Source organism: Oncorhynchus nerka, linkage group LG25 (assembly GCF_034236695.1).
Source record: "Oncorhynchus nerka isolate Pitt River linkage group LG25, Oner_Uvic_2.0, whole genome shotgun sequence".
NCBI lineage: Eukaryota > Metazoa > Chordata > Actinopteri > Salmoniformes > Salmonidae > Oncorhynchus > Oncorhynchus nerka.
The window spans coordinates 27,385,460-27,456,878 of NC_088420.1; the positions used below are offsets into that span (position 1 = coordinate 27,385,460).

At 46.3% G+C, this 71,419-nt stretch overlaps 2 protein-coding genes and 1 pseudogene across 10 annotated transcripts; 2 read left to right on the plus strand and 1 right to left on the minus strand.

The window, feature by feature from the left end:
- The first annotated feature begins 3,385 nt into the window (after positions 1–3,385).
- On the plus strand, positions 3,386–34,219 carry LOC115109302 (protein NDRG4-like). 9 transcript variants are annotated; one of them, XM_029634061.2, is made up of 19 exons: positions 3,386–3,514; positions 4,954–5,027; positions 12,263–12,353; positions 16,793–16,831; positions 22,303–22,408; positions 25,093–25,213; positions 25,403–25,465; positions 25,829–25,889; positions 26,002–26,088; positions 26,407–26,463; positions 26,629–26,732; positions 26,852–26,908; positions 27,075–27,126; positions 28,905–28,952; positions 29,130–29,165; positions 29,515–29,566; positions 29,911–29,949; positions 31,296–31,464; positions 32,981–34,219. In XM_029634061.2, exons 2-18 carry the CDS (start codon positions 4,954–4,956, stop codon positions 31,442–31,444), a joined length of 1,236 nt encoding a protein of 411 aa, XP_029489921.1. In that variant the 5' UTR covers positions 3,386–3,514; the 3' UTR covers positions 31,445–31,464; positions 32,981–34,219. The 9 variants fall into 9 exon arrangements, with proteins under 9 accessions (XP_029489921.1, XP_029489922.1, XP_029489923.1 ...); XM_029634062.2 differs by having other exon boundaries at positions 31,296–31,414; XM_029634063.2 differs by lacking the exon at positions 29,911–29,949 and having other exon boundaries at positions 3,387–3,514; positions 31,296–34,219.
- LOC115109301 (olfactomedin-4-like) lies at positions 34,212–37,050 on the minus strand. Its single transcript, XM_029634060.2, has 5 exons — positions 36,910–37,050; positions 36,380–36,499; positions 35,708–35,926; positions 35,321–35,474; positions 34,212–35,197 (listed from the first exon to the last, which is right to left on the minus strand). The coding sequence occupies exons 1-5, from the start codon at positions 36,967–36,969 to the stop codon at positions 34,365–34,367; spliced, it is 1,386 nt and encodes a 461-aa protein (XP_029489920.1). The 5' UTR covers positions 36,970–37,050; the 3' UTR covers positions 34,212–34,364.
- Positions 37,051–44,330: 7,280 nt separating this feature from the next.
- LOC135564570 (uncharacterized) lies at positions 44,331–47,165 on the plus strand (annotated as a pseudogene).
- Positions 47,166–71,419: the final 24,254 nt, after the last annotated feature.

Genomic DNA, 71,419 nt, shown 5'->3' on the forward strand with positions numbered 1-71,419 from the left:
TGTCTATTCAGTCTGATAACACTCTGAGTCTAGTCAGTCCTGATAACACTCTTTGTCTAGTCAGTCTGATAACACTCTGTGTCTAGTCAGTCTGATAACACTGTGTCTAGTCAGTCTGATAACACTCTGTGTCTAGTCAGTCTGATAACACTCTGTCTAGTCAGTCTGATAACTGATAACACTCTTTGTCTATTCTCTGTGTCTAGTCAGTCTGATAACTCTTTGTCTATTCAGTCTGATAACACTCTGAGTCTAGTCAGTCTGATAACACTTTGTCTATTCAGTCTGATAACACTCTGAGTCTAGTCAGTCTGATAACACTGTGTCTAGTCAGTCTGATAACACTGTCTACTCTGTCTAGTCAGTCTGATAACACTCTGTGTCTAGTCAGTCTGATAACACTCTTTGTCTATTCAGTCTGATAACACTCTGAGTCTAGTCAGTCCTGATAACACTCTTTGTCTATTCAGTCTGTCTACTGATAGTCAGTCTGATAAGTCAGTCTGATAACACTGTGTCTAGTCAGTCTGATAACACTCTTTGTCTTCAGTCACTCTGTCTAGTCAGTCTGATAACACTCTGAGTCTAGTCAGTCCTGATAACACTCTTTGTCTATTCAGTCTGATAACACTCTGAGTCTAGTCAGTCCTGTCACTCTTTGTCTATTCAGTCTGATAACACTCACTAGTCAGTCTGATAACACTGTGTCTAGTCAGTCTGATAACACTCTGACTCTGTCTAGTCAGTCTGATAACACTCTGTGTCTAGTCAGTCTGATAACACTCTGTCTAGTCAGTCTGATAACACTCTGTGTCTAGTCAGTCTGATAACACTCTTTGTCTATTCAGTCTGATAACACTCTGTCTAGTCAGTCTGATAACACTCTTTGTCTATTCAGTCTGATGTCTATTCAGTCTGATAACACTCTGTGTCTAGTCAGTCTGATAACACTCTTTGTCTAGTCAGTCTGATAACACTCTGTGTCTAGTCAGTCTGATAACACTGTCTAGTCAGTCTGATAACACTCTGTCTAGTCAGTCTGATAACACTCTGTGTCTAGTCAGTCCTGATAACACTCTTTGTCTATTCAGTCTGATAACACTCTGAGTCTAGTCAGTCCTGATAACACTCTTTGTCTATTCAGTCTGATAACACTCTGAGTCTAGTCAGTCTGATAACACTCTTTGTCTATTCAGTCTGATAACACTCTGAGTCTAGTCAGTCCTGATAACACTTTGTCTATTCAGTCTGATAACACTCTGAGTCTAGTCAGTCTGATAACACTCGGTGTCTAGTCAGTCTGATAACACTGTCTAGTCAGTCTGATAACACTCTGTCTAGTCAGTCTGATAACACTCTGTGTCTAGTCAGTCCTGATAACACTCTTTGTCTATTCAGTCTGATAACACTCTGAGTCTAGTCAGTCCTGATAACACTCTTTGTCTATTCAGTCTGATAACACTCTGAGTCTAGTCAGTCTGATAACACTCGGTGTCTAGTCAGTCTGATAACACTCTTTGTCTATTCAGTCTGATAACACTCTGAGTCTAGTCAGTCTGATAACACTGTGTCTAGTCAGTGATAACTGATAACACTCTGTGTCTAGTCAGTCCTGATAACACTCTTTGTCTATTCAGTCTGATAACACTCTGAGTCTAGTCAGTCTGATAACACTCTTTGTCTATTCAGTCTGATAACACTCTGAGTCTAGTCAGTCTGATAACACTCTTTGTCTAGTCAGTCTGATAACACTGTGTCTAGTCTGTCTAGTCAGTCTGATAACACTCTGTCTAGTCAGTCTGATAACACTCTGTGTCTAGTCAGTCCTGATAACACTCTTTGTCTATTCAGTCTGATAACACTCTGAGTCTAGTCAGTCCTGATAACACTCTTTGTCTATTCAGTCTGATAACACTCTGAGTCTAGTCAGTCTGATAACACTCGGTGTCTAGTCAGTCTGATAACACACTGTGTCTAGTCAGTCTGATACCACTGTGTCTAGTCAGTCTGATAACACTGTGTCTAGTCAGTCTGATAACACTGTGTCTAGTCAGTCTGATAACACTCTGTCTAGTCAGTCTGATAACACTCTGTGTCTAGTCAGTCTGATAACACTCTGTGTCTAGTCAGTCTGATAACACTCTGTGTCTAGTCAGTCTGATAACACTCTGTCTAGTCAGTCTGATAACACTCGGTGTCTAGTCAGTCTGATAACACTCGGTGTCTAGTCAGTCTGATAACACTCTGTGTCTAGTCAGTCTGATAACACTCTGAGTCTAGTCAGTCTGATAACACTCTGTGTCTAGTCAGTCTGATAACACGCTGTGTCTAGTCAGTCTGATAACACTCTGTGTCTAGTCTGTCTGATTACACTCTGTGTCTAGTCAGTCTGATAACACTCTGTGTCTAGTCAGTCTGATAACACTCTGTGTCTAGTCAGTCTGATAACACTCTGAGTCTAGTCAGTCTGATAACACTCGGTGTCTAGTCAGTCTGATAACACTCTGTGTCTAGTCAGTCTGATAACACTCTGTGTCTAGTCTGTCTGATTACACTCTGTGTCTAGTCAGTCTGATAACACGCTGTGTCTAGTCTGTCTGATTACACTCTGTGTCTAGTCAGTCACACAGTGATGTTCTAAAGTAGGTCACTTTGTCACTGTGAAATGAAGAAAACAGACATGAATCTAGACGTAAGGGACAACAGAGTGCGTAGAGAGAGGGGAGAGATGTGATGGGGCTCACTGGATTCAGCAACAAACACAGATCCAGTGTTGTCTGCATGATGTCCACTGTGTTTTGATATCATAGGATAAAAAAAATCATGTTCAAAAGTAAACTATCTGATCCCCGGTAGCCATTGTATTGGTTTATGCCTGTGTGGGTGTGAGGGAGCCTGAGAGAGGCTGACTAGAGTTGAAATGTGTCAAAGGGAATGATAAATCCATTATGTACTATATTCTTTGTGTCATTTTGTGGGTGCAGTTAAAAATAGTATTCTGAAGCTCATGATTGTGAACTTACTGGTGCAGTGGAAGCTTCACTCTTCTGTTTTCAAGAGCAATAATTGTTACCCCAAAATGATCTATCCTTTATCTTCTATCACTCTAAATCTCATTTTTATGACCATATCCTTCTCTCAAGCAGGCTCTCAGCATCTCTCCTTATCTCTATCCTCTATTTAATTTACCTCCCATTCACTTTCACTCTTCCCTGTTTAATTTCATCACCCTCTCCCCTCCTCTCTCCTCCCTCGCCTCTGATCTGTCAGTGTGGTGGCGCTCTCATGCTGCATCATCGGGGATAACACGTGCTCTCTGTTTATTATCAGGGAGGGAGGGAGTTGGAGGGAGGATGAGAGGGTAGCAGAGAACCCATAGAGTAGACAGCCTTTCTCTGTAGCACACACAGACACACAGACCAGAACAGACTGGGGGGAAGAGAGAGGGAAACAGACGCACTGCAAAATCCAGACGCATCAACAGCCACCCTAGCAGCTCAAACCACCACAGCAGGTAAGTTCTTATCTGTTTTGTATGTTCACTGTGCTCAGTTTGGATCAGATAACAAAAGACCTACATGAGATAGAATGACAGAACTAATTTCTGCAAAGCTTGACTTAACTCTTTTGTTTGTGCATAAAGGATGTTATATTACATAGATGACTGGAGAGGGAATTGACTGCACATACAGTACAGAGACATTAGCCCCCCAGATCCTCTACTGTCTCCTCCTAGCTGTATAAGTGAGACTCTGACTGTGTCCCAGTGCTGTAGGACAGTGTGCTAGCCTCTGCATTGGCGCGAGTATGAGGTCGTCAGGTTGAATTGATTAACCCTAGAAACAGGAGTGCGTCATATAGATCAGTCCTGCCTTTAGTCGTCCCTGGCAGCCTGCGTATTAACAAGTCATGTAGAGAATATACAGACAACTTTCTTACCGGGTGCAGGCCTTCTGCTTTCCAGTTAAAGGGACTAGCGAACTGCTTTGAGTTGTTGTGTTCAGTTGTGTGTCAGCCGTAGAACACGGTTTACGTTCTACCCTACCCTTCAATAAACAGCAGCCACACAAATCACAAAATAACCACACTTCATATCCGAGGCCATTGTATGTGGCAGAGTTAGAGATAGAGGCAAGACAGTTGATATTCTGGTCCAAATAGACTGTTACAAGTTTTACAGTCTCAATAAAGAGTTCATCTAGAGGACATTTAAATTGGATATCTGTTGCCTCTCCTTTGATGCCTGTGTGTGTCTGTAGATGTTCATTTACATGCTGTGTGTGCACGGCCGCCTGCCTTGTTGAATGGTAGTTTCACACTGGGACCTGTAGGAAAAACGTGGCGATTAGAGGCTGAATGTCAGGCCTGACATGTTGTGAGTGATCACCATCTGTCAGAAAAAGGATGGCATGCTGAAGGTAAATGCTGATATGTATGATTTTCACCCTGTGAGAAATATGTCCTGTTCATTTGTACAGTTTCTGTCGACAAGATAATATGAAATCATATTGGTGCAGCCCCAATTCATTGTATTATATAAGACTGGTGCAGAACCCTAATAGTGTACATTTGATTATAGGATCAAACGCTTTAACAATTGGACATTAGACACAATGTTCCTGTTATTTAAATCACGCTGTTTATTGGGTTGTATTCTCACCCTGCACAGTGTAAAAATAACAGTTATGAGGTTCACTTTTTGTCCTTTAGCATATGCAAGCTCAACAAAGCCCACTGTACGGAACCAGGTCTGTTTCTCTGCTGCTGCTGGGTATGAATAAAACCACAAAGAGCAATATACCCGGTGTGTTTGTTCCTCCATGTAAAGCTGCTCTGCTCCTGTCACTGTAAAAATCGACCTATGAGTCATGATGATATGGCTTAAACTTTGCTGTTCACTTTTTCCCCTCTTTCTTTCAATTGCCACTGGATGATTTTATTTTGTGGTGATAGATGGGGCCCGGATTGTTTTGGAACTTCTCTTCAAAGGCTAACTGCTCGGTGCCGCAGAGCCTGCTGCAGACCATGTACGTAGTGCCTTCTGGAATGGACTTCATGTACTGTATATAGCTTCCTTAACTTGTGTTTTTGGCATCTAGTACATCACTCCTTCCATTCACTGTCCGTCCTTCTTAAAGTCATGGGCTGATGACTGCAGTGTTCCACACCAAGGCCTAGCTTGTGGACCGTAACTCATTGTGCTGGAGTACAAGCCAATGGCCAATCACTGCAGAGCATTGGACCACAACTCATGAATCTGATTGCTGCTCGGTGTCGGAACATGTCTTTTGAGTCATTCAGCACTTTTTGGCAAAGTTGAAAGAGACTCATGAGCCATGGACCAATCACAGCAGAGCACTGGACCAAGACATCATTTGATGAATCGTATCTCACTATCACCCCATTAAGGCCTTATTAATGATAGTCAGAAGAGCTGTAGCCAATCATCACAGCACACATTCTCTATGTGTGTTATATTACCATCCATCAACTTTGAACCCCAGCCATGGCTGTTTCTGTACTGTGTTGTATCAGTCTGGACGGAACTGCATGTTCCACACATCTTGCATGCTAATCATGTCCTTGCTTTAGGGTTTGTGGTATAGTCTAAAAACTCAGTATTATCATCTCCTTGATAGTCTTTTGGCATAAGGTATCAAGTGGTTGAAACCTGTTGCATATTTTCTCTGTTTAGGCTTTTGGATTTGTTTCCTGAGACTAACCACCATACTTACTACTTTTAGATTTCAATATCTCAAGTACAAATTGTGTGGCTCAATCAAACAACCCGAGTTTGGGGGGCAATAAAGAGACATTGCGTGCTATAGGTCAAACGGTTGTGGATGTTTAGCTTAGAATAGACAGAGAATGGGTGATTTCATTGAAGGGGATGATGTAGCTAGTTGACATATTGGTCATTGAGTGTGCCTTCACTGGGCGAGGCTGTTGTCACTAACGGCTGACATCTGACATCTAATGTAGGGCCTGGCAGCATACTGTACCATGACATAAAACAGGATTTTCTGGCAGGTGTAGGTATCCACCGCTATGTAACCTTTAATAAAACAGTCAGGTGGAAGAACAGGGCTGGATTTCTAAGAGATTCCAAGAAGCTTCCAAGATCAGGGCAGTCAATGTAGGGCAGATACTTCTACATCTACCTACAATACTTATGGTACTTTCTATTGGCTCGTTTACAGTAGGCCTATATCGCATTTCATATTAAAATCATTAAGAGATCCATCTTTTGCTATACACGTGCGAATGCAGCGATAAAAAATGAAGTCTTCTGAAACAGTAGTGGTCAGTCGGGAAGGTTTTAAGAGCTCCCCTGCCTCTTCCTTCTCTGTTTTGCACGGGTCCCATTGAGAGTCATATGCCGTGCCCTTCTGCCCAGCTTGCTCTGCCCCATAGCATGGGGTACCTAGTGACAGGAGGCAGGGCCAAGCCAGGTCATGCAGGCTGTAGCGACAGCCCTGTGGATTCCTCAGGAGCCACTGTTCTATCAGGCTGTCTCTGATGCCAGCTCTGAGAGCAGCACATACATGGAGATAGAGATAGATAGAGATAGAGATAGAGATAGAGATAGATAGAGATAGAGATAGAGATAGAGAGAGATAGATATAGATATAGATAGATCGAGATAGAGATAGAGATAGGGTTGCCTCCCAAATGGAACCCTATTCCCTTTATAGTGCACCACTTTCGGCCAGTCCTGTAGGAATATGTCCCATAGGTGAGCGCAAAGCCTCAGGTATGACCAGTGTTCTTGTTTGTGCTCCCTTCCTCTCTTTCTCCAATATTAATTTGTTAGTGTGTTTAATTGATTTCGTTTCTTGGGTTGTTAGATTCCACAAGCGTGAAGGTGTTGTCTGTGCTCTCTGCTGCTGAGCGCAAAAGGGCAATTTTCTCCTTTGGATGAGTTGGCCTTTAATCCTCTCTAATGTTATCGTCCATTTGGCTAATTAATCAGCCGGACCAGAGTTAATTATGTTACTGACAGCAAGAAGGCTTAAAAAACATGAATCAAGTCGCAGTACCTTTCTGGATGTTTTAGGGATCACCGCTGGGTCAGTTTTACTCAATTTATGGGAAAAACAAACTGTTCAAACACACATACACACACTGCACACACACACTGCACACACACTGTACACACACACACTGTATACAAACATAACACAGAGCTGAACCTGGCCCAGTTTCCAGGTATTGATTCTGAATTTGTGCATTTTGTCTGATGCTTCCCCCCACATACACATCCCATTGATTTCCTGTCCAGCAGAATGCTTTTCCCACAGCCTTGTCGTCCCCATCTCCCCATAGCCTCTTTCAGACCCTGGCTGTGTCTATCTCCCTCCCTCACACTCAGCCTCACTCACTCTCTATCACAGATATGAGTCACACAAAAATGGATGGGAGATTCTCAGTAACCCTCCAGCTCTGCACCCTATGAACTCCATGAGAGTGGGAGAGTGCTGTTACACTAGATATACATAATGGGGTGGGAATGGAGCATTGCCAGCCAGACTGAGATAGCTGAGGGGGGGGGGACCAGCTGGTGGAAATGAGATGACGTTAAAAGGAAAAGAGAAGCTGAACCAGCTCCTGTTAGAACCCAGCCGGGCTGGGCCGACAGCGCTGCTGGAAGTTGTCATGGCAACAAAGTCTGGGGTCAGGGTAGAACCGAGGCCCGATTAAAGAACAGAGGAGAGGGAGAGAGGGGGATGAGAAAGGAGGACAGATTTATTTTACCCTCCTTGACCAAATACTGTAAAAGGAAGATCTTCAAACTCACGGAGAAAAATAAACTTCACCTCATCTTCTTTTTACTAGAAGAGAGCAGATTCAGAGAGCAGATTCAGAGATCAGATTCAGAGATCAGATTCATGGAGCAGATTCAGAGAGCAGATTCAGAGAGCAGATTCAGAGAGCAGATTCAGAGAGCAGATTCAGAGAGCAGATTCAGAGAGCAGATTCAGAGAGCAGATTCAGAGAGCAGATTCAGAGAGCAGATTCAGAGAGCAGATTCAGAGATCAGATTCAGAGAGCAGATTCAGAGAGCAGATTCAGAGAGCAGATTCAGAGAGCAGATTCAGAGAGCAGATTCAGAGAGCAGATTCAGAGAGCAGATTCAGAGATCAGATTCAGAGATCAGATTCATGGAGCAGATTCAGAGAGCAGATTCAGAGAGCAGATTCAGAGAGCAGATTCAGATTCAGACCCCGGCCCACACTGGATGAAAGGAGACCTAGAAGTAGCACTTGGCCCTTTTGACTCCATAGACCATGGATGCACACACACATACCACCTGCACCACTGAAAAGTGAAGTTGATGTTTCCGATCAGACTCATTTTAGGTAAATGAAGTTCCACTCATTTCGTTTCATTAGTACGATGAATAGTTCCTCAGAGAAAATCTAAAATCATATTTGTGGATTTAGGGAATATGAAATAAAGCAGCAGCAAATAAAAGTAATGAGTCATCTAAACCCAAATCAGTGGGTTTGAAACAGCGTCAACAGGGACAAATATAGACTGTGTAATGATAATTGATTTCACAGTGAGCCATCTTATATAAGGCGGGAGGGAGGGAGGGAGGGAGGCGAGAGAGAGAGAGAGAGTGAGAGAGCGAGAGAGAGAGCGAGAGAGAGAGTTAAGCAGACAGATTGATGAGGTTGGTGGCTGGTTAGTTCCTAATTAAAACTGATCATGGGCTCATTGTCATGCTTATAAGCAAAGGTCACTTTCAAACAGAGAACAGCAACAGTGTTGTCGCAAAGATAAGAGTGGTTTTGTTTTCAAGTATCTGAAAATTACTTTTATTTTGGATTGTCTGCATCTGGGTTTTGTCGTTTTAAGGGTGTTCATGCTACACAAAGACAGGTTTGGAAACTGCTGCTGGCAGAGAGAGAGAGAGAGAGAGAGAGAGAGAGAGAGAGAGAGAGAGAGAGAGAGAGAGAGAGCTGTCCAGCTGTTGTTTTTATTGCATCCCAGTCATTAAACAACCTGTCATAGTGTGAAGAAGGAAGGGAGACTCAAACAGAAAATCTTTTGGTGATACCTGAGTCTACATTTCTGCCAGTAAGGTATTTAATCCAGGAAGGACTAGTTGTTAGTCTCATAGGTTTCCATATTACCCATACTGTAGATGCTTATTGTGCTGGCAGCCTCTCATTACTGCTTCTTTACCTTTACGTCTTGCTCATCTGTAAATGTTTTATTCAATAAGCTTTCTTTTATCTTGTTGCATTTGTTTTGTTGATGTGTCTGTGTGTGCATGCACAATGTGTATATGCAATGTCTACCTGTAACTGTGAGTGTGTGTGTGTGCACTCGCATATTTGTGCTTGAGTGTGTGAGTCCGTGTGTGCATTGGCTGTATTTCAGGCTGTTTCACACCTGGCCGTGATTGGGAGTCCCCATACGGCAGCGCACAATTGGTACTGCGTCGTCCGGGTTTGGCCAGTGTCGGCCATCATTGTAAATAAGAATTTGTTCTTACAGTTTTTAACAATCACTTTGGCACTAATTTCAGAACCTTGTGGTCATTTTTCAAAACTCTAGACACAAAACTCAAAACGGTCATCACTTGTAACACAGGCTGTCCAATGTTCAAAACATTGCATTGTGCATTAATATCTTTAAAGAAACCTGGCACTTGCAGAATCATTGGTTCAAATAACTTATTTATCATGAAATACCATATGAACATTCATTTAGATCACCCACACACAAGATACCGATAGTTTCACTGTGTAGTTGTTCGTACAATCATTAAATATTGTAGTACAAAATATGTGATACATGTTTCATTATGCTACTACATGTAAATACATCACTGTAAAAGGACTAGTAGAGAGAATACTACAGACACATTGAACAAAATATGAAATTTATTGATGAAATACAATAAAATCACAACAGGTTTCTTTGAATCAAAGCAAAAATAATTAGCAACAAAAAAAGAAAAAACAGTTCAAGGTCAACTGCAGTGTTCCTCACCTGGCTTACTGTAAAACATCACTGCAGTGTTCCTCACCTGGCTTACTGTAAAACATCACTGCAGTGTTCCTCACCTGGCTTACTGTAAAACATCACTGCAGTGTTCCTCACCTGGCTTACTGTAAAAAACAAAACATTGATTACTGTACTTCTACATTTCCATCAATTCTGTCTTGTGGATTTGGCCACAGGTTCTCATCCACATCACAATGGATGTTTTCATTAGCCAAACATCTAGGGAAGAATCTTCGGGCAGGGCGAAACCAGGCCTGACACTGGTCTGTCCTGATGTCATTGCATGCGTCATCCATGGCCTGGAGAAGGGTGGCTTGTTCGTGAGGGCGCCTATCATATACCTTCCACCTCCATGTGGAGAAAACTTCCTCAATCGGGTTAAGGAAAGGAGAGTATGGGGGTAAGTACAGGGTGGTAAATTGTGGTTGAGCCTGAAACCATGCTTGCACCATTTGAGCATGGTGGAACCTGACATTATCCCACACAATGACATAGGTCATACCTTCAGCTCTACAGACCTGGTTTAGCCCATCAAGGAAGGTTACATTCGAACAGCGAATCATGTGGCTGCCTGCAACTCAATATATAGAGTATATAGAGTAGGGAGCTTTAGTTGTTGTTCGACCAAACATTAGAACGAGCAAGATGAGTAATCTAAGCAACTTTGACCGTGGTATGATTGTTGATGCCACACATGGTGATTCCAGCACCTCAGAAACAGCTGCCTTCCTGGGATTTTTACGCACTACAGTCTCTAGAGTTTAGAGACTGACAGAGAATGGTACGATAAACAAAACACATTCAGTGAGAGGCGGTTCTGTGGGAAAAACACCTTGTTAATGAGAGACGTCAGAGGACATCCAGACTCATTCAACCTAACAGAAAGGCCACAAATGCTCAAATAACAGCTGTTTAAAACAGTGGTGTGCAGAAGGGGATCTCTTAACATACAACACTGTGAATAATTCAGGCTGTTGTGGAGGCAAAAGGGGGTCCTACCCAGTACTAGATAGGTGTACCTAATAAAGTGGCTGGTGAGTGTACAGTAATGTCAAATCTGAAAACATGGTCATGAAAAGTGATACATCGGACCATAGAAACAGTGTCTGATAAAGAATGATTATGAAATATTACATCCATAGATAATGTAGTCCAATTGGTTCATGTTCCACGGTAATTGGTGTCAATGGATCTCGTTATCCTGAAACTTTCATGATCTAAACATGGAATATTGTTTGTCAGTTTCCATAAAACTATGCATTAAGAGTAATGCAACAGTTACTTATCATTTTGAGCAGTTGTATCAATTGATAGTTAAATCATTGTAATGAAATGAATAGACAGTCATCTCAGATGTAATGTGTGAATTGCATTTTGAAATGGTAATACTTTGATGTTAAGTTGTGTCATTTTAAACACTGATTTTAGTTCAATGAACAGATGATATTTGCTGTATGTGTATTCTATCCAAGCAGTTGGAAAAAGTGTTAGTTTTGAAAAATTTGCAATTTGATCATTGGTTATGAGTTTTGTGTCTAGAGTTTTGAAAAATGACATCAAGGTTCCAAAATTAGTTTCAAAGTGATTGTAAAAAACTGTAACTGGCTTGCCTAGTTAAATAAAAGTTACATTCTGCTCTGTTCTAAATGGGTTTAGCGGTGCCTCTGTGTCCACTGACATCAGCCACACTGCTGGAGTTGAATTATATCCTAATGGGGAAGCTCACTGTCTGACTGTCAGGCTGGGTCCTCAGACCTGCTGTCTTCAACAGTCTATGACCCATCCATGAGCTGAAACCACTGGAGACCCAAAGAGAACAGACTACTACAGTTACATCTGTTTTCCACCAGAATGTACTCTCTAATGTACACCAGAATGTATTCTCTAATGTACACCAGAATGTATTCTCTAATGTACACCAGAATGTATTCTCTAATGTACACCAGAATGTATTCTCCATTCAGATACTGTGCATCCGTGCACCTCCCTTTACATGTCCAACCTAAAGGGACTAAGGAAACATTGGGAGGCTGGTGAATCAATTATATTGGAAAAAGTAGAAAATGGACTCGCCCAGCCACAGAAACCATGGTTGATATATTGTAGATAATTATTGGGGGAAGAAACCTTATGATAGGGGTTTGCTGCAGGGATTTGAGTTGGTGGATGGATTTAAGAGGTTTTACTAAAGTAACAAAGTGGGCTATGTAATCTCAGGTGTGCATTGCTATGGTGATTGCAGGTTGCTCTCCAGGATGGCTGGGATGAAGGAGCAGCAATTTACTGAGGAGAAACCCCTACTGCAAGAACAAAGAGGACAAGACACTGAGATGGTGAGCATTTTCTATATGTGTGTGTGTGTGTGTGTGTGTGTCTGTTTGTTAGTTTTTTTTTATTGAATTTGACCCCTTTTTCTCCCCAATTTCATGGTATCCAGTTGTTTTTAGTAGCTACTATTTTGTCTCATCGCTACAACTCCCGTACGGGCTCAGGAGAGATGAAGGTTGAAAGTCCTCCGATACACAACCTGTGCTTCTTAACACAGCGCCATCCAACCCGGAAGCCAGCCGCACCAATGTGTCGGAGGAAACACCGTGCACCTGGCAACCTTGGTTAGCGTGCACTGCGCCCAGCCCGCCACAGGAGTCGCGATGAGACAAGGATTTCCCTACCGGCCAAACCCTCCCTAACCCGGACGACGCTGGGCCAATTGTGCATCGCCCCAAGGACCTCCCGATTGCGGCTGGTTACGACAGAGCCTGGGCGCGAACCCAGAGTCTCTGGTGGCGCAGCTGGCGCTGCAGTACAGCACCCTTAACCACTGCGCCACCCGGGAGGCCCTTTGTTAGTTATTTTGTGCGTGCATGCATTGGAATGCTCATTTATTTTTGTGCCTTTGTGCGAGTGTGTGTAGTTGATATAATAGTGTATTTGTGTGTGTCCTGGTTGGGAAACAGAAAATGTGTTTAATTGTGTAGGAGGGATTCATCGTACGCTGCATTAATATTCACATTTAGGAGTGTGAAAGGATGGGGGAGTTGAGAGGCTGCAAGGTCTTACAAAAACCAGTGACTGCAACAGTATACTTCTCTTAGCATAATAAGTCATTCAGTAAACTCTTGAATGCTGTGACTGAACATGAGGAGCAGAAGAGAGGTGGCATCAGTAGAGAAAAGAACTGCTAATCACATTGATTAAAATGCCAACTGTCTGAGAGGATATGTCACAGTCATTTATACACTTCACTGACATTCTTGATAATGATTGACAGAGTGGAGAAACTGATTACTCAGACAATATCAAGACAGTGGCCGTTAAAACACAAGTAAAAATGTGTTAATCAAAGCAATGTTGATTATTGCTGATTATTACGTAGTGGTAATTAACCATGAGGACTTACAGTGCATATTGAAGTAAAGAGCTATGTGGAGTGGATGTGTGACCCAGATTCATTTGTTTCCTTTAAAAGACTGTGTTCTGATTTGATCAGGATGACATCATGACAGCAGCTTATCCAGACAGCCTTGCCTCTCTTGTCCTCCTCTACGTGGGTCATGACCTCCCAGTTCTGTTAGGTAGAGATGTAGGATCTTAATTTGATCTCTTTTGTTGATGAGAATGTTCCTACACAACAGGAAAGGCAAATGTGTAGTGTATTTAAGGTTTTCCACTTTAAAATGTCATACTTGATTTGCCCTAAACTTCAAATGTATTACCATACAAAAATTGGCCATTAATTATAATCCACAAAATAAATCATATTTCCTTTTGCTGCAGGTTTATTTTACTGCTGCAGGATTATTTTCCTGCTGTAGCAAACTGGCTCAAATTAAGATCCTACATCTGTAGTCTTCACCCCTCCAGGTCTCTCCCGACCTGGACCTCTGAGGTGGACTGATCAGTCATTGTAACACAGCTCTGTTTGTGTTTATGACACAGAGAGACCAAGGGTGGTGTAAGAACGCACTCCCCTGTGCAAACCCTGCACCCCTCACCGCCCCCTCTTCCTCAAGCCACCCCCAACAACAATGGCATGTGATCAGGCGGCACTGGCTCCGCCAGACCCGCAATCAGTCCAGTGGGTGCATAATTACACACCCAGAACACGCCCTGCAGGGGGACAGATTTGGGGCACCAAATCTCGGATTCCTTCAGCTGTGCTGTTGGTTGCTCCTTTACATAGCTTATCCTCACCTGCAACACATGCTGAGTCACAGAAATATGGAGGCCTAAAGCCTATAGTAATAGAATCAGCAGGGTGTCAAACTTCCAGATAATCACACAGGATCATTTCATATAGAGAAATGTTCAACTTCCTTAAGAACAACATGCATCCAGCCACCACCAGCACAGTGCCACAGCTCCCTCCCCCACCATGCTGTGCTACTGCAGTCACATCTGGGCTCCAGAGGACAAGAGTGACACCTGCTGGTCCAATCGCCCCACTGAAGCACCTAACCTGCTGTCTCTCCTCTAAGAACAAGTGCATGACATACCTATTCTCTCTAGTCGTGTCTCTGATCTTAATGGCATCACCCTCTATCAATGGACTGCTGAAGTGTTCTGATAATAATGCAACCATGTGACAACTTTCTTCTTTTTTTCACCTCATCTGTGTTTTTATGTATAATCCTTTTGTGTTTCCTGAAACCACTGTATATGAATGCACTAGGATTGCACCTTCAGGATCTCTAAGGGTTAGGGGACTTTTTTTCTTAAACCACTCTAACGATGCTTGTTCTGATTCAACTACAGTATACCCTATATATATCATCTCTCTATTATATACAACCTCTCTATATATAACCTCTATATATAAATACATAACTTCTCTCTATATATCCTCTCTATATATAACCTCTACATATAACCTTATACCTTTACATATAACACTTATATATAACCTCTATATATATATAACCTCAATATATATAATCTCTATATATATAACCTCTATAGATATAAGCTCTCTCTATATATAACCTCTATATATAACCTCTCTATATATAACCTCTATAGATATAACCTCTATATATATAACCTCAATATATATAATCTCTATATATATAATCTATATATATATAACCTCAATATATATAACCTCTATATATATAACCTCTATATAAATAACCTATATAGATATAAGCTCTCTCTATATATAACCTCTATATATAACCTCTCTATATATAACCTCTATAGATATAACCTCTCTATATAAATACCCTCTATAGATATAACCTCTACATATAACCTTATAACCTTTACATATAACACTTATATATAACCTCTATATATATATAACCTCAATATATATAATCTCTATATATATAACCTCAATATATATAACCTCTATATATATAACCTCAATATATATAATCTCTATATATATAACCTCAATATATATAATCTCTATATATATAACCTCTATATATATAACCTCAATATATATAACCTCTATATATATATATAACCTCAATATATATAACCTCTATATATAACCTCTCTATATATAACCTCTATAGATATAACCTCTATATATAAATGACCTCTATAGATATAACCTCCATAGATATAACCTCTCTATATAAATACCCTCTATAGATATAACCTCTATATACAAAACCTCTATATATAACCTCTATAGATATAGCCTCTGTATATAACCTCTATATACAGAATCTCTAAATATAACCTCTATAGATATAACCTCTATATATAAATCATTTTTATATAACCTATATATATAACCTATATATATATATATATATATATATATATATTTTTTTTTTTTACCTCTATAGATATAACCTCTATTTATATCCTATATATATAATATCTAGAGAGGTTATATATATACAGATTAACCTGATTTAACCTATATATATAACTATATATAACCTCTATAGACATAACCTCTATATATAACCTCTATAGATATAACCTCTATATATATAACCTCTATAGATATAACCTCTATAGATATAACCTCTAAATATATAACCTCTCTAGATATAACCTCTATATATAACCTCTCTAGATATAACCTCTATAGATATAACCTCTATATATATAACCTCTCTAGATATAACCTCTCTATATATAACCTCTATATATATAACCTCTCTAGATATAACCTCTCTAGATAGAACCTCTATATATAACCTCTCTAGATATAACCTCTCTAGATATAACCTCTATATATATAACCTCTCTAGATATAACCTCTATAGATATAACCTCTATATATATAACCTCTCTAGATATAACCTCTATAGATATAACCTCTATATTATCTCTATAGATATAACCTCAATAGATATAACCTCTATATATAACCTCTCTATATATAACCTCCATAGATATAACCTCTATTGATAACCTCTATAGATATAACCTCTATATATAACCTCTATATACAGTATTTAACCTCTATAGAGCATGTCTTTCTTGTTGCACTGACGTCTAGGGGAATGCTAGGGTTCTGGTTTGACTCTTCGGGCAGGGAAAGGCATCTTTCTGTCTCTCCTTTCCCTGAGCCTTCTCTTTCCTGCTCTAACTACTGTCTGTTTTGTTTAGACCCACACAGCATCTATCTATGTTACTCTCTGGATCCATCCCTTCATCTCGAACAGCCTTCTCAGCCCTGTGGCGTCTCATAGGTTTAACCAGAGTCACTGTGTCATAATGAGCGTCAGTTGACATTGTGTTTCTGTTCGTTCTCTCTCTCTCTCTCTCTCTCTCTCTCTCTCTCTCTCTCTCTCTCTCTCTCTAGGAGAACTGTGAGACCCTGATGCCCATTGGAGACTGGAAGGTACTGAAACTGTTTTCTATATTTCCAAAGTACCGTACTCTCTTTCTCTCTCTATCCTTCTCTGGTTGTTGTTATTACTGTCCATCACAGGAGGCTGCTGAGGGGGAAACGGCTCATAATAATGACCAGAACGCAGCAAATAAAATGGCATCAGACACCTGGAAACCATGTGTTTAACCTATTTGATCCCATTGCACAACTTCCGCTCCTCACCACTAGCCAGTCCTCCCCAATTAAGGTGCCACCAACCTCCTGTGCTCTGCACTCACCCATGTAACCATGGTGACTCATTGGGAGGAGAAGAGGGAAGAAGATGGGGAGAAGGAGAAGTGGCAGAGCCTAATATGAGTTGGGACTAATATGAGTTGGGACTACTACATACTGATGGAATCATTCACTATCACACAGCAGCTCTCACACAGTGCAGAACCACAGTAGTTTTGAAGTCCTTAGAAGTTGATTTCTGTACCGTGATGTTCAGAGTCTATTTTAACACGAATCCACGTAGCGATGAAAAAGATATGACTAATCCTTTCTCCCCTCTGTCTGATACCTCCAGTGTCACCTCCCCCCTCTCTCACCTCCCCCTCTGCCCCCCTCTTCCCCCCTCTCTCACCCTCTCAACTCAATTCATTTCAAATGGCTTTATTGGCATGGAAAACATACTGTATGTTTCATTGCCAAAGCAAGTGAAATCGATAATAAACAAAAGTGAAATAAACAATCGAAAATGAACATTAAACATTTCTCACAAAAGTTTCAAAGGAATAAAGACATTTCAAATGTCATATTATGGCTATGTACAGTGTTGTAACTATGTGGATATAGTTCAAATACAAAAGGGAAAATAAATAAACATTAATATGGGTTTGTTCTTCAATGGGCGCCCTTTTCTTGTGGTTTGTTCTTCACCGGTTGCCGTTTTCGTGTGGCAACAGGTCACAAATATTGCTGCTGTGATGGCACACTATGGTATTTCACCTAATAGATATGGGAGTTTGTCAAATTTAGATTTTTTTTCAAATTCTTTGTGGGTCTGTGTAATCTGAGGGAAATATGTCTCTAATATGGTCATACATTTGGCAGAAGATTAGGAAGTGCAGCTCAGTTTCCACCTCATTTTGTGGGCAGTGTGCACATAGCCTGTCTTCTCTTGAGAGCCAGGTCTGCCTACGGCAAGGCTATGCTCACTAAGTCTGGCTATACTCACTGAGTCTGGCTATGCTCACTGAGTCTGGCTATGCTCACTGAGTCTGTACATAGTCAAAGCTTTCTTTAATCTTGGGTCAGTCACAGTGGTCAGGTATTCTTCCACTGTGTACTCTCTGTTTAGGGCCAAACAGCATTCCAGTTTGTTCATTTTTTTGGGTTAATTCTTTCCAATGTGTCAAGTAATTATCTTTGAGTTTTTTTCATGATTTGGTTGGGTGTAGTTGTGTTGCTGTCCTGGGGCTCTGTGAGTGTGTTTGTGAACAGAGCCCCAGGACGAGCTTGTTTAGGAGATTCTTCTCTAGATGAATCTCTCTCCAGGTGATGTCTTATTTATGGAAGGTTTAGAAATCGCTTCCTTTCATGTGGTTGTAGAATATAACTGCTCTTTTCAGGATTTTGATAATTAGTGGGTATCGTCCTTATTCTGCTCTGCATGCATTGTTGGGTGTTTTACATTGTACATTGTAAGATGTTTTTGCAGAATTCTGCATGCAGAGTCTCAATTTGGTGTTTGTACCATTTTGTGAATTATACGTTGGTGAGCGGCCACAGACCTCACAACCATAAATGGCAATGGGTTCTATAACTGATTCAAGTATTTTTTAGCTAGATCCTAATTGGGATGTCGAATTTTATGTTCCTTTTAATGGCGTAGAGAGCCCTTCTTGCCTTGTCTCTCAGATCGTTCACAGCTTTGTGGAAGTTACCTGTGGTGCTGATGTTCAGGCCGAGGTATGTATGGCTTTTTGTGTGCTCTTGGGCAACGGTTGTCTAGATGGAAATTGAATTTGTGTTCCTGGCAACTGGATCTTTTTTTGGAACACCATTTCCTGTCAGGGCCCAAGTCTGACATAATCTGTGCAGAAGATCTAGGTGCTGTTGTAAATGTTTGTATGTGTGTTTTTCTGAGGTGTCCTTGCATGTGTGTGTGATGACAGTGCATATGATTATGGGTGAGAGAACGAGGTTGTGTATTTAATGAAGACTGGAAATGTTGAGTCAGCCGGGGAGTGGGTTAATCCCTCTCTTCCGCAGAAAAGGGGGACCGAGCTAGAAAGAGACATGGAGAGTTTCCAGTTGAGTCAGCTTGCTAAGTTCTCTGTACACAGGAAAGGCGGAGACCGACGAGAGAGAGAACAAATGGATGTTGTGGAGAATATGGACAATGGCTGCTGGTGTGAATAAATGTAACCTACAGCAGAGAGAGCCACTGCTGCCATACTGATCTGTAGTCAGCACTGTTCCATTATCCCCTGCTTTCTGAGTAGACGCACGCACATACAGTACTCTGCTCCGCTCTACTGGTGACCTATGGCCACTTACTGTCCCATCAATGTCCCATTATACAGAGGCATTGATGAGCCTAATGGCGGCTGCTGCTGCTGCACAGAGACAGAAAGAGACGTCACTGTTCTCTGTTTAATTTTTATATGTAAAAGATAAATCTCACTGCATGCTAAGCATTTGTTTATGCATCACCGCCCATGATGGTTAAGGAGCGATAAGAGGGATGGGAAAGGAAAGGAGACAGGGAGGACATGGTCAATGAGGGAGCGAAAGAGAGAGGGAGATAAGCCATCTTCTCCTGAAACAGAGCAATGGTGCTGATGAGAGAGCAAAATAAGAGCACAGTAGAGAACCTGCTGTGACTGACAGAGCAGCCAACCAATCATGTGCAGAGAGGCAGCACTGGCAGAGAATAGGCTTGAGTTCGGCACGCCCTCATGGTGGGGTTTATAAGGTGTCGTGGGAAGAGAGGGGGCACAGCACTGCAGCGCTCAGCCCCATAGCAGGAAGAGGCTAGACGAGACAAGACAAGACGAGACAAAGAGACCACCAGCAGAATCCCCCAGCAGGCTCTGCTCTAAAGCCAGGACCTAGTCCCACTACAGGAGAGGACTGGCTCTGTCTGTTTGTCTGTCTGTCTGTCTCGTCTCCACTGGCTGCTCCTCCTCCTCCTCCTCCTCCTGCCATTCTTCCTCCTCTTTCTCCTCCACCACTGAGCACGCTTACTGAGGCACCATGCCTGAATGCTGGGACGGGGTGAGTGACAGTATAATGTATCTACAGGTTTATACTGTGTGACTGCTTGAGTGTGTTCAATGTTTCTGCCGGCGCGTGGATGACTCGGCATATTTTGGTTGATAGAGTGAGGATATTTTGATGAAGGGGAAGTGAATCCACTACCATAGTAGGTCTTCATTAATAAACACCTTTGTTCATGGATATGTATGTCATGCACATACATACCCACCTCTTACCTTATTCATGTTCTCATATCATGTTAATATCTTATCAAAAATAACTAGCTACATCTATGATGTACCCTGCTGTTGTAATACTCTGGAATAAATAACTAGCTACATCTATGATGTACCTTGCTGTTGTAATACTCTGGAATAAATAACTAGCTACATCTATGATGTACCCTGCTGTTGTAATACTCTGGAATAATTGTGCATTGGATAAGATCATCTGTAAAAGATTCATGTTGAAATATTAGTTCTCTAGTTGTGCTTATATTTAATGTTTTATGAACTAATTGAATGTACGGGGTAATCATGCATACTGCAATGGTTGTTGTACTGTTATTGTGTTCCTCTAATGATCAGCCATGTAATGTATGAGTCTTCGTGGAGACAAGCTGACACACTAATGCTGCGACAAACAATAATGCATTCTGCCACACATGCATGTCTAAACAGGGAAATAGACCTGAGAGTGAGTGTGTATCTGAGATGCCTGTAAGTCTTGTGAGTTGCCTAATTATTCTGTACTAGGACAAACGTCTCTCTGACCTTGGGAGCCAGAAGGAAGGGAGTGAGAGAGGAAGATGAGAGGGAGGGACTGAGAGAAGAAGTGAGCGAGAGAGGAAGATGAGTGAGAGAGAAAGGGAGCACGGAAGGGACTGAGAGAGGAAGGGATGGAGGGAGTGTTTGCAGTATGTGATACAGGCGCTGTTTTTACCTGCAGTCTATTGTTCCCCACCGAGGTGGTCTTTGTCTATGATATTTCAGACAGGCAGCCATACAGAAAATACCAAATCATTTTTACCCATTCTATCAACCCCTATCATACTCCAGTCGTGTGTCGCATAATCTTTAGCGCCCGATGTGACCTTGTTGACCTACATTGTATCTGTCAATCGTTCACGTAAGCAATTCATGTTCAACAAAGACAAAAGAGACAACAGATATTACAGGTGATTAACTGTACCGCAGAACCTGCAAATGTATAGCTTCACTGCAGAATACTGTCAGATATATTGGGTGCCAGAATGTTGCGTGGTTAGGGTGCACTTTCCATGACAGACTATGGCTGCATCCTTAATGGCACCCTATTCCTTATTTAGTGCACTACTTCTGACCAGGGCCCATAGAGCTCTTGTCAAAGGTATATAGGGAATAGGATGCCATTTTGGACGTTTCACTACACTGCCCTCAAGAAATCAAGAAATGTCAGAACAAATGCAGTTAACACCCTGAATCACACTGTATCAGTCATCCACACGCAGTCTAGGAGTATATACACCGAAAATATATACTAAGAATGATATGTACAGCAGTAGATATATTCACTATGTCAAGAATCCAGTGTATAAATACACGGTGTGTACAAACAGTGGAACACAAATGCAATGTACAGACATATTAGAATGAGCTATGTGGAGAATCCAGTATATAAATCAGTGTGAAAAACAGTATAAAAGAAACAGAAAGTGTCCAGTGTTTAATGTCTCTATATACATGGGACAGGAGCGTTGGCTGTGTGAGTATGCTGGTACAGTATGCGTGTGTGTTTGTGAGTATGGGCATATGGGTGTGTGACTGTATATGTGAGTACAGGAGTCTGTGTGTGTATGAGGCGTGTGCGTGTGTGAGCTTGTGTGTGTGTGTGAGCTTGTGTGTGTGTTTTGTGTGAGTGACTGTGTGGGAGTATGCTGCACAGAATGTTTCCTCCCCCTCACCAGAGCAGAATATTATACACATAGTGTGGACCAGACATGTCTTTGCAGTACTCTATATACACCGTGTTGTCAGTCATCTCTATCAGCATTCCCATGTGAATCCATAAAGCTTTTATGTTGATCAGAGGCAGACAGTTGAGTATGCAGCCTATTATATCAGTCATAGTTATTGGGTGATAGTAACTCTCTATGCTCATCAGTGAACCCAAGATTGTCTGTCTGAAGGTACAGTATGTCTCTGTGAGTGTAAATCTATACATTCCCATTAGAAATAAGCATTTGTTTGTTTCAGGAACATGACATTGAGACTCCTTATGGGATGCTTCATGTGGTGATCCGTGGTGCACCCAAAGGAAACAAGCCTGCCATCCTCACCTACCACGATGTTGGGCTTAACCGTGAGTACACATTGGCTCTCTATCTGTGTGTGTGTGTGTGTGTGTGTGTGTGTGTGTGTGTGTGTGTGTGTGTGCGTGTGCGTGCGTGTGTGTGTGTCTGTGTTTTGTGGGTGTGCTCCATGTTGGGCTTAACCGTGAGTACACATTGTCCCTCTACCTGTGTGTGTGTGTGTGTGTGTGTGTGTGTGTGTGTGTGTGTGTGTGTGTGTGTGTGTGTGTGTGTGTGTGTGTGTGTGTGTGTGTGTGTGTGTGTGTGTGTGTGTGTGTGTGTGTGTGTGTGTGCCTGCGTGTTTTGTGGGTGTGCTCCATGTGTGCGTGATCATGTCTGTGTTGCACCATCATCAGTCACACGACAGTGACCTGCAGCTGGTTCCAGGAAGCTTCACTCCACACTTCCTCAGAGTGTTGTTCATGGTGTGACCTGGCAGAGATATCTGTGGAGCTGTCAGCCTGTTATCTGAGGTGATAATGGGACTCCATTCTGGGAGTTATGTCATTCCCTGACAGCCATCCAGCCAGCCCACTGCAGAGTGCAGACAGACAGTATGAATCTCTCTCTGCCTTTAAGGGTCTATTAGTGTACTGTACCAAACGAGTATGCGTACGCACAGCAGTGTTCTAGAATATTGGACCATTGGCATTCTTACTTTTCAAAGTGAAAAGCTCAAGCAATTTCTCCAACAATCAACACATTGAAATGAATAGAGGACGTGTACCAGAGACGTGTTGGTTTGGAATTGTAGGGAGGTGCATGTTCGTGCTGTATGTCTCCTGCAGATGGTGGTCTCAGAGCGTGTAGCTACAGTATGTTACAATCAGACGCCAGACACTTTACCCAGAATGTCTGTTACTACCTCCCCACAGAGCCTGCTCGTTTGCTCCTCTAATTGGTGGATGGGGACGACTTTTCAATATTGCTGCAGTTTGCAGGATGTCGTGTCAGGGGTCAGAATGACTCATAGATACTAAACACAATATTTCTTCTACATTACAACAAAATGACATTACCAGCTAACTGCAATTTGAAATATGTTCCCACAAAAGATCCAGTGTGTCTATTATAATTGCCAACACAACCTGCATTCCACAAGATAACACTGTCTGTCAGAGTGGTCCATAATTCAATAAAGGATTGGATAATTAAAGGATGATGGAGAGAGAAAAAGAGAAAGAGCAACAGAAAGGGAGGGAGAGGGAGAAATGTAGGTCAGAAAAACATCCCTATCCCATACATCCCATACAGTGTTAAAGCGAGGGGAGGGAGGGGGGCATGAAGGCAGGCAGGGTGGGGTTGTTGTTGGGGGATAATCAGCATTGCGGCGCTGTAGATCAGCTGCTCTACTGCCTGCCTCCTTCCCTCTGCAGCTGCAGCTGGGGTATTAGTATGCACTGCCAGGAACCACAATGCTGCAGCCTGACTCAGTCTACACAGACACAGGAGGGGGGGGGGGGAGAACAGAGGAGAGAAGGAGACAGAATAGAGGAGACACTGGCCTATATATGGCTCTGTTGCTCCTGTACTGTGTCCTTCTGCTGTGTTGGGGAGGAGATGGGTCAAGTTTCCACAGGGAGACAATACGCCTGTGGAAGATGAAGACTAATGGTCTTCTATTGCTGACTGTGTGTGGGCGAATCAGAATCACCTCGCAGCCATTGCTGCCAGGTAAATTCAATAGCACAGAACACATTAGCTTCATCACATTTAAGCTTTTTAATTTCTGTCCGGTTATTGGTTAATTGGCCTGTGTAATGATGTTTGTTGGTTTTTGATGAGATGGCATTAATGTCTCAGTGTTTTTATCACCTTCTTAGCTCCATTGAGTAGAACAGTGCTGTTTTTGACTGACTCACCACAAACAGAAGACAAGAAGGACATCAGCGGTGGTGGGAGGGGGGAAACAGAGTTGTTGGTATCAGAGTTGTTGAGAGAAGAGTTGTTGGTATCAGAGTTGTTGATAGAAGAGTTGTTTACATAAGAGTTGAAGATATAAGAGTTGTTGATGTCAGAGTTGTTGATATCAGAGGTGTTGAAATCAGAGTTGTTGATATAAGAGTTGTTGATATCAGAGGTGTTGATATCAGAGGTGTTGATATCAGAGTTGTTGATATCAGAGTTGTTGAAATCAGAGTTGTTGATATCAGAGTTGTTGATATAAGAGTTGTTGATATCAGAGTTGTTGATATCAGAGGTGTTGATATCAGAGGTGTTGATATCAGAGTTGTTGATATAAGAGTTGTTGATATCAGAGTTGTTGATATAAGAGTTGTTGATATCAGAGGTGTTGATATCAGAGTTGTTGATATCAGAGGTGTTGAAATCAGAGTTGTTGATATCAGAGTTGTTGATATAAGAGTTGTTGATATCAGAGGTGTTGATATCAGAGTTGTTGATACAGTTGCAGATTTGAAGAGGTACTATATAAATGTTAAATGTCTCAGTTTAAGTGCAGTATATCAAAATAGATTGGGTTATATTTACTCTGACTTACTGGAAGACTTCTCAAGCATCCAGATGATGATGATGGAATGAGTCCCAGTGAAACCTGATTGCCCATTCTTTCATACCTGTCACATCTATTCTCCCTGTCAATGGCACAGATGGCCACCTTCAAGGTTCTCTCTCTTTAGTGCATATTTCATGTGTTTCGCCTCTCTGTCTCTCCCTCTGTCTCTGCCCTCCACAGACAAGCTGTGCTTCAACAGCTTCTTCCACAATGAGGACATGCAGGAGATCACCAAGCACTTTGTGGTGTGTCATGTGGATGCTCCTGGACAGCAGATTGGAGCCTCTCAGATGCCACAGGGGTAATATATAGTACCTCCACATTCACATGCACACACGTTAGACACACAGACACACACAAGTATGCATGTTTCCTTACACCTCCGTTGTTGTATTGTATTGACTGGAATATGCATATAGACAATCATTTCTACAGTGATGTCTCTCTCTGCCATCTCACTGTTTAACTAAAGGTCCTTACCTCTCCACAGGTACCAGTACCCCACCATGGACCAGCTGGCAGGCATGCTGCCCAGCGTAGTGCAGCACTTTGGGTGAGTGGGCCTCCCCTTCCTTTCTCTCCTACTAAACAGTACATTCATCATCCATACACTCTTGGAAAAAAGGGTTCCAAAAGGGTTATTCTGCTGTCCCCATAGGATAACTCTTTTTGGTTCCATGTAGAACCTTCTGTGTAAAGGGTTCTACATGGAACTCAAAAGGGTTCTACCTGGAACCAAAAGGGTTCCACCCGGAACCAGAAAGTGTTACTCAGAGGGTTCTCCTATGGGGACAGCAGAATAACCCTTTTAAGTTCTAGATTGCACCTTTGTTTCTAAGAGTGTATAGTTGAACTTTGAATGAATTAATACAACTGATAAACCTTTAAAGTAATTCAAACCATTCTAATTTTCCAGATTCAAGAGCATCTTGGGCATTGGAGTTGGAGCAGGCGCCTACATCCTGGCCAAATTTGCTGTAAATTATTCCCTGTTGTTGTTCTTTGCTTGTCCATATATTTCATATTTATGTTGCCTGATGATCCCAGGTGTATCTAACATAACAGACCCCTGCTCTGCTCTGTCCTCAGCTGATCTTCCCTGACCTGGTGGAGGGCCTGGTGCTGCTCAACATCGACCCCAACGGGAAGGGCTGGATCGACTGGGCCACTGGCAAGGTAGCAGACACTGGATCTCTGTGGAAAACACGTAAACATAGTTACCTTTAAAACAGCCATTTTATCCCAACTATCAAAATGGCTGCTCTTGTTGCAATGGGTGCAAGGAAATAATATCTCTCTGTCATCCTCCCTCCCCTCTCTCTCTTTCTCTGTCTCTGTCTCTTTCTCTCCCCCCCCCTCTCTCGCTCTCGCTCTCGCTCTCTCTCTCTCTCTCTCTCTCTCTCTCTTTCTCTGTCTCTGTCTCTTTCTCCCCCCCTCTCTCGCTCTCTCTCTCTCTCTCTCTCTCTCTCTCTCTCTCTCTCTCCCTCTCTCCAGCTGTCTGGTTTCACCAGTGCTCTTCCAGACACTGTGCTGCCCCACCTCTTTAGCCAGGTGAGCTCTCAGTCCAGATAAATCATTACCCACCTACAACAGTTTGTGGCAACACATGGTACTGCATACAACAACAACACTAGCCTACGGGTTTTTTATCCTCATAAACCTTTCAGAGACACCAGTCTCTCAGTCTACCTGTGTTAATAGTTGATGGTTGCACAGGAGGAGCTGATGAACAACACAGAGCTGGTCCAGAGCTACCGTCAACAGATCAACAACACTGTCAACCAGGTCAACCTGCAGCTCTTCTGGAACATGTACAACAGGTAACACACACACACAAACACAAACTTCAGACTGTGTGTGTGTGTGGCAGATGGGAAGAGTTCTATATTCTGTGAGAGAATGTAAGCAGTGTGTCCCACAGTTTTCTTCCCCTTCTCAGCCGTAGGGATCTGGAGATGAACCGCACCGGGACCATCATCAATGCCAAGACCCTGAAGTTAGTCTCTCTACTACACTAGACAATTCTACATGGTCCTTCATGTCATTGGCGAATAGTGTTTAAGTACCCTTATCATTCATAACAGGTTACTTGGGATTTGCCATGTTTACTGTTTGTGTACATGTGTTTGTGTTGTTTGCTGATCTGTGCTCTGTGTTTCTAGGTGCCCCGTCATGCTGGTTGTTGGTGACAACGCTCCAGCTGAGGAGGGAGTGGTGAGTCCTCTTCCTTCTACACCTTCTCTCCATTTCTATCTCTTCCTTCTCTACCACCTACTTCCTCCCCTCTCTGTCTCATCTCCCTCACTCCCTGTCTCATCTCCCTCACTCCCTGTCTCATCTCCCTCACTCCCTGTCTCATCTCCCTCACTCCCTGTCTCATCTCCCTCACTCCCTGTCTCATCTCCCTCACTCCCTATCTCATCTCCCTCACTCCCTGTCTCATCTCCCTCACTCCCTGTCTCATCTCCCTCACTCCCTGTCTCATCTCCCTCACTCCCTGTCTCTCCTCCCTCACTCCCTGTCTCATCTCCCTCACTCCCTATCTCATCTCCCTCACTCCCTGTCTCATCTCCCTCACTCCCTGTCTCATCTCCCTCACTCCCTATCTCACCTCCCTCACTCCCTGTCTCATCTCCCTCACTCCCTATCTCACCTCCCTCACTCCCTGTCTCATCTCCCTCACTCCCTGTCTCATCTCCCTCACTCCCTATCTCACCTCCCTCACTCCCTGTCTCATCTCCCTCACTCCCTGTCTCATCTCCCTCACTACCTGTCTCGTCTCCCTCACTCCCTGTCTCATCTCCCTCACTCCCTGTCTCACTCCCTCACTCCCTGTCTCACTCCCTCACTCCCTGTCTCACCTCCCTCCCTGTCTCATCTCCCTCACTCCCTGTCTCATCTCCCTCACTCCCTGTCTCATCTCCCTCACTCCCTGTCTCACCTCCCTCCCCGCCTACCTGCCCTCCTGTACCCTCCCCTGCTGTTTATGATATCCCGCCCTGCCTGCCCCCCCTTAATCCCCTCCCTCTATGTGGCTCTGTGCTGCACTTGGCATGCTGAGAGGTAAATGTTTGCCCTCACTGAGAGAAACAGAAGTAGGTCAGTAAATTGAGGAAAGATGTAGTGATGGGAGGAGGGGATGGGAAGGGGAGAGGAGTAGAATGAGAGGTTATACAACCTAGTTAGTTAGGGAGGGAGGGCGGAAGGTCGGGAAGGTGGGTGGGATACCAAAAACAGAAGGAGGAGGTGGGGTGGGGGAGAGTGAGAGAGAGATATGAAGACAGAGATATGACAGATGGAGGTCACTTTAATATTTGATGCTATTTGGTGTGAAGCACCCTGCTTCTCATTTCATCTGGAGAGGGAGAGAGAGAGAGAGAGAGTGAGAGAGAGAGAGAGAGAGAGAGAAAGAGAGAGAGAGAGAGAGAGAGAGAGAGAGACAGAGACAGAGACAGAGAAACAGAGGGAGAGAAACAGAGAGAGAGAGAGACACAGGGAGAGAAACAGAGAGAGAGAGAGAGAGAGAGAGAGAGAGAGAGAGAGAGAGAGATTAAAAACAGATGGAGGTCACTTTAATATTTCATGCTATTTGATGTGAAGAACCCTGCTGCTCATTTCATCTTGAGCGAGAGAGAGGGAGAGGAGAGGGAGAGGGAGAAAGAGGATAGAGGATAGAGGGTCAGGGACCTGTTTTCACCTAGAAAGCCATCTCTCCATTTCTTTGTTATTGTTCTGAGAGATGGGTGTGTGCCAGCGCACATCTGTACACACCCCTGGCTGTGACTTCGTAGCCTCAAATGTGTTGGAATGACTCATCACTGCAGCAGACTGCATTATCTGGGTCATCCCTCCCTCCCTCCAAGCGTCTCTTCCATTCACAACATCTACATCCCTGAAATCCTATTGATTTCAAGATTTTTTTATTTATCTGAGAACATTAATATCCAAGCAACTTGGCCCTCGTCATTTAATATGTTGTTGTTTTTCTCAAGGTCGAATGCAATTCCAAACTTGACCCAACCAACACCACCTTCTTAAAGGTATGAGTGCAAAGTAATGTTGAAGATTATTCATCTTTATTGGATTGTCTTTATTGATTCAAATCATTCATTAATTAGGTAATTAATTGGATTTTACATGCTGTAGTTTGTTAAACCATTTGAAATAAAGATTTAGCATATGACTAACTATGGTTCTGTTCCTGTTCTCACCTTCAGATGGCTGACTCTGGTGGACTCCCTCAGCTCACACAGGTCAGAACACTGCCTTCAGATGGCTCTTCGCATCTTCTCATTTAACATTCAAATACTTCTTCCTCTCTGCCCCACCTCCATTTCCCCTTTACTTCCTCTAGTTTCTCTTCTGACACAACTCTCAGATGACCCCTAACTTCCTCTTTAAAATGCCCCTCAACCTCTACATGGTGCCTCCCTATAACCCTCTACCGACCCTCAAGTTCCTTTTTTATAAAACGTTCTGCCACCATGAGAGGGTTGTCTCTATAGGACTCACCACAGCACTCCTCAGAGGTCATTGACCTCATCTGGGGTCAGGGTTTCACAGAGTCAAGTTTCTTACAGTATTCTCCTTGTTGTTTTATAGCCTGGAAAACTGTCCGAAGCATTCAAGTACTTCCTCCAGGGGATGGGCTACAGTAAGTCTCTAGAACCAGATTCAAATCCTTTGTCACATATGAGTGAGTGTATGAGACTGTGTGTGTGTGGGTTTGTGGTCTCTCAGAAACTAGGCATCACTACCTTGATTGAGTTTATCTCTCCATACTGTACCTTAGAAATACATTGTTCTTCCCCCTTGTGTGTTTTAATCCTCTGTTTAGACACTGTCTGTATGTTGCGTTGTTCTGAATGTGAGATCGTGTTCTGACTTTGTTGTGAATATGTTGTGAATACAGTATGTTGTTTGGTTTGGTGTGATGTGATGTCTATTGCAGGGACCTGTTGTGTTAATCTTGCCCTCTGTTTTCCTGACTTCTCTCAGTTGCGTATGTGAAGGATCGGAGGTTGAGTGGTGGGCCAGGTACTTCCTGTTTGCTGTTCACCTCTGACCTCTGACCTCCTCTCTTTTTCCCCTACATGTGCAGTGATGATGATCACATATCTGCCTTTTGACTTATTATAAAAATGTTCTTTGTTTTAGCGCTTGATTTCTGGTCTTTGGCAATCTTAAAGATTTTATTACATTTTGTATTTATTTTCTAAATGTGTTTTTCCTCAGCCTAAGGAAAAATATGCTATTGCTACTTTTTTTCCCATCCCTGCCATTGCATTCCCTATCTTGCTCTTTGCATGGCATACAGCTATTTATGATCCAGTGTTGAACACTCATTGGCACATTGTAGTGTCCAAGTGAAGCAACTTTTTTAGAAATATTAGCATGGAAACGACTAGGATAGAACTTGTCATATTTTAAATGGAGAATTACAGCCAATAGGCATGTTTTGAAGTACCTGCCTTTACTGCAGCTAAATGTATGAGCATGTGCACTGGGATTATGTGCCTCAATGGAAAACAGACCTTCAGACAGAGCTCCCAATGTGTTGGAACTGCTACTTCCCAAGTTGAACATTTTTGGTCATTGTTACTCAAGGTTCATGTTTTCCATGCAATAAAATGGTCATAGCTCTACTCTAAGACAATTGCAAAATGTTGACAGATAAGTTCAGGAGCAGGATAACGCTTGCAGGAGGGGGAGCTGACGGAGATCTACTCCTCTGCAGCGTTCAGACTTTCCTCACAGTCCCATTGCATGGTCCTGCTGTACTGTAGCAGGGGGAATGTGTCTGCATGCAGAGTTGCAGGCACATGTTAATGGCTTTACAGAAACTCTCAAGCATCCATAGCTAGCAGGAATGTTTGTTACAGCTAGCTGCCTTGCCGCACTAGCGGCTTGGGTGTTACTTTTCAGTTTACACATTGGCATGTTGTCCCATTTCTCCCAGTGGTTAGCTCATATTGACTTAGCTTTGCCATTGTTTAAATACAAATATTGTCTTCCCCACTTTTGTTCTTTCTTTCTCTCTCTCTCTCCCTCCATCCATCCACCCCCCCTCTCTCTCTCTCTCTCTCTCTCTCTCTCTCTCTCTCTCGTTCTCTCATTCTCCCCCCCTCTCTCTCTCCCCCTCCCTCCCTCTCTCTATCTCCCCCTCCCTCTCTCTCTCTCTCTCTCTCTCTCTCTCTCTCTCTCTCTCTCCCCCTCCCTCTCTCTCTCTCTCTCTCTCTCTCTCTCTCTCTCTCTCTCTCCCCCTCTCTCTCTCTCTCTCTCTCTCTCTCTCTCTCTCTCTCTCTCTCTCCCCCTCCTCTCTCTCTCTCTCTCTCTCTCTCTCTCCCCCTCCCTCTCTCTCTCCCTCTCCCCCTCTCTCTCAGTGCCGTCTGCCAGTATGACCCGTCTGGCCCGCTCCCGGACGGCCTCCCTCACCAGTGGCAGCTCCATTGAGAGTTCTCGTATCCGGGGTTTTACACACTCTGACAGCAATGAGGGCCAGGTCAGCCACACCATGGAAGTGTCTTGCTGAACCCCCACACACACACAGACGTGGGTTGGAGATAGGGATGGATAGAGAGAGAGAGTGAGGAGAGAGAGAGAGAGAGAGAGAGAGAGAGAGAGAGAGAGAGAGAGAGAGAGAGAGAGAGAGAGGAGTTTCTACTTTTAAATGGTAGGTGGAGGATGTCTTCTCTATCTATCTCTCTATGTCTTTGTTGTAGTATTACCCCAAATCCCTCAGTATTTGACAACTTCTGTCACCTCCTCCCCTCATTGTAAAAACTGACACCAACGTATTACTCTTTCCCTTAAACTTTGTAAGCAGTTTTGCTTTTGTGTGTCATTTGTGTTTTGCTCAGTGTCTTCTCCCCCCTTTGCCTTTTCCCTGCTCCCCTTGCCCTAAACCTGCCCCCCTCCTCCTTCCACTCAGACCCATCTGCCCCCTGGCACCCCTCCACTCAGGTCCCTCCCACACTCATCCGCTTGTCTGATGACAATCTCTGTGAGGTGATCAATGATGGTAGTTAAGTGGGTTGTATGTAGTCAGTGAAGGTAGTTGGTCATAGGAGAGAAGACATGCTAGCAAGAGGACATCTTGTTGTAGTTGGTACTATTCATCCTATTTGTCTTGAACAATAGGACAGCAGAGATTATGGGCCTTTGTCTGGGAGGTCCCAGATTTGACAGAAAGCAGCACACAACCTACTATATTTTAGAGAGTTTTACATCACACAGTGGATATGCCTCTCTACCTGAAGGATGTATCTGTGTCACAGGCACTAGTATTCCCACTCCACATCCCCTGTCATACAGAAGCATTAATGAACGTAGTGTGATTCTATATACCCTATAGCCACTAGTAGGAGCATCCATTCCTATATAGTTAGTGTGGCCACGGTCATCTCCACCTCCCCAACATGGAAGTGGTTCTGCTGGGGATCGGTTCTTAGTGGTCTCCCAAATGACAATCACATTTTGACCCAAACCAAACCAGACCTAGGAGCCAAGGCAGAACCCGTTACATATGAGATGTTCTTCTCTCATGTCAGCACCACAAGACGGAACTACAGCTGGCTTCTCCTTCTACAGCACTCAGCCCCACACAAAGAATATACCAAAGCTACACACGCACACTTACCTATGAGGGCTGGGCTCTGTAAGGGAACCGAGCCAAAGTATATTGGCACTTATTGACACACAGTAGCACAAAACACACGCGTGCCCACACAAACGTACGCATACACGCAAACACAGTCAATGTGTCATCACAAAACAAATGTTATTGTATTTACATCCATACCCATGCATAACTTACACAGATAATCAATATCCTTTTTCACAATGCTATTGAGCTGGAATACTGGTTGTTGTGACTGGAGAGACTAGGTGTGTGCTGCTAGCTGCTGAGATGGACTACCCATTGAGTCAGGCTGGTCCTTTGAGGAACTGGGGTCCCTGACAATTTGCACTGTAATAATTTTCTACATTTGATTTGCATTCCTTATTTTCAGTAACAACTGCTGCCTGTCATCTATTTGAATGTCAATCTCTCTGTTTCCCCCAACAGGGGTGAAGTGGGATAACTACTACCGCAGGGGTGCTTCCTGGGACTGTCTGTAAGGGGCAGGGCTTTTTTGGAGCCCATTGCTCCAAGCTCGGAATGTAGGGCAACACCCACCCCAACCACCCCCAACCACCCCCAACCACCTCCAACCACCCCCAACCACCACCAACCACCCCCAACCACCACCAACCACCACCAACCACCCCCAACCACCCCAACCACCTCCAACCAAAACCACAAGCTTCCCCGCCCCTCACAGACACATCCAGTCGCCCCAAAAGGGCTATCAGCTGAGGTCACTTTTCTGTTCATAGTGCTGCCTAGCAACAGTGTACCAATGTGCAAGGGACCCCAGGGCGGTTGCAGCCAAGATTGTAGGAAAGAGCAGAGATTCTATCTGGATGAATGAGGCATTTTCATTTGTGAAGATGCAGAGTGTGAGAGCGAAGGGTCTACAAAATGTTCTGAAAAGGGGATAATAGAGGGGTGATAAAACGTGTAAATTGGGCTTCGGTGAGAGGATATTAGGACTAGTCAGAACAACAAACACTCCTTTCTACTCCTCCAATCTGTTTTCATGCACCGGAGTGTGATATTCAACGTTGTTGCCATGCATTTTCTCTCTGTAAGACTACTGTTGCTGTCAGCTCTGTGCCGACCTGATTCTGCCCCCTTCCTCAGTCTCAAACATACTGCCTAGGGGGCCCTGAATGTAATTTGTCCCTTTGAAATGCTGTACAGTATAGTCAAAGTGCCCCCTTCCACCCACCCACCGCCATTACCCCCTAGGGCTTGTACCTGCTAACCTGACCACCCTACACCCCAACTCCTTCCACGTCTTCCCTGCGCTGTAGATACTCACTGTTTTTAGAGCAGGTTAACTGCAAGAGGACTCCAACACTATTGTATTGTGACACATTCCGCATTTTGGTTCCTCTTTCCTTGAGTTCCTCTTTTTATATAACAATAGAATGGAGTTATCTGTGGTATTACTGGTCCCCGTGTATTATCATTACTATAGTATTATTGATTGATTTATATTGAGGACAAAGTTGTTTTCAGACTGTTTGGTTTCACAGGAGTCTCCCAGCATTGTTTCTGTTCACAGAGATAGTAGGGTTGAATCTTACCTGCTTCGTCATAAAATGTGAAATGTAAAGTTGAAATATATGTACTGTAAGTGGTCTCTGTCCATGTATTGAACATGTAATGAAAACAAATAAAAAACTGTCAGTATAGTCACATGTTTAATCAATGCATTTCTTTGCAACCCTGGTTTTATAAAAAAAAAAGATTGACAATGTGTTTTACTCTTGCTTCCACTGATGCGGGAGGTGGTAAAGATCTGGAAAAAAAGCTAAATACACACTGTCAAGTTGTATAAGGTTTACCCAAAATTAACCTTGTAGGAAACAACCATCGAATCACTGTAGGCATACAGCATGTGGTCAACGGGGCTGTAGTTGAGGGACTGGATGTTGGTGGACATCTTCTTGATCTCCATACCGATGTCATAACGCTCCCGGCCGCTCACAGTATCAAAGGAGTAGAAGATCTCCTCTGCTTCCTTACTCAGGTACCGCGTGGCGTAGAGCACACCGCACGCCATAAAGGTGTTGGTCACAGCACGCTTGTGAGCTGAAGTGGTCCAGGTCCGGCCCAGGGTGGGAGGACTGTCAGGGATCACCTCAGCGAGGACCAGGTTACCAAAGTTATCAGGGGTGCTGTAGATCACCCAGACACCAGACTCATCAGTAGCCAAGTCCATGTCAGTGTAACCATAACAAGCATCCAGATGGCAGAAGTTGAACTTGCTGTTGAACCCAGTACCTTTGGGCAGGCCCACGGTGGTGACTGTCTTTGCTGTGATGTTGAAGCGGCAGACAGCGTCCTTGTTGTAGCAGTTGTAGTAGAGCGCGTCCCCATACATTACAACGTTAGGCCCCTGGATGGTGTTGGTGGTGGGGTTGGAGGAGTGAATCGCCACAGTGCCTGGAACACTGACCCCCACAACCAGAGAGCTCAGGCTGCTATAAAGTCTCACAAAGTTAGAGAAGACATTGCTTGAAGTCAAAGGCACTATCCAAAACCAGCTCTCCTTCCCTGCAGCAGGTTTGGGGTCGCGACCCCAGGAGCCATAAGCATATGAGGCACCATATTCAGTGACTGAATATGTGTTGGGACCAGTCACGCTCCGGAGGTGTCCCAGGGGACAGTTTCCTACATGAGACACAGAATGAACATGATGACAGTGACACCAGAGTATCAAAAAACGATTGAAATGCAGAAGGTTTTAGATTTCAATACAGGCGTTGCTGTGGGAGAAGGCATGCGAAGACGAACCAGGTGCAGGTTCAGGGGGTGGGGCAGTAGGATGGTGGCCGTTCTGGCACTGGTCCAAGTCCCTCCTCAGACGTTTGTTAACCTCCTTTCCCCTGACCACCTGCATGTTGTCAAATTTCTCCAGCTTCCCCATCTCTTCTTTGAGCTCCTGCAGCTGGGAAGAAGAGCACCTGATCATTCCTCAACACATATAATCAAACTGAGCATTGACACTTCTCTACAACACCTCTAAACTCATACTGTAAATGGTAGTCATACATGTTCATACAGTATATGATCTAACTATAATGCATTTTTAATCCGATGTGGCATGACCATTGCTAAGGTAAAGTATTTTAGGCAACTTCTTGAGTAAAATAGAGTTTGATCTCCAGTAAGGCTCCTTACCTGTTCAGCAGTGTCTGTGTTGAGGCGTTGGTGGCTGTGAGTGGTACTGTTGAGTTTGGCGATGAGGTTCTGGATCTCCGACAGTTCATTCTCTATGACCTGAAGAGACACCGTCCCATACAGATCCCCATCGTCCTCCTGCTCCAGCACTGACACGTCAGCCTCCAGCTGGGGTAGACGCCTCTTCAGACCCAGCAACAGACCCTCCACCTCCATAGTCTACAGGTGAACAGGAGATACACTCTTTAGAAAAAAAGGTACTGTGTAGAATCTAAAAGGGTTCTTTGGCTGTCCCCACAGGAGAACCCTTTGAAGAACCCTTGTTAGTTCCAGATAGAACCCTTTTGGTTCCAAGTAGAACTGTTTGGGGTTCCATGTAGAACCCTTTCCACAGCATGGAACCCATAATGGTTCTACCTGGAACCAAAAATGGTTTTACCTGGAACCAAAAAGGCTTCTCATTTGGGGACAGCAGAATGACCCTTTTATAGGGAACATCCAATATTACTTGATTGACTTTGATACACAATGAAAGGTGAAATATCTGCTTCTTCTTATTTGATTCACAATTAAATTATGTGAAATATCAGAGATCTGTTTCTCACTATTTGTAGTAATTGTTTTAGAGAAAGTGGGAATTTAGAAATAGGATTTTCGAAGCATGTCTCTTACCTGCTGTGGAGTGATGTTTTTAGTGCACTTTGAGGCACTGTTCTCTACAGTCTGCAGCTTGTCATGAGGGAAGGGGTGCTCAGAGTTCTTCAGGTCACACACACAGTCACTGGGCGAAGACTGGGCGAAATGAGAGAGCAAACAATATTATAGTACACATCTGCAGAACAATATTATAGTACACATCTGCAGAACAATATTATAGTACACATCTGCAGAACAATATTATAGTACACATCTGCAGAACAATATTATAGTACACATCTGCAGAACAATATTATAGTACACATCTGCAGAACAATATTATAGTACACATCTGCAGAACAATATTATAGTACACATCTGCAGAACAATATTATAGTACACATCTGCAGAACAATATTATAGTACACATCTGCAGAACAATATTATAGTACACATCTGCAGAACAATATTGACATTTCTTTTTGTAGAGATTTTGCTGTTGCTTATTGTTCCTACATGTCATATAGAAAACATGTATTCTGGGCTGAGCAGGACAGTGTCCTTACCTGAGGGAAGATGGAGACAAGACCAGTGAACATCAATGTGAACACCAGAGAGGACTTCATGTTTGACCAGAGGACAGTGTGGATGTGAGACCAGTTGCTCTAAGAACCATGTAAATATGCAAGGGGATCTGTGTCTCTCTCTTGTGCAATACGCCACAAGGCATGTGGTGGTGCTGCTGAGGAGAATAACGGTAAGAGAAGAAAAATAGGGAAGAAAAAATGATGAGAATTTCATTTTTGGAGTATGTCTTGTGTGTGGTAAGGAAGAAATCAGGAACGGAAACTAAACATGTTTGTGTGACATGACAGCTACTTCTGTTCAAGAAGACGACAGGAGAGATGATAACCTAAACATGATTATTTACTTACTCTCAGTTCCACTGTTTGCCACACTTGGTTTGTGCAATTCAATTATGGGCTCTTCAGTGCGGGCCGTTCTACTGCCAGTGTTCGTCTGTGGAGATTGGATGGCTGTGTGCTCCTGTCTGCACCTGTCAGCATCGGGGTGTCCACATACTTTGCCTTCCATAAAATGAAGAATGCCTGTTCTTTATCAATCCCATCTGATCTTTGGAGATGACAGATTCTAGCTATACACTTTAGTGATTAGCTTTATGTCAGGCCATGCGATTAGCCTCGTACCATGAATATGTATAGCCATGTCGAGACAACTCAAAGTTACATTTATTAGCTACATAGCCGTCTTTGTATCAAAGATAATTGTGTAGTCTTAAAGGATTTCCTAGGTTAGCTAGCCAGCTATTGTCGTTCTTTTAACGCAACGTAACGTAATCAACACTGCTAGCTAGCCAGCTAGCCCCGAATAGCAGCACAGTAGCACAGTAGAAACTATTACACTCAACGGAACGACTTGATTAGTGTAGTGTCAACAACGCAGACACTGCCAGCTAGCCTACATAGTCAACAACGCAGCCTCTGCCAGCTAGCCTACTTGAGCAGTACTGTATCATTTTAATCATTTTAGTCAATAAGATTCTTGCTACGTAAGCTTAACTTTCTGAACATTCGAGACGTGTAGTCCACTTGTCATTCCAATCTCCTTTGCATTAGCGTAGCCTCTTGTGTAGCCTGTCAACTATGTGTCTGTCTATCCCTGTTCTCTCCTCTCTGCACAGACCATACAAACGCTCCACACCGCGTGGCCGCGCCACCTAATCTGGTGGTCCCAGCGCGCACGACCCACGTGGAGTTCCAGGTCTCCGGTAGCCTCTGGAACTGCCGATCTGCGGCCAACAAGGCAGAGTTCATCTCAGCCTATGCCTCCCTCAGTCCCTCGACTTCTTGGCACTGACGGAAACATGGATCACCACAGACAACACTGCTACTCCTACTGCTCTCTCTTCGTCTGCCCACGTGTTCTCGCACACCCCGAGAGCTTCTGGTCAGCGGGGTGGTGGCACCGGGATCCTCATCTCTCCCAAGTGGTCATTCTCTCTTTCTCCCTTACCCATCTGTCTATCGCCTCCTTTGAATTCCATGCTGTCACAGTTACCAGCCCTTTCAAGCTTAACATCCTTATCATTTATCGCCCTCCAGGTTCCCTCGGAGAGTTCATCAATGAGCTTGATGCCTTGATAAGCTCCTTTCCTGAGGACGGCTCACCTCTCACAGTTCTGGGCGACTTTAACCTCCCACGTCTACCTTTGACTCATTCCTCTCTGCCTCCTTCTTTCCACTCCTCTCCTCTTTTGACCTCACCCTCTCACCTTCCCCCCTACTCACAAGGCAGGAAATACGCTCGACCTCATCTTTACTAGATGCTGTTCTTCCACTAACCTCATTGCAACTCCCTCCAAGTCTCCGACCACTACCTTGTATCCTTTTCCCTCTCGCTCTCATCCAACACCTCCCACACTGCCCCTACTCGGATGGTATCGCGCCGTCCCAACCTTCGCTCTCTCTCCCCCGCTACTCTCTCCTCTTCCATCCTATCATCTCTTCCCTCTGCTCAAACCTTCTCCAACCTATCTCCTGATTCTGCCTCCTCAACCCTCCTCTCCTCCCTTTCTGCATCCTTTGACTCTCTATGTCCCCTATCCTCCAGGCCGGCTCGGTCCTCCCCTCCCGCTCCGTGGCTCGACGACTCATTGCGAGCTCACAGAACAGGGCTCCGGGCAGCCGAGCGGAAATGGAGAAAACTCGCCTCCCTGCGGACCTGACATCCTTTCACTCCCTCCTCTCTACATTTTCCTCTTCTCTCTCTGCTGCTAAAGCCACTTTCTACCACTCTAAATTCCAAGCATCTGCCTCTAACCCTAGGAAGCTCTTTGCAACCTTCTCCTCCCTCCTGAATCCCCCCTCCTCCCTCTCTGCAGATGACTTCGTCAACCATTTTGAAAAGAAGGTCGACGACATCCGATCCTCGTTTGCTAAGTCAAACGACACCGCTGGTTCTGCTCACACTGCCCTACCCTGTGCTCTGACCTCTTTCTCCCCTCTCTCTCCAGATGAAATCTCGCGTCTTGTGACGGCCGGCCGCCCAACAACCTGCCCGCTTGACCCTATCCCCTCCTCTCTTCTCCAGACCATTTCCGGAGACCTTCTCCCTTACCTCACCTCGCTCATCAACTCATCACTGACCGCTGGCTAAGTCCCTTTCGTCTTCAAGAGAGCGAGAGTTGCACCCCTTCTGAAAAAACCTACACTCGATCCCTCCGATGTCAACAACTACAGACCAGTATCCCTTCTTTCTTTTCTCTCCAAAACTCTTGAACGTGCCGTCCTTGGCCAGCTCTCCCGCTATCTCTCTCAGAATGACCTTCTTGATCCAAATCAGTCAGGTTTCAAGACTAGTCATTCAACTGAGACTGCTCTTCTCTGTATCACGGAGGCGCTCTGCACTGCTAAAGCTAACTCTCTCTCCTCTGCTCTCATCCTTCTAGACCTATCGGCTGCCTTCGATACTGTGAACCATCAGATCCTCCTCTCCACCCTCTCCGAGTTGGGCATCTCCGGCGCGGCCCACGCTTGATTGCGTCCTACCTGACAGGTCGCTCCTACCAGGTGGCGTGGCGAGAATCCGTCTCCACACCACGTGCTCTCACCACTGGTGTCCCCCAGGGCTCTGTTCTAGGCCCTCTCCTATTCTCGCTATACACCAAGTCACTTGGCTCTGTCATAACCTCACATGGTCTCTCCTATCATTGCTATGCAGACGACACACAATTAATCTTCTCCTTTCCCCTTCTGATGACCAGGTGGCGAATCGCATCTCTGCATGTCTGGCAGACATATCAGTGTGGATGACGGATCACCACCTCAAGCTGAACCTCGGCAAGACGGAGCTGCTCTTCCTCCCGGGGAAGGACTGCCCGTTCCATGATCTCGCCATCACGGTTGACAACTCCATTGTGTCCTCCTCCCAGAGCGCTAAGAACCTTGGCGTGATCCTGGACAACACCCTGTCGTTCTCAACTAACATCAAGGCGGTGGCCCGTTCCTGTAGGTTCATGCTCTACAACATCCGCAGAGTACGACCCTGCCTCACACAGGAAGCGGCGCAGGTCCTAATCCAGGCACTCGTCATCTCCCGTCTGGATTACTGCAACTCGCTGTTGGCTGGGCTCCCTGCCTGTGCCATTAAACCCTACAACTCATCCAGAACGCCGCAGCCCGTCTGGTGTTCAACCTTCCCAAGTTCTCTCACGGCACCCGCTCCTCCGCTCTCTCCACTGGCTTCCAGTTGAAGCTCGCATCCGCTACAAGACCATGGTGCTTGCCTACGGAGCTGTGAGGGGAACGGCACCTCAGTACCTCCAGGCTCTGATCAGGCCCTACACCCAAACAAGGGCACTGCGTTCATCCACCTCTGGCCTGCTCGCCTCCCTACCACTGAGGAAGTACAGTTCCCGCTCAGCCCAGTCAAAACTGTTCGCTGCTCTGGCCCCCCAATGGTGGAACAAACTCCCTCACGACGCCAGGACAGCGGAGTCAATCACCACCTTCCGGAGACACCTGAAACCCCACCTCTTTAAGGAATACCTAGGATAGGATAAAGTAATCCCTCTCACCCCCTTAAAAGATTTAGATGCACTACTGTTCCACTGGATGTCATAAGGTGAATGCACCAATTTGTAAGTCGCTCTGGATAAGAGCGTCTGCTAAATGACTTAAATGTAATGTAAATGTAGGTTCAGTAGAGATGTGAGGCCATAAGAGCCATTTTAGTGTTAAAGGAGTATCACTTTTAAAATATGAGGTAGTAGTGGGGTTAGCTTATCTGGAAACCATCTGGGGCTAAGGCCTTTCCCACTACACAAGACACATAATGCTTGGGTGATTGCATTACTTGACAATGTTTCCTCAAACTCTGCATCCAGCTCAGAATCCCTGTAGATATGCTGGTGTGTAAATGTATCCACAATGCACAGCATGTTTCATCCCATAATTCTGGTGAAATGTGGATCTCAGCAAAGCTGGTTGTGCAGTAAGGGAAATGTGAATTGCACAGAGGTAAAAATATGGAACATTGTTCCCGTCACTGATTCCACCACAAACCCAGCACATGTCCATATGTTGGTTTGATGGTTTCATAACCTCTGAATTTACAAAGACGGAACTGCCTTCTACAGCAAAAGTATTAACATCTGTGAATGTGTGTGTGCTTAAAAATACAATGTTGTTCCTTTTCATTCCAGTGTGCCATGAGAACTCTAATGCTGCAGTTCTACTCTTTGTCCACACTGCCTGTCTACTGTTTTATGTTTCTCATCTAATACATTTTTTAAAACTTCCACAGGTTTATGTTCATTGTTACTAAAGAACCTCAAATGTTCTTATTCTTACATGCCATGTATTAATTACTTATTTCTAAAGGATTGAGTGTTTTTTGTTGATGTAGATGTTTTTATTTGGGTGTATGCAAATAGAATAGAATGCTTTTCTATGCATAACCACCTCTGGCCTGCTCGCCTCCCTACCACTGAGGAAGTACAGTTCCCACTCAGCCCAGTCAAAACTGTTCGCTGCTCTGGCCCCCCAATGGTGGAACAAACTCCCTCACGACGCCAGGACATCGGAGTCAATCACCACCTTCCGGAGACACCTGAAACCCCACCTCTTTAAGGAATACCTAGGATAGGATAAAGTAATCCTTCTCACCCCCCCCCCCCCTTAAAAGACTTAGATACACTATTGTAAAGTGGCTGTTCCACTGGATGTCATAAGGTGAAAGCACCAATTTGTAAGTCGCTCTGGATAAGAGCGTCTGCTAAATGACTTAAATGTAAATGTAAATGTAATGTGTACACAAAGGGTAATGGTGATGACCAGCACATCCCTGGCCTCCAACAGGATGACTTGTATTCATGCCAGGTGAACAGTGTCTAGGCCCAGGTTCTCCAACAGGACCCAAGCAATTCTGAAAGTACATGCAATTTTTGCATGTGTCCCATTGCAAACTGTCATAAACATAAAGCTCTCGGCTACTAGTGAAAGCCTCTCTACTCTGGCTTCCTGTTAAGGGCTAGGGCTGATTTCAAGGTTTTACTGCTAAGCATTACATGGGCGTGCTCTTACCTATCCTTACGATTTGGTCCTGCCGTACATACGTACACGTACGCTACGGTCACAAGACACAGGAATCCTTACCGTCCCTAGAATTTCTACGCAAACAGCCGGAGGCAGGGCTTTCTCCTATAGAGCCCCATTTTTATGGAATGGGCTGCCAATCCATGTGAGAGACGCAGACTCGGTCTCAACCTTTACGTCTTTATTGAAGACTCATCTCTTCAGTAGGTCCTGTGATTGAGTGTAGTCTGGCCCAGGAGTGTGAAGGTGAACGAAAAGGCACTTGAGCAACAAACCGCCCTTGCTGTCTCTGCCTAGCCGGTTCCCCTCTCTCCACTGGGATTCTCTGCCTCTAACCTTATTACAGGGGCTGAGTCACTGGCTTACTGGTGCTCTTCCATGCCATCCCTAGGAGGGGTGTGTCACTTGAGTGGGTTGAGTCAACCCCTTGGGTTATGCTGTGGGGGAGATTTCGTGGGCTATACTCGGCCTTGTCTCAGGATGGTAAGTTGGTGGTTGAAGATATCCTTCTAGTGGTGTGGGGGCTGTGCTTTGGTAAAGTGGGTGGGATTATAACCTGCCTGTTTGGCACTGTCCGGGGGTATCGTTTGACTGGGCCGCAGTATCTCCCGACCCTTCCTGTCTCAGCCTCCAGTATTTATGCTGTAATAGTTTATGTGTCGGGGGGGGGGGGGGGTTAGGGTCAGTCTGTTATATCTGGAGTATTTCTCCTGTCTTATCCGGTGTCCTGTGTGAATTTAAGTATGCTCTCTCTAACACTCGCTCTCTTTTTTCTCTTTCTCTTTTTCTCTATTTCTTTCTTTCTCTCTCTCTCTCGGAGGACCTGAGCCCTAGGACCATGCCTCAGGACTACCTGGCCTGATGACTCCTTGCTGCCCCCAGTCCACCTGGCTGTGCTGCTGCTCCAGTTTAACAGTTCTGCCTGCGTCTATGGAACCCTGACCTGTTCACCGGATGTGCTGCCTTGGCCCAGACCTGCTGTTTTCAACTCTCTAGAGACAGCAGGAGCTGTAGAGATACTCTGAATGTTCGGCTATGAAAAGCCAACTGACATTTACTCCTGAGGTGCTGACCTGTTGCACCCTCGACAACCACTGTGATTATCATTATTTGACCCTGCTGGTCATCTATGAACATCTGAACATCTTGTTCCATGTTCTGTTATAATCTCCACCCGGCACAGCCAGAAGAGGACTGGCCACCACCATAACCTGGTTCCTCTCTAGGTTTCTTCCTAGGTTCTGGCCTTTGTAGGGAGTTTTTCCTAGCCACCGTGCTTCTACACCTGCATTGCTTGCTGTTTGGGATTTTAGGCTGTCACGTTGTGACATCAGCTGATATAAGAAGGGCTTTATAAATACATTTGATTGATTGATACTATCCAATCAGAGACACTTTGACATGATCCCACTCGGCAGCAGTAGACCTAACAGGAACATTGCTAGACCAATTCCTCTCTTTCTAAATGTTCAACTAAAGGGGAAATACACAAACAAATCTAAAACATTATTATTTCTTACCTCAAAATTGGTATTCTGATGTGATTTAAGCATTGACATGGACTCAGAACACCCATTTACATCGTTTATCTATTAATAACCATAATATTGAGAGTAAAAAACGTAATTAAAACAAATAAAATAGGACAGCAAAATTGACACAGAAAACAGAATTCCAGAAAATACAAATGATAATTTAACAGAAAACACATATCTTGTGCACCAAGGACCCGGGGAAGAGTTGTGCATATTTGAAAGATATTTAAAAAATAGTAGCTTGCGATGTGTATTCCTTAAAAATAAAAAAAAGTCTCTAGAAAAGGTTGGAGACCCCAGGTCTAGGCGTTCCCTGGCCTGAAGTTCGACGGGGTTATGCATCTGGTGCAGGACTGCGGAGACTTCCTGCAAAAACATCAGGCACTGGTAAGGCGTGTAACGGTGGGTTAGGTGTGTCACAGTGGGCTAGGTGTTTTACAGTGGGCTAGGTGTTTTACAGTGGGCTAGGTGTTTTACAGTGGGCTAGATGTTTTACAGTGGGTTAGGTGTGTCACAGTGGGCTAGGTGTTTTACAGTGGGTTAGGTGTGTCACAGTGAGCTAGGTGTTTTACAGTGGGTTAGGTGTGTCACAGTGGGCTAGGTGTTTTACAGTGGGTTAGGTGTGTCACAGTGGGCTAGGTGTTTTACAGTGGGTTAGGTGTGTCACAGTGGGCTAGGTGTTTTACAGTGGGTTAGGTGTGTAACGGTGGGCTAGGTGTTTTACAGTGGGTTAGGTGTGTCACAGTGGGCTAGGTGTTTTACAGTGAGCTAGGTGTTTTACAGTGGGCTAGGTGTTTTACAGTGGGTTAGGTGTGTCACAGTGGGCTAGGTGTTTTACAGTGGACTAGGTGTTTTACAGTGGGTTAGGTGTGTAACGGTGGGCTAGGTGTTTTACAGTGGGTTAGGTATGTCACAGTGGGCTAGGTGTTTTACAGTGGGCTAGGTGTTTTACAGTGGGCTAGGTGTTTTACAGTGGGTTAGGTGTGTCACAGTGGGCTAGGTGTTTTACAGTGGGTTAGGTGTGTCACAGTGGGCTAGGTGTTTTACAGTGGGCTAGGTGTTTTACAGTGGGTTAGGTGTGTAACGGTGGGCTAGTTGTTTTACAGTGGGTTAGGTGTGTCACAGTGGGCTAGGTGTTTTACAGTGGGCTAGGTGTTTTACAGTGGGCTAGGTGTTTTACAGTGGGTTAGGTGTGTAACGGTGGGCTAGGTGTTTTACAGTGGGTTAGGTGTGTCACAGTGGGCTAGGTGTTTTACAGTGGGCTAGGTGTTTTACAGTGGGCTAGGTGTTTTACAGTGGGTTAGGTGTGTCACAGTGGGCTAGGTGTTTTACAGTGGGCTAGGTGTTTTACAGTGGGCTAGGTGTTTTACAGTGGGCTAGGTGTGTCACAGTGGGCTAGGTGTTTTACAGTGGGTTAGGTGTGTCACAGTGGGCTAGGTGTTTTACAGTGGGCTAGGTGTTTTACAGTGGGTTAGGTGTGTAACGGTGGGCTAGGTGTGTAACGGTGGGCTAGGTGTGTAACGGTGGGTTAGGTGTGTAACGGTGGGCTAGGTGTGTAACGGTGGGTTAGGTGTGTCACAGTGGGCTAGGTGTTTTACAGTGGGCTATGATTATGTTCTGACATGGTTTCCTGTTAAACAACATAACCATGGACATATGATCAAAATCAAAATGATGTTTTGTGTGCATCAGTGTGCATTTTAAGTTGATTGATATTTTTATTTCTCAACTGATTGTTAGGTGATGCTTTCCAACGAGAGGCTTCCTCTGATCCAGGCCACTATTGAGAACATGACTGCTAGCCAGAAGCCGTACCAGTACCTGAACGACCAGGGTCTGTACACCTCCCTGCACCTGCGTCAGCTAGCCAAGGAACTGAGGGAGCTGGAGGCTTCATACACCAAGACAAGCCAAGTGATCAGACTCAAACATGGACCAAGGAGGTACATACAGTATAGTTCACTTTATTACACGTCATCTTGGACAATCTTTTTTTGTATGATTTTATTTGACCTTTTATAAACAATACAAAACATTCACATCATACAAACATCAACTACATCACACCTGCCCAGACCCACTAGACCACACCCCTGTCTCCAGCTCCCACCTCACTTTCCGCCACAAAGCCTCAAACTGCACCATTTTGTTTTTCTCTCCGTCGCCCACACACTTTACATTTTTACATAATAAAGCATTTGACCTTTACATTGCATTAACAACGGAGGATTGGTTGATTTCCAGTTTTTTAAGTATACATTTTTTAAAGATCTTGCCCCAATCTAACACATTATATCAACACCAAACCTGCCTCTCAACCTAAAATGATATAGATTTATTACAACATGTAATACAATCTAGCCGAAGCGGTTATCAATGCATCTCAGATGGGTAAGAAATGAGAGCTTGCAAAGGCCCTTCTCTGGGTACTCTAATGTGTCATGTGCTAATAATGTCTCTTCACTGGGTGTCTCCCAGATCGATGCGGTGTGTAAGGAGATAGATACTGTAGGATGCATTTGTCAAACACCTTTAACATGAAGATGCTGAAAGAAAAGTGCAGCTTTCTGAAGAATGGCATAGAGTCCTGTAGGACAATCCCAGATCAGTTCATAAATGAGTGTCAATGTGTGTTTTTGAGAGACAGCTCAGATATCTTAGGCCAGGAGGGCAGTGAGGACTTCTACTATATTCAGCCCCTTGTGAACGGCCACAGACTGGGGGACATCGGTCGCCGTTACAGCCCCTATGACAACTTTATGACCTCCAAGAACCACGAGGATGTGTCCGTGGCACCGTCCCCCAGCCTTGCTAATTCCATCCAGGGCTTCGGCACCGTGGTATGGTGAGGCAGTGTTCTATAACTGCTGCGACTCCGCTGAGCTGGCCCACTATGACCTACAGACCAAGGTCACAAGTCGTCTGAAGATACCTGACGTCGGCTACAACAACCAGTTCCTCTACTGCTACTACATGAGACTGGGTTATCTACAGCACTACTGTGGCCATGGTGCTGAGCCAGCTAGACAGTTTCTAATAGTCTGTACACACAGTGTAGAAACAGTGTGTGTGCTGTTTTTCTGCTTATCTTTATAATGTTGACTTCTTCCTAAAGAAATTAAATCACAATGATGTTAAATAAGGGTTGGCTAGAATTAGATTTGAAATGTATTGAAGTGCTATAAACATGATAAACACACTGAATTGGGCTCTAATTATTTAATTCAGTCAGGCATTCACTTTTATTTCCTCAAAGCTACTGAGGTAGACATACAGTGCAGCACAATAGTCTGAATTAAATATGGTTAAAATACACACAGGCACACACACACACATACGTACACACAAGTGCCCTATGTAGCCTTGAAGTATCCATAATAGTGCTCTTGTTTCCTGCAAAAAAATATTTACATTTTAAAACTAGTTATGAGCCCTTTGTCCAAAATAGAAAGTAATATTTCAATAACTTTGTTCTGTAAATATTGTACCAGAATCTTCTGAGGCTTGACTCCATTTACAGCTTCAATCTCCTACATCTCTGCATCCAATGACAGGCCTAAAGGACTGGGAGGTGAGCTGATAGGTTCACAGGGAGATTCTGGGTCATTCTGGTCAGAATCATCTAAAAACAGAACAAAGTAATACTGTTTAATGTCACATTCAAACATAGTTATACAGTAATGTATAAAAACTGCTTCTCAGTAACCGATATCAGTAATCTAGTATGGTCAGCAGAGGGTGCTGGAGGAACTAATAACAGGGAACAAAAGAACACACATTAGAACATGTATTCAAAGCTATAAACACTGACCTGAGTCGCAAATCACCTGCCTCTCTAGGAGCTGTCGTGTCTTCCTTAGTTTATACTCCAACAACTGCTGTTCTATACACATAAACAGAACACATGAATGAATACCTTATAATTCTATACAGCATTGTGGATAAGTCTGATCACAACTACTGTAAGTAGGGCCTGACACTGACAGACACACACTACTGTGGCCAAGAAATGTGAAACAGACCTACTCTGTGCCGTCGCTCTCTCTCCTTGTCCAACTCATTGTTTAGGTTGTCCACTTCCCTCCTCTGTAGCTCCAACTGAATGTGTTAACACAGATGTATTGAATGTACAGTTATCTAGCAGGGCTTTATGTTCCATAAAATATCCTCTTATGGCTGATTACTCTCACCTGTTCTCTAAGGGTCTTGACCTCTCTGACCAGCCTTGTCACACACAATGCCTGCTGCTGGTAGGCTGCCAGGGCCTTGGTCCTCCTGACAGAGATAAAGACACAACAATTAGTATCTGACAGGGCACAACCCTGACAAGCATGGCACATTGTAATGTGTGGTCTTATGTTATGATGACACTCTCTCAGTGTACGATGACACTCTCTCAGAGAAACATTTTTATTTTTTATTTTACGAGGCAGGTCAATTAAGTACGGCCTGGCACAAGGCAAAAAAAAAAGGCTGTAATAATACTGAGACATTTCTGTGTAATCTATGTGTTACTTTATATACTCTCTGCTCTAATAAACAATGTTAACCAGGGGTGGTCTGTATGAGCACAGCGGGAGAGCACCATGCTGTGTGCTCAACTCACGCCATCTCCATCTCCAGCTCCAGCTCAAGCTCCAGCAGCATCAAGGAAAACCCTGGGTTACGGCTCTCTGATGAACGAGAGGAGAGAGGACATGTTACGGCTTCATTGATATGGCCTGTACTGAGCTCCCTGTGTGGTTCATGTGAGGTGGCTCACCGGTGGTGGAGGGAGGTAGGTAACTCACCGGTGGTGGTGGAGGGAGGTAGGTAACTCACCGGTGGTGGTGGAGGGAGGTAGGTAACTCACCGGTGGTGGAGGGAGGTAGGTAACTCACCGGTGGTGGTGGAGGGAGGTAGGTAACTCACCTGTGGTGGTGGAGGGAGGTAGGTAACTCACCAGTGGTGGAGGGAGATAGGTAACTCACCGGTGGTGGTGGAGGGAGGTAGGTAACTCACCGGTGGTGGAGGGAGGTAGGTAACTCACCGGTGGTGGAGGGAGGTAGGTAATTCACTGGTGGTGGTGGAGGGAGGTAGGTAACTCACCGGTGGTGGTGGAGGGAGGTAGGTAACTCACCGGTGGTGGTGGAGGGAGGTAGGTAAACTCACCGGTGGTGGAGGGAGGTAGGTAGGTAACTCACCGGTGGTGGAGGGAGGTAGGTAACTCACCGGTGGTGGTGGAGGGAGGTAGGTTACTCACCGGTGGTGGAGGGAGGTAGGTAACTCACCGGTGGTGGTGGAGGGAGGTAGGTAACTCACAGGTGGTGGAGGGAGGTAGGTAACTCACCGGTTTTGGTGGAGGGAGGTAGGTAACTCACCGGTGGTGGTGGAGGGAGGTAGGTAACTCACCGGTGGTGGTGGGGGGAGGTAGGTAACTCACCAGTGGTGGAGGGAGGTAGGTAACTCACCGGTGGTGGAGGGAGGTAGGTAACTCACCGGTGGTGGTGGAGGGAGGTAGGTAACTCACCGGTGGTGGAGGGAGGTAGGTAACTCACCGGTGGTGGTGGAGGGAGGTAGGTAACTCACCGGTGGTGGAGGGAGGTAGGTAACTCACCGGTGGTGGTGGAGGGAGGTGGAGGAGTAACTCACCGGTGGTGGTGGAGGGAGGTAGGTAACTCACCGGTGGTGGAGGGAGGTAGGTAACTCACCGGTGGTGGTGGAGGGAGGTAGGTAACTCACCGGTGGTGGAGGGAGGTAGGTAACTCACCGGTGGTGGTGGAGGGAGGTAGGTAACTCACCGGTGGTGGTGGAGGGAGGTAGGTAACTCACCGGTGGTGGTGGAGGGAGGTAGGTAACTCACCGGTGGTGGTGGAGGGAGGTAGGTAACTCACCAGTGGTGGTGGGGGAGGTAGGTAACTCACCGGTGGTGGAGGGGAGGTAGGTAACTCACCGGTGGTGGTGGAGGAGGTAGGTAACTCACCGGTGGTGGAGGGAGGTAGGTAACTCACGGTGGTGGTGGAGGGAGGTAGGTCACTCACCGGTGGTGGTGGAGGAGGTAGGTAACTCACCGGTGGTGGAGGGAGGTAGGTAACTCACCGGTGGTGGTGGAGGGAGGTAGGTAACTCACCGGTGGTGGAGGGAGGTAGGTAACTCACCGGTGGTGGAGGGAGGTAGGTAACTCACCGGTGGTGGAGGGAGGTAGGTAACTCACCGGTGGTGGTGGGGGAGGTAGGTAACTCACCGGTGGTGGTGGAGGGAGGTAGGTAACTCACCGGTGGTGGTGGAGGGAGGTAGGTAACTCACCGGTGGTGGTGGAGGAGGTAGGTAACTCACCGGTGGTGGAGGGGTAGGTAACTCACCGGTGGTGGTGGAGGGAGGTGGTGGAGGAGGTAACTCACCGGTGGTGGTGGAGGGAGGTAGGTAACTCACCGGTGGTGGAGGGAGGTAGGTAACTCACCAGTGGTGGAGGGAGGTAGGTAACTCACCGGTGGTGGTGGAGGGAGGTAGGTAACTCACCGGTGGTGGAGGGAGGTAGGTAACTCACCGGTGGTGGTGGAGGGAGGTAGGTAACTCACCGGTGGTGGTGGAGGGAGGTAGGTAACTCACCGGTGGTGGTGGAGGGAGGTAGGTAACTCACCGGTGGTGGTGGAGGGAGGTAGGTAACTCACCGGTGGTGGTGGAGGGAGGTAGGTAACTCACCGGTGGTGGAGGGAGGTAGGTAACTCACCGGTGGTGGTGGAGGGAGGTAGGTAACTCACCGGTGGTGGTGGAGGGAGGTAGGTAACTCACCGGTGGTGGTGGAGGGAGGTAGGTAACTCACCGGTGGTGGAGGGAGGTAGGTAACTCACCGGTGGTGGTGGAGGGAGGTAGGTAACTCACCGGTGGTGGTGGAGGGAGGTAGGTAACTCACCGGTGGTGGAGGGAGGTAGGTAACTCACCGGTGGTGGTGGAGGGAGGTAGGTAACTCACCGGTGGTGGTGGAGGGAGGTAGGTAACTCACCGGTGGTGGTGGAGGGAGGTAGGTAACTCACCGGTGGTGGTGGAGGGAGGTAGGTAACTCACCGGTGGTGGTGGAGGGAGGGTAGGTAACTCACCGGTGGTGGTGGGAGGAGGTAGGTAACTCACCGGTGGTGGTGGAGGGAGGTAGGTAACTCACCGGTGGTGGTGGAGGAGGTAGGTAACTCACCGGTGGTGGTGGAGGGAGGTAGGTAACTCACCGGTGGTGGTGGAGGAGGTAGGTAACTCACCGGTGGTGGTGGAGGAGGTAGGTAACTCACCGGTGGTGGTGGAGGGAGGTAGGTAACTCACCGGTGGTGGTGGAGGGAGGTAGGTAACTCACCAGTGGTGGTGGAGGAGGTAGGTAACTCACCGGTGGTGAGGAGGGAGGTAGGTAACTCACGGTGGTGGTGGAGGGGGAGGTAGGTAACTCACCGGTGGTGGTGGAGGAGGTAGGTAACTCACCGGTGGTGGTGGAGGGAGGTAGGTAACTCACCGGTGGTGGTGGAGGAGGTAGGTAACTCACCGGTGGTGGAGGGAGGTAGGTAACTCACCGGTGGTGGTGGAGGGAGGTAGGTAACTCACCGGTGGTGGAGGGAGGTAGGTAACTCACCGGTGGTGGTGGAGGGAGGTAGGTAACTCACCGGTGGTGGTGGAGGAGGTGGTGGTGGAGGAGGTAGGTAACTCACCGGTGGTGGAGGGAGGTAGGTAACTCACCGGTGGTGGTGGAGGAGGTAGGTAACTCACCGGTGGTGGAGGGAGGTAGGTAACTCACCGGTGGTGGTGGAGGGAGGTAGGTAACTCACCGGTGGTGGTGGGGAGGTAGGTAACTCACCGGTGGTGGAGGGAGGTAGGTAACTCACCGGTGGTGGTGGAGGGAGGTAGGTAACTCACTGGTGGTGGAGGGAGGTAGGTAACTCACCGGTGGTGGTGGAGGGAGGTAGGTAACTCACCGGTGGTGGTGGAGGAGGTAGGTAACTCACCGGTGGTGGTGGAGGAGGTAGGTAACTCACCGGTGGTGGAGGGAGGTAGGTAACTCACCGGTGGTGGTGGAGGGAGGTAGGTAACTCACCGGTGGTGGTGGAGGGAGGTAGGTAACTCACGGTGGTGGTGGAGGGAGGTAGGTAACTCACCGGTGGTGGTGGAGGGAGGTAGGTAACTCACCGGTGGTGGAGGGAGGTAGGTAACTCACCGGTGGTGGTGGAGGGAGGTAGGTAACTCACCGGTGGTGGTGGAGGGAGGTAGGTAACTCACCGGTGGTGGAGGGAGGTAGGTAACTCACCGGTGGTGGTGGTGGAGGGAGGTAGGTAACTCACCGGTGGTGGTGGAGGGAGGTAGGTAACTCACCGGTGGTGGAGGGAGGTAGGTAACTCACCGGTGGTGGTGGAGGAGGTAGGTAACTCACCGGTGGTGGTGGAGGGAGGTAGGTAACTCACCGGTGGTGGTGGAGGGAGGTAGGTAACTCACCGGTGGTGGTGGAGGAGGTAGGTAACTCACCGGTGGTGGTGGAGGAGGTAGGTAACTCACCGGTGGTGGTGGAGGGAGGTAGGTAACTCACCGGTGGTGGAGGGAGGTAGGTAACTCACCGGTGGTGGTGGAGGAGGTAGGTAACTCACCGGTGGTGGTGGAGGAGGTAGGTAACTCACCGGTGGTGGTGGAGGAGGTAGGTAACTCACCGGTGGTGGTGGAGGAGGTAGGTAACTCACCGGTGGTGGTGGAGGGAGGTAGGTAACTCACCGGTGGTGGTGGAGGGAGGTAGGTAACTCACCGGTGGTGGAGGGAGGTAGGTAACTCACCGGTGGTGGTGGAGGGAGGTAGGTAACTCACCGGTGGTGGAGGGAGGTAGGTAACTCACCGGTGGTGGTGGAGGGAGGTAGGTAACTCACCGGTGGTGGTGGAGGGAGGTAGGTAACTCACCGGTGGTGGTGGAGGGAGGTAGGTAACTCACCGGTGGTGGAGGGAGGTAGGTAACTCACCGGTGGTGGTGGAGGGAGGTAGGTAACTCACCGGTGGTGGAGGGAGGTAGGTAACTCACCGGTGGTGGAGGGAGGTAGGTAACTCACCGGTGGTGGAGGGAGGTAGGTAACTCACCGGTGGTGGTGGAGGAGGTAGGTAACTCACCGGTGGTGGAGGGAGGTAGGTAACTCACCGGTGGTGGTGGAGGGAGGTAGGTAACTCACCGGTGGTGGAGGGAGGTAGGTAACTCACCGGTGGTGGTGGAGGGAGGTAGGTAACTCACCGGTGGTGGTGGAGGGAGGTAGGTAACTCACCGGTGGTGTGGAGGGAGGTAGGTAACTCACCGGTGGTGGAGGGAGGTAGGTAACTCACCGGTGGTGGAGGGAGGTAGGTAACTCACCGGTGGTGGTGGAGGGAGGTAGGTAACTCACCGGTGGTGGAGGGAGGTAGGTAACTCACCAGTGGTGGAGGGAGATAGGTCACTCACCGGTGGTGGTGGAGGGAGGTAGGTAACTCACCGGTGGTGGAGGGAGGTAGGTAACTCACCGGTGGTGGTGGAGGGAGGTAGGTAACTCACCGGTGGTGGTGGAGGGAGGTAGGTAACTCACCGGTGGTGGAGGAGGAGGTAGGTAACTCACCGGTGGTGGTGGAGGAGGTAGGTAACTCACCGGTGGTGGTGGGAGGTAGGTAACTCACCGGTGGTGGAGGGAGGTAGGTAACTCACCGGTGGTGGTGGAGGGAGGTAGGTAACTCACCGGTGGTGGTGGAGGGAGGTAGGTAACTCACCAGTGGTGGAGGAGGTAGGTAACTCACCGGTGGTGGAGGGAGGTAGGTAACTCACCGGTGGTGGTGGAGGGAGGTAGGTAACTCACCGGTGGTGGAGGGAGGTAGGTAACTCACCGGTGGTGGTGGAGGAGGTAGGTAACTCACCGGTGGTGGTGGAGGGAGGTAGGTAACTCACCGGTGGTGGTGGAGGGAGGTAGGTAACTCACCGGTGGTGGAGGGAGGTAGGTAACTCACCGGTGGTGGTGGAGGGAGGTAGGTAACTCACCGGTGGTGGAGGGAGGTAGGTAACTCACCGGTGGTGGTGGAGGGAGGTAGGTAACTCACCGGTGGTGGTGGAGGAGGTAGGTAACTCACCGGTGGTGGTGGAGGGAGGTAGGTAACTCACCGGTGGTGGTGGAGGAGGTAGGTAACTCACCGGTGGTGGTGGAGGGAGGTAGGTAACTCACCGGTGGTGGACCGGTGGTGGGGAGGTAGGTAACTCACCGGTGGTGGTGGAGGGAGGTAGGTAACTCACCGGTGGTGGTGGAGGGAGGTAGGTAACTCACCGGTGGTGGTGGAGGGAGGTAGGTAACTCACCGGTGGTGGTGGAGGGAGGTAGGTAACTCACCGGTGGTGGTGGAGGAGGTAGGTAACTCACCGGTGGTGGTGGAGGGAGGTAGGTAACTCACCGGTGGTGGTGGAGGGGAGGTAGGTAACTCACCGGTGGTGGTGGAGGAGGTAGGTAACTCACCGGTGGTGGAGGGAGGTAGGTAACTCACCGGTGGTGGTGGAGGGAGGTAGGTAACTCACCGGTGGTGGTGGTGGGGAGGTAGGTAACTCACCGGTGGTGGTGGAGGGAGGTAGGTAACTCACCGGTGGTGGTGGAGGAGGTAGGTAACTCACCGGTGGTGGTGGAGGGAGGTAGGTAACTCACCGGTGGTGGTGGAGGGAGGTAGGTAACTCACCGGTGGTGGGGGAGGTAGGTAACTCACTGGTGGTGGAGGGAAGGTAACTCACCGGTGGTGGTGGAGGAGGTAGGTAACTCACCGGTGGTGGAGGAGGTAGGTAACTCACCGGTGGTGGAGGGAGGTAGGTAACTCACCGGTGGTGGTGGAGGAGGTAGGTAACTCACCGGTGGTGGTGGAGGGAGGTAGGTAACTCACCGGTGGTGGTGGAGGGAGGTAGGTAACTCACCGGTGGTGGTGGAGGAGGTAGGTAACTCACCGGTGGTGGTGGGAGGTAGGTAACTCACCGGTGGTGGTGGAGGGAGGTAGGTAACTCACCGGTGGTGGTGGAGGGAGGTAGGTAACTCACCGGTGGTGGGAGGGAGGTAGGTAACTCACCGGTGGTGGTGGAGGGAGGTAGGTAACTCACCGGTGGTGGAGGGAGGTAGGTAACTCACCGGTGGTGGTGGAGGGAGGTAGGTAACTCACGGTGGTGGTGGAGGGAGGTAGGTAACTCACCGGTGGTGGTGGAGGGAGGTAGGTAACTCACCGGTGGTGGAGGGAGGTAGGTAACTCACCGGTGGTGGTGGGGAGGTAGGTAACTCACCGGTGGTGGTGGAGGAGGTAGGTAACTCACCGGTGGTGGTGGAGGAGGTAGGTAACTCACCGGTGGTGGTGGAGGGAGGTAGGTAACTCACCGGTGGTGGAGGGAGGTAGGTAACTCACCGGTGGTGGTGGAGGGAGGTAGGTAACTCACCGGTGGTGGTGGAGGGAGGTAGGTAACTCACCGGTGGTGGTGGAGGGGAGGTAGGTAACTCACCGGTGGTGGTGGAGGGAGGTAGGTAACTCACCGGTGGTGGAGGGAGGTAGGTAACTCACCGGTGGTGGTGGAGGAGGTAGGTAACTCACCGGTGGTGGTGGAGGAGGTAGGTAACTCACCGGTGGTGGAGGGAGGTAGGTAACTCACCGGTGGTGGTGGAGGGAGGTAGGTAACTCACCGGTGGTGGTGGAGGAGGTAGGTAACTCACCGGTGGTGGAGGGAGGTAGGTAACTCACCGGTGGTGGTGGAGGAGGTAGGTAACTCACCGGTGGTGGAGTGAGGTAGGTAACTCACCGGTGGTGGTGGTGGTGGAGGGAGGTAACTCACCGGTGGTGGTGGAGGGAGGTAGGTAACTCACCGGTGGTGGTGGAGGGAGGTAGGTAACTCACGGTGGTGGTGGAGGGAGGTAGGTAACTCACCGGTGGTGGTGGAGGAGGTAGGTAACTCACCGGTGGTGGAGGGAGGTAGGTAACTCACCGGTGGTGGTGGAGGAGGTAGGTAACTCACCGGTGGTGGTGGAGGGAGGTAGGTAACTCACCGGTGGTGGTGGAGGAGGTAGGTAACTCACGGTGGTGGTGGAGGGAGGTAGGTAACTCACCGGTGGTGGTGGAGGAGGTAGGTAACTCACCGGTGGTGGAGGGAGGTAGGTAACTCACCGGTGGTGGTGGAGGGAGGTAGGTAACTCACCGGTGGTGGTGGAGGGAGGTAGGTAACTCACCGGTGGTGGTGGAGGAGGTAGGTAACTCACCGGTGGTGGTGGAGGGAGGTAGGTAACTCACCGGTGGTGGTGGAGGGAGGTAGGTAACTCACCGGTGGTGGTGTGGTGGAGGTAGGTAACTCACCTGGTGGTGGAGGGAGGTAGGTAACTCACCGGTGGTGGAGGGAGGTAGGTAACTCACGGTGGTGGTGGAGGAGGTAGGTAACTCACGTGGTGGTGGAGGGAGGTAGGTAACTCACCGGTGGTGGTGGAGGGAGGTAGGTAACTCACCGGTGGTGGTGGAGGGAGGTAGGTAACTCACCGGTGGTGGTGGAGGGAGGTAGGTAACTCACCGGTGGTGGTGGGGAGGTAGGTAACTCACGGTGGTGGTGGAGGGAGGTAGGTAACTCACCGGTGGTGGAGGGAGGTAGGTAACTCACCGGTGGTGGTGGAGGGAGGTAGGTAACTCACCGGTGGTGGAGGGAGGTAGGTAACTCACCGGTGGTGGTGGAGGGAGGTAGGTAACTCACCGGTGGTGGTGGAGGAGGTAGGTAACTCACCGGTGGTGGTGGAGGGTAACTCACCGGTGGTGGTGGAGGGAGGTAGGTAACTCACCGGTGGTGGTGGAGGAGGTAGGTAACTCACCGGTGGTGGAGGGAGGTAGGTAACTCACCGGTGGTGGTGGAGGGAGGTAGGTAACTCACCGGTGGTGGTGGAGGGAGGTAACTCACCGGTGGTGGGAGGAGGAGGTCAGGTAACTCACCGGTGGTGGTGGAGGGAGGTAGGTAACTCACCGGTGGTGGTGGAGGAGGTAGGTAACTCACCGGTGGTGGAGGGAGGTAGGTAACTCACCGGTGGTGGTGGAGGGAGGTAGGTAACTCACCGGTGGTGGTGGAGGGAGGTAGGTAACTCACCGGTGGTGGTGGAGGGAGGTAGGTAACTCACCGGTGGTGGTGGAGGGAGGTAGGTAACTCACCGGTGGTGGTGGAGGGAGGTAGGTAGGTAACTCACCGGTGGTGGTGGAGGGAGGTAGGTAACTCACCAGTGGTGGAGTGAGGTAGGTAACTCACCGGTGGTCGAGGGAGGTAGGCAACTCACCGGTGGTGGAGGGAGGTAGGTAAGTCACCGGTGGTGGTGGAGGGAGGTAGGTAACTCACCGGTGGTGGTGGAGGGAGGTAGGTAACTCACCGGTGGTGGAGGGAGGTAGGTAACTCACCGGTGGTGGTGGAGGGAGGTAGGTAACTCACCGGTGGTGGTGGAGGGAGGTAGGTAACTCACCGGTGGTGGTGGGAGGAGGACCGGTGGTGGTGGAGGGTAGGTAACTCACCGGTGGTGGTGTAACTCACCAGTGGAGGTAGGTAACTCACCGGTGGTGGTGGAGGGAGGTAGGTAACTCACCGGTGGTGGTGGAGGGAGGTAGGTAACTCACCGGTGGTGGAGGGAGGTAGGTAACTCACCGGTGGTGGAGGGAGGTAGGTAACTCACCGGTGGTGGTGGAGGGAGGTAGGTAACTCACCGGTGGTGGTGGAGGGAGGTAGGTAACTCACCGGTGGTGGAGGAGGTAGGTAACTCACTGGTGGTGGAGGGAGGTAGGTAACTCACGGTGGTGGTGGAGGGAGGTAGGTAACTCACCAGTGGTGGGAGGGAGGTAGGTAACTCACCAGTGGTGGAGGAGGTAGGTAACTCACCGGTGGTGGTGGAGGGAGGTAGGTAACTCACCGGTGGTGGTGGAGGAGGTAGGTAACTCACCGGTGGTGGTGGAGGAGGTAGGTAACTCACGGTGGTGGAGGGAGGTAGGTAACTCACTGGTGGTGGAGGGTGGAGGTAACTCACCGGTGGTGGTGGAGGGAGGTTGGTAACTCACCAGTGGTGGAGGAGGTAGGTAACTCACCGGTGGTGGTGGAGGAGGTAGGTAACTCACCGGTGGTGGAGGGAGGTAGGTAACTCACCGGTGATGGTGGAGGAGGTAGGTAACTCACCGGTGGTGGGAGGAGGTAGGTAACTCACCGGTGGTGGTGGAGGAGGTAGGTAACTCACCGGTGGTGGTGGAGGAGGTAGGTAACTCACCGGTGGTGGTGGAGGGAGGTAGGTAACTCACCGGTGGTGGAGGGAGGTAGGTAACTCACCGGTGGTGGAGGGAGGTAGGTAACTCACCGGTGGTGGTGGAGGAGGTAGGTAACTCACCGGTGGTGGTGGAGGAGGTAGGTAACTCACCGGTGGTGGAGGGAGGTAGGTAACTCACCGGTGGTGGTGGAGGGAGGTAGGTAACTCACCGGTGGTGGAGGGAGGTAGGTAACTCACCGGTAGTGGTGGAGGGAGGTAGGTAACTCACCGGTAGTGGTGGAGGGAGGTAGGTAACTCACCGGTGGTGGTGGAGGGAGGTAGGTAACTCACCGGTGGTGGTGGAGGGAGGTAGGTAACTCACCGGTGGTGGTGGAGGGAGGTAGGTAACTCACCGGTGGTGGAGGGAGGTAGGTAACTCACTGGTGGTGGAGGAGGTAGGTAACTCACCGGTGGTGGTGGAGGAGGTAGGTAACTCACCAGTGGTGGAGTGAGGTAGGTAACTCACGGTGGTGGTGGGCAACTCACCGGTGGTGGAGGGAGGTAGGTAACTCACCGGTGGTGGTGGAGGGGTAGGTAACTCACCGGTGGTGGTGGAGGGAGGTAGGTAACTCACCGGTGGTGGTGGAGGGAGGTAGGTAACTCACCGGTGGTGGTGGAGGGAGGTAGGTAACTCACCGGTGGTGGTGGAGGAGGTAGGTAACTCACCGGTGGTGGTGGAGGGAGGTAGGTAACTCACCGGTGGTGGTGGAGGGAGGTAGGTAACTCACCGGTGGTGGAGGGAGGTAGGTAACTCACCGGTGGTGGTGGAGGGAGGTAGGTAACTCACCGGTGGTGGTGGAGGTAACTCACCGGTGGTGGTAGGTAACTCACCGGTGGTGGTGGAGGGAGGTAGGTAACTCACCGGTGGTGGTGGAGGGAGGTAGGTAACTCACCGGTGGTGGTGGAGGGAGGTAGGTAACTCACCGGTGGTGGTGGGGAGGTAGGCAACTCACCGGTGGTGGTGGAGGGAGGTAGGTAACTCACCGGTGGTGGTGGAGGGAGGTAGGTAACTCACCGGTGGTGGTGGAGGGAGGTAGGTAACTCACCGGTGGTGGAGGAGGTAGGTAACTCACCGGTGGTGGTGGAGGGAGGTAGGTAACTCACCGGTGGTGGTGGAGGGAGGTAGGTAACTCACCAGTGGTGGAGGGAGGTACGTAACTCACCGGTGGTGGAGGGAGGTAGGTAACTCACCGGTGGTGGTGGAGGGAGGTAGGTAACTCACCGGTGGTGGTGGAGGGAGGTAGGTAACTCACCGGTGGTGGTGGAGGGAGGTAGGTAACTCACCGGTGGTGGTGGAGGGAGGTAGGTAACTCACCGGTGGTGGTGGAGGGAGGTACGTAACTCACCGGTGGTGGAGGGAGGTAGGTAACTCACCGGTGGTGGTGGAGGGAGGTAGGTAACTCACCGGTGGTGGTGGAGGGAGGTAGGTAACTCACCGGTGGTGGTGGAGGGAGGTAGGTAACTCACCGGTGGTGGTGGAGGGAGGTAGGTAACTCACCGGTGGTGGTGGAGGGAGGTAGGTAACTCACCAGTGGTGGAGAGAGGGAGGTAACTCACTGGTGGTGGAGGGAGGTAGGTAACTCACCGGTGGTGAAGGGAGGTGGGTAACTCACCGGTGGTGGAAGGAGGAAGGTTACTCATTAGCGTGGTGTTGGTCCATTCATCCCTCACTTCTCTGATGAAAGACAGAAAGAGGTGGATGTAAACAACACCTGCAACACCATGGACTGGTGGTGGTGATGTGTTTCAGTACCGGAACTTGTCATTGAGCAGGGCATCATCAGTGAGTCCACAGCATGAGAAGAAGTCCATCGCGTCTGTGTCCGCGTGAGCGAGGAACGCATCGTAGGCCCCACACACAGACTAGGTCTTTAGTAGCTAACCACCACAGAGGGACACAGAGAACAAAAGTAAGCTTTTGAAATACTGCACCATCATCACAAACAGATGTTGATGGTAGAACTGGGATTGACATTTACAACCATGTGAAATATTGCTGTGTGAAAAGCTGTAAGCCCTCTCATGGCCAGCAGGGGAGCTCTAACCACACACAGAGACAGAGCAGATCAGAGATGCTGAGGGACTGTGGCGGCAGCCAGTGCGCTGCCCTGATTTGGCTGACACACCCTAGCTCCTGACATAATAACAGACTGCTGGTCCATAGTTCAAGAAAATGTACATTATGTATAGTTCACTCTCTATGGTTACAGTAAACTGACCTTTCATTATGTATCACTTTTAGTTAGTAATATTATTTTTAACTGGATTTGCCTACTTTTCTTTCATCTTGCTCCTTCCTATTTTTCAAACCATAGCCCAACATTACAGAGATAATATATTCTAATTTCAGGTTCTCACTAAAGCAGGGTTTTACATAGCTACTGGGAAATGATATGTCCCACTGAGCTGAGAAACACATGCCCCAGCCCCACCCTACCTCTATGATGTGGCGACCCACTCCACAGTTCCGATAGCGCTTCCTGGTAACCATTAGAGATAACTGTAGCACCTTCTCTCCTGTTGACCTGAAAGGTAAAGGAGGTCAGTCGTTTTTTGTTTTTCAGTTAGTGTTATTTGTTGCTTTCAATGTTGTCTTCCTGACTCATGTCCTTATTTCTGCCAATAGCCATTACTATAGCGGTAATACACATGATGACCACTACTATCATCCCTATTAATGCTCTTATTCTCTGTATCGTGTGCATTAGTGATGACCCCCACCAGTAATGGTCATTAGCCAGCTAGCATCTATGCCTGAGTTGATCACTCTCTTTATGGCCATTAATGTCTCGGTTAATACTGATTGTTATGTCCAAGTGACCGCTGGGGTAATACCAGGTTAAAAGCTTAATACTTCCACATTGGATTAATATTCCTGTTTCTATTTTAGGAGCACACGCAATGGACTGGTGAGGAGCTAAAGCAGCAGAGCTGAACCACTCCTAAGCTGCAAACTCTCTTTTTCTCTCTGTCCTCATCATTCACTTTACTGGACAAACTGTGAACGTGTGGAGGCTGGGATCAGAATGGCAGAGGGGGGAGGTGGGGTGAGCCTGGCTGCCATGTTGAAGCCATTGGCACGGAGATAAGATGGGAGGGTGGGGGCAGCAGTGGAAAGGGAAGCAGTATTCCACTGCTGCTGCTGCTCTCTCATTGGGAGGTAATTACACACTACCTCCCTCACAGCGCAGCATTCAGTTCAGACATCCTCTGGAAATAGACACAGGCGAGTTGAGAGAGGGTGTGGGAGGGATGCAGGCCACAAAGGGTGGGACCCAGACCTGATTTACAGAAGGGGACTTATAATAACAAGGCCTCTTTCATTTTGAAGATAGAAATAAAAAAACGATTTAAAAAACCTGGAGGGAATCCAGTCAGTCCAAGAGTAGAGGATGGATAGAAATGTGAATGCCTGCTAGCTAGACACTGTACCCAGTCTGTTTCCTATCCTAACTGGGCAATTGTGTTTAAGGGCATTTCCCGTAAGGCCTTGAGGCTAAAACATTCAGTTTATTATGTCCTGCCTGAGTCATAAAAATGTGGGTTCAAATAGAATGTTTAAAAAATGGTTTATATAGTAAGTACCCTGATGTAAATGCATTTTTTTACATGGAAAAACAGAGACAGGTTCTTTGGAATTGCTACGATGTTGACATTATACTGAAAAATGAGAAATAACAGAAAACACATTTGGGGAGAGAAATGTAGATGAAGACACACAAGGAAATCATGTTTCTTTGACAAAACCTCGGCAAAAAGTTTAGTATCTCTAAGTTTGAGGTGTAACCTGTCCAAAAACCTTCGATCATTTTCCCCCATTACATTTTGACTGTAATCATTTTCATTTTAACAAAGTACTGTATGTCCCTTTGTATCTGATATATTGCAGCTGCCTTCATTTCATACTGCTACTCACAATGTCTTTAATTTGTACGCTGCAGCCCCTACAATGAGTGACTCAGCTCCCACGGCTGTGGGCAAGATCTGCTGTTCGTCTCCTGGAGCCTCTCTCTGTGCCCTCCTCTCCCGTGCCCTGGCCAGGAACTCTTCCAGCCCCGTACAGAAGGTCTCCCACGCAGACGCAGACCTGCAGGGATGGAACACTGAACCGTTTAGACTCACAGAGATGGACTGACTCTGCCAAATAATCCTTCTACCATAAGAGGAATAAAGGTATAGCTAGGTAATAAGATGCTTATAAGACACTCTTAGAAGCTAGGCCTAAGAGAACTGACACAATGAAGACAACGGACACTATGAAATACAGACTATTATACACTCTAATGAGACACACCAAGGCACACAAGATAGTAAACAAAAATATAAGGTTTTTCACTACAAAACACAACCCGATGTGAAGCCATGTCTCTGACATGTCTGCGGACTGATAATTAATCAGCTAAATAGTGTCTACACACACTGCATTGAATGTCAGGGTTCTATACTATAATGCTTTCATGCTCTGAGCAGTAGTACTTCAGCACTCTGGGACATCACCTTAAACTCAATGGTATTTCAGTGCTCAGAAATTGAGTAACTTCATAATGATCGGTGTGGGTTTGTTTCTGCCTATGATAATGCCATACTGCAGGCAAGAACTGGGAAGTGGGTGTTTTTATATGGGCTCTCCCTTCCAGGAAATGTCATCTCCAAATCATCAGTGCTGATGGTAGTGGCACAGAGTTTCTAAACCCAGAGGCGCAGCATCGCAAGACTTCTGGGAAAGCTTCCAAAACAGACCAAACAGACCAAGCCGGGGTTTGGAGTTTGAGCAGTCAATGAGATAATTCATTAGTTGTTAATTTTCTTGAAATCTAAAGGCACAACCTAGATCTGAGCCATTGTCTTAAGTAGTTGAACATGTTATTACTCCAACCTCGTGAAAGTGACAAACTGACACATTTTAATTTTCGTCAAAAACAACTTTACATTGAAGGAATTCCTTTGATTTGACAGCCGGCAAATGCTCTGTTTAGTGCGAGATGACCATTAGACCCGATGACGTGTTTCTATGAATGAGCTTAGCTAGCCAACGTCGCCATGACATCACCTACAAGTGTGATCGGGGATTTCTATTGGAGAAGCAGTTTTAGCCTATCTTCATACTGTACTGTCTTTGGTAGTAGGGTCTGGTCTGCTCTACTGCAGGGGTGGGCTAAATTCTAGGCAGACAAGTGACAGACTTGGCTGACAGCAGTGTCCTCACAGCCCCGTAATCTCATTATCGTTAATAGAGTAGCTCTTGTTAGCCAGGTCTAGCCTTGGGTTTACTTTGCCCTAATTTGTCATTCATGTCAATTATAATCACATCAAAAGGCAGTGACACAACCTTACAGCTACCAACACACACACATACACTACCGTTCAAAAGTTTGGAGTCACTTAGAAATGTCCTTGTTTTTGATTTTTTATGGAATATCTCCATAGGCGTACAGAGGCCCATTATCAGCAACCATCACTCCTGTGTTCCAATGGCACGTTGTGTTCGCTAATCCACATTTATTATTTTAAAAGGCTAATTGATCATTAGAAAACCCATTTGCAATTATGTTAGCACAGTTGAAAACTTTTGTCCCTGATTAAAGAGGCAATAAAACTGTCCTTCTTTAGACTAGTTGAGTATCTGGAGCATCAGCATTTGTGGGTTTGATTACAGGCTCAAAATGGCCAGAATCAAAACACTTTCTTTCTTAGGCAGAGTTGCAAAGAAAAAGCCATATCTCAGACTGGCCAATAAAAAGAAAAGATTAAGATGGGCAAAAGAACACAGACACTGGACAGAGGAACTCTGCCTAGAAGGCCAGCATCCCGGAGTCACCTCGTCACTGTTGACGTTGAGACTGGTGTTTTGCGGGTACTATTTAATGAAGCTGCCGGTTGAGGACTTGTGAGGCGTCTGTTTCTCAAACCAGACACTAATGTACTTGTCCTCTTCCTCAGTTGTGCACCGGGGCCTCCAACTCCTCTTTCTATTCTCGTAGAGACAGTTTGCGCTGTTCTGGGAAGGGAGTAGTACACAGCGTTGTATGAGATCAGTTTCTTGGCAATTTCTTGCATGGAATAGCCTTCATTTCCCAGAACAAGAATAGACTGACGAGTTTCAGAAGTTCTTTGTTCCTGCTATTTTGAGGCTGTAATCGAACCCACAAATGCTAATGCTCCAGATACTCAACTAGTCTAAAGAAGGCCAGTTTTATTGCTTCTTTAATCAGGACACAGTTTTCAGCTGTGCTAACATAATTGCAAAGGGGTTTTCTAATGATCAATTAGCCTTTTAAAATGATAAACTTGTATTAGCTAACACAAACTGCCATTGGAACACAGGAGCGATGTTTGCTGATAATGGGCCTCTGTACGCCTATTAAGATATTCCATTAAAACATTATTTATTTTTATCAGCCGTTTCCAGCTACATACAATAGTAATTTACAACATTAACAATGTCTACACTGTATTTCGGCTCAATTTTATGTTATTTCATTGGACAAAAAAAAATGCTTTTCTTTCAAAAACAAGGACATTTCTAAGTGACCCCAAACTTTTGAATGGTAGTGTATATGCGCACAGGGACACATACATGCACAGCATATTGACACAGCAAGCTGACAACTCACAGTCCTAAGAACACACTGAGACCATTCTACAATTTACGTAATATACTCTAACAGTGCGATGCTACCCACCAGGCACAGACATCAGTTCAATGTCTAACTTTGATTTACATTTGATTGAGTTGTCAAATAATGTGAATTCGAAGTGAAATCAACCCAAAAAATTATACAAATTCCAGAAATTCCTTTAGGTTGATGACTTTTTCCAAATCCAACCAGTTTTCCACGTTGATTCAACCATATAATATAGATTTTCTGTTTCATTGACATGGAAACAATGTTAATTCAACCAGTTTGTGCTCAGTGGGTAACATCTAAACACATTTAAATGACTATCTTTAAACAAAAAGGGTATGTCTGCCAGTCCTCTTTCTCTTTGTAAGTGTCTTTCAGCCCATCCCATCTATGCACCATCCCATTCTCTTAGCTTTATGGTTCCCCTGAGGATCCACCTTTATACAGTATTCATCTATCTGTGAGACTGGTGAACTAATTGAGTTGTTTGGAAATGGATGCCACAGAGCATGACTTATTAATAGACTTGGTGGTCACTTCAACCCTGTATTGAGACCAATAAATATAATTGTCATGGTACTCACGGCAGAAATGCATTTGTAAATGACTGCATTTTGAGTAAATCCTTTACTTCATTAATTTGTTTATTTACACTTTTGTTAATTCATTCATTTGTTTGTTTTAAATGCTTGAAATGTTAATGGCTTAGTGCAGCGTTTCCCAAACTCGGTCCTTGTGACTCCAAGTGGGGCACGTTTTGGTTTTTGCCCTAGCATTACACAGCTGATTCAAATAATCAACTAATCATCAAGCTTTGATCATTTGAATCAGCTGTGTAGTTTGGGAAATGCTGGATTAGTGAGACTGACGTTGGCATTCTAAGTCAGTGCTATATGGATCCATTGTGTATTAGTGTGAACTCATGGATCAGCATCCTTGAAAGAGCAGTACATCTGCCAATACCAAGAAGAGCTTTGAGAATTCAGCAGTACTATGGTAATATAAGCCAATGTAACAGTGGGTCAGCAGCAGTGCAATGTGATGCAAGAGCTACTGTAGTATTGTACCTGGGCTCTGTACCCTCCTTGCCTTCTTCATGGTCATCCGAGCTGTTTGAACCGTCTTCTGATTCACTGAACACTTGGAGGTATCGCCCCTCTGATTCTCTGTGCTCATTTACCACTGCAGGGACAGGGGAGCTCACAGGTTCCCCTCGAAAACTGGGCGGTGTTCTGCTTCTGTACTCTCCTAAAACATCTGGAGAGAGACGAGCAGGGGGAGAGAGAGGAACAGGGATAGAGAGAGAGAGAGAGAGAGAGAGAGAGAGAGAGCAGGAGGAAAGAGAGAGAGGAGCAGTGGAAAGAGTGTACGAGCAGTGTAAAGAGAGAGAGAGAGGAGCAGTGTCAAGAGAGACAGGAGCAGGAGGAGAGAGAGACACACAGATTATACTCCTTATTGACCCAAATGGGAAATATATATACAAGAAAACCACTTTTTCCCAAACACAGTTTCTAAACTCTGGTGTCCAAACACCCAGTGCACCCTAGACCTTCTGTCTGAGGACCAACTAGGGTCACCCAGCCACATAATAAACACACAGGCATAAACGATCTGAGAGCACAGTGATAGAAAAAAGTGATAGAAAAAACGTATTCTACTTCCTCCAACGCACAAGGTTATCTCCACCCTGGTACCACAAAAAGACATCCACCCTGCTACCATACAGCAGGTAAACGCAACTATTTCCCGTGACTATGCCTCAAAACCAAATGTTTACCTGACCCACCACTCCACCCTGGACTTGAACAGCCTTTATGACCAGGACCACCTATACAAGGCAGCAGTGCCCACTTTCGCCTGGACCCTAAAGGACATCGCTCTCAAACGCAGCCCCAACACTTCACACAGCAGCAACAGCTCAATAGACACCCCACCCAGACCGGCAAGAGAGTGTCTCTCCCAGACCTGCAATTTCATGTACCAGATGCTCAGTAGGCTCTGCTCACACTTACTGGCCTGAGGCCAAACCACACGACCAACAACATTGGACACTTTATGGAACACAAAGCTATCATTATCTCATCCTGGAATATCCGAGGCCTGAGGTCATCTGCCTTTGGCCTAAAGAGCAGGAACCTGGACGTCACCAAAGAAATCGGAAATACAGACATTGTCATCCTACAAGAAACATGGTATAGAGGAGATGGACCCACTGGTTGCCCTCTAGGTTACAGAGAGCTGGTAGTCCCATCCACCAAACTACCAGGTGTGAAACAGGGAAGGGACTCAGGGGGTATGCTAATTTGGTATAAAGCAGACCTAACTCACTCTATTAAATTAATCAAAACAGAAACATTTTACATCTGGCTAGAAATTAATAAGCAAATGATCTCAACAAGAAAAATGTCCTCCTGTGTGCTACCTATATCCCACAACTAGAATCCCCATATTTTAATGAAGACAGCTTCTCCATCCTGGAGGGGAAAATCAATAATTTCCAGGCCTAGGGACATGTACAGTACTAGTCTGTGGTGACATAAATGCCAGAATCAGACAAGAACCTGACACCCTCAGCACACAGGGGGACAAACACCTGCCTGGAGGTGACAGCATTCCCTCCCCCATTTGCCCCCCTAGGCACAACTATGACAACATAACCAACAAAAACAGGTCACAACTCCTGCAACTGTCGCACGCTGGGTATGTACATAGTCAATGGTAGGCTTCGAGGGGACTCCTATGGTAGGTACACCTATAACTCATCTCTTGGCAGTAGTACTGTTGACTACTTTATCACTGACCTCAACCCAGTCTCCCAGAGCATTCACAGTCAGCCCACTGACACCCCTATCAGATCACAGCAAAATCACAGCCTACTTGAACAGAGCAATATTCATCCATGAGGCATCAAAGCCAAAGGAACTCAGTAATATTAAGAAATGCTATAGATGGAAGGATGGTACCAAAAAACAATTAGGCAACAACAAATTCAATCCCTTTTAGACAACGTCCTAGACAAAATGTTCCACTGTAATAGTGAAGGTGTAAACTTGGCAGTAGAAAATCTCAACAGTATATTTGACCTCTCAGCTTCCCTATCAAAGAAAAAAAATCAAACAGAAAACAGAAGAAAATTACCAATGACAAATGGTTTGATGAAGAATGCAAAAACCTAAGAAAGAAATTGAGAAACCTGTCCAACCAAAAACATAGAGACCCAGAAAACCGGAGTCTACGCCTTCACTATGGTGAATCACAAAAACAATACAGAAATACACTACGGAAAAAGAAGGAACAGCACGTAAGAAATCAGCTCAATGTAATTGACGAATCGATAGACTCTAACCACTTTGGGGAAAATTGGAAAACACTAAACAACAGAGTTATCTATCCAAAATGGAGATCTGTGTGTAAACCACTTCTCCAATCTTTTTGGCTCTATAACAAAGAACAGAAAAACATATATGATCAAATGCAAATCTTAGAATCACCTATTAAAGATTACCAGAACGCACTGGATTCTCCAATTACCTTGAATGAACTACAGGACAAAATAAAATCCCACCAACCCAAAAAGGCCTGTGGTGATGGTATCCTCAATGAAATGATAAAACATACAAACAACAAATTTCAATTGGCTATACTTAAACTCTTTAACAGCATCCTTAGCTCTGGCATCTTCCCCAATATTTGGAACCAAGGATTGATCACCCCAATCCACAAAAGTGGTAAATTTGACCCCAATAACTAACGTGGGATATGCGTCAACAGCAACCTTGTGAAAATCCTCTGTATTATTATTAACAGCAGACTTGTATATTTCCTCAGAGAAAACAATGTACTGAGCAAATGTCAAATTGGCTTTTTACCAAATTATCATATCACAGATATGGTACAGTAACGGTTTTCTTCCGTTGAAGGAGAGGACCAAAATGCAGCGTGGTTAGTGTTCAACATGTTTAATAAGGACAATAAACGTGAACACTACAAAATACCAAAACAACAAATGTGAAAAACCGAAAGAGTCCTATCTGGTGCATAGACAGAAGACAACCACCCACAAAATACCCAAAGAACATGGCTGCCTAAATATGGTTCCCAATCAGAGACAACGATAAACCCCTGCCTCTAATTGAGAACCAATCTAGGCAACCATAGACTTACATAAACACCTAGACTAGAAACACCCCATAAACATACAAAACCCCTAGACCAGACAAACACATAAATCCCCCATGTCACACCCTGACCTAACCAAAATAATAAAGGAAACAAAGTTAACTAAGGACCGGGCGTGACAACAGACTACATATTCACCCTACACACCCTAATTGACAAACAAACTAACCAAAACAAATTCAAAGTCTTCTTAAGCTTTGTTGATTTCAAAAAAGCCTTTGACTCAATTTGGCATGAGGGTCTGCTATACAAATTGATGGAAAGTGGTGTTGGGGGAAAAACATACGACATTATAAAATACATGTACACAAACAACAAGTCTGCGGTTAAAAATGGCAAAAAACACACACATTTCTTTCCACATGGCCGTGGGGTGAGACAGGGATGCAGCATAAGCCCCACCCTCTTCAACACATACAGCTCTGGAAAAAATTAAGAGACCACTGCAAAATTTATCTGGTTTTACTATTTATAGTATGTGTTTGGGTAAAATTAACATTTTCGTTTTATTCTATAAACTACTCACAACATTTCTCCAAAATTTCAAATAAAGAAATTGTCATTTAGAGCATTTATTTGCAGAAAATGATAACTGGTCAAAATAACAAAAAGTTGCAGTGTTGTCAGACCTCGAATAATGCAAAGAAAATAAGTTCATATTCATTTTTAAACAACACAATACTAATGTTTTAATTTAGGAAGAGTTCAGAAATCAATATTTGGTGGAATAACCCTGATTTTCAATCACAGCTTTCATGCGTCTTGGTATCCTATCCACCAGTCTTTCACATTGATGTTGGGTGACTTTATGCCCTGGCGCAAAAATTCAAGCATCTCGGCTATGTTTGATGGCGTGTGACCATTCATCTTCCTCTTGATCACATTCCAGAGGTTTTCAATGGGGTTCAGGTCTGGAGATTGGGCTGGCCATGACAGGGTCTTGATCTGGTGGTCCTCCATCCACACCTTGATTGACCTGGCTGTGTGGCATGGAGCATTGTCCTGCTGGAAAAACCAATCCTCAGAGTTGGGGAACATTGTCAGAGCAGAAGGAAACAAGTTTTATTCCAGGACAACCTTGTACGTGGCTTGATTCATGCATCCTTCACAAAGACAAATCTGCCCGATTCCAGCCTTGCTGAAGCACCCCCAGATCATCACAGATCCTCCAACAAATTTCACAGTGGGTGCGAGACACTGTGGCTTGTAGGTCTATCCAGGTCTCGCACCCAATGTGAAATTTGGTGGAGGATCGGAGATTATCTGGGGGTGCTTCAGCAAGGCTGGAATCGGGCAGATTTGTCTAAACATCAGCGCCACAGGTAACTTCCACAAAGCGGTGAACGATCTGAGAGACAAGGCATGAAGGGAATTCTATGCCATCAAAAGCAACATAAAATTCAACATACCAATTAGGATCTGGCTAAAAATACTTGAATCAGTTATAGAACCCATTGCCATTTATGGTTGTGAGGTCTGGGGTCCACTCACCAACCAAGAATTCACAAAATGGAACAAACACCAAATTGAGACTGCATGCAGAATTCTGCAAAAATATCCTCAGTGTACAACGTAAAACACCAAATAATGCATGCAGAGCAGAATTAGGCCGATTCCCACTAATTATCAAAATCCAGAAAATAGCCATTAAATTCTACAACCGAAGCGATTCCCAATGAAAGCTATCACCTACAGAGGTTTGAACCTGAAGAAGAGTCCCCTAAGCAAGCTGGTCCTGGGGATCTGTTCACAAACACAAACAGACCCCACAGAGCCCCAGGACAGCATTACAATTAGACCCAACCAAATCATGAGAAAACAAGAGACAATTGCTTGACACATTGGAAAGAATTCCCCCAAAACAGAGCAAAATAGAATGCTATTTGCCCTAAACAGAGAGTACACCGCTGTCATGACGTTGCCCTCTTTGGGTACAGCAAGCCCCATCCCCCTCTCCCTGTCTCCTACACCCAGGCTGCTGTGGTCAGAGAGAGGTCGTAAATTCCTGGAGGAGATTATCTCCTCATGGCCACAGCATAGAGAGAAAAGTTTTCATTGAAGAGAACAAAGGAATTTCTTCCACCTCCCAGAACTTGAGGTCTGAACAACATTTATGTTCTGGAGAAGGTATAAAAGATCGGTGAAGAATCCAGCTACGAACTGGTCCGTTTGGTACAATTTTGTGAAACTCATGGGAGACAATACGGCCACATTACCATAACGCTGTTTATATAATAGCCTCAGATATGAGGTTTACATCTAATTGTTGTAAAAGATGAATGGGTGAAGATGATACTGTTTGTAAAAATGTGTAATGTGATTTTGTTGTTGTTTAATGAAGGAATAATGAATGAATA

Coding starts and splice junctions, on each gene's coding strand:
- LOC115109302 (XM_029634061.2), top strand. CDS start 4,954: ATGGGGCCCGGATTGTTTTGGAACTTCTCTTCAAAGGCTAACTGCTCG. Junction 26,089..26,406: donor TCGACTGGGCCACTGGCAAG/GTAGCAGACACT, acceptor CCCTCTCTCCAG/CTGTCTGGTTTCACCAGTGC. Junction 29,950..31,295: donor GAGGTTGAGTGGTGGGCCAG/GTACTTCCTGTT, acceptor CCTCTCTCTCAG/TGCCGTCTGCCAGTATGACC.
- LOC115109301 (XM_029634060.2), bottom strand. CDS start 36,969: ATGAAGTCCTCTCTGGTGTTCACATTGATGTTCACTGGTCTTGTCTCC. Junction 36,500..36,909: donor TTGTCTCCATCTTCCCTCAG/GTAAGGACACTG, acceptor CATTTCGCCCAG/TCTTCGCCCAGTGACTGTGT. Junction 35,475..35,707: donor ACACAGACACTGCTGAACAG/GTAAGGAGCCTT, acceptor TCTTCTTCCCAG/CTGCAGGAGCTCAAAGAAGA.